At 47.4% G+C, this 63,886-nt stretch overlaps 2 protein-coding genes across 8 annotated transcripts; both read right to left on the bottom strand.

Moving 5' to 3' along the window:
- Positions 1–17,449: 17,449 nt before the first annotated feature.
- LOC136544427 (uncharacterized) lies at positions 17,450–18,097 on the bottom strand. The gene has a single exon (XM_066536595.1). The coding sequence runs from the start codon at positions 18,095–18,097 to the stop codon at positions 17,450–17,452; it is 648 nt and encodes a 215-aa protein (XP_066392692.1).
- Positions 18,098–33,089: 14,992 nt separating this feature from the next.
- Positions 33,090–36,967, bottom strand: LOC136542428 (BTB/POZ domain-containing protein At3g22104-like). Of its 7 annotated transcripts, XM_066534854.1 has the most exons (4): positions 36,558–36,967; positions 35,559–35,674; positions 34,016–35,164; positions 33,090–33,724 (listed from the first exon to the last, which is right to left on the bottom strand). In XM_066534854.1, exons 3-4 carry the CDS (start codon positions 34,946–34,948, stop codon positions 33,242–33,244), a joined length of 1,416 nt encoding a protein of 471 aa, XP_066390951.1. In that variant the 5' UTR covers positions 34,949–35,164; positions 35,559–35,674; positions 36,558–36,967; the 3' UTR covers positions 33,090–33,241. The 7 variants fall into 7 exon arrangements, with proteins under 7 accessions (XP_066390951.1, XP_066390949.1, XP_066390955.1 ...); XM_066534852.1 differs by lacking the exon at positions 35,559–35,674 and having other exon boundaries at positions 36,558–36,966; XM_066534858.1 differs by lacking the exon at positions 35,559–35,674 and having other exon boundaries at positions 36,480–36,607.
- Positions 36,968–63,886: the final 26,919 nt, after the last annotated feature.

Raw genomic sequence — 63,886 nt, 5'->3', positions numbered from 1 at the left:
GGTCATTCTCCGCAGAAAGAGCTGGGCAGAAAAGGAAAATGGGTCAGCAAGCAAGGGAAGCCAGGATGCTAAAACCAAATGAAGATATCAAACCGGTGATGGCGTCGCAGAGTTGCTTCCGCTGGTCCTCCCATTTGGCTTGCTCGATGCCGAATTTCTTGGAGACATCGCCTAGCTCCTCCCGGGCTTCATCCCTCTCCTGGCGAAACTTGAGTGCCTCCTCATGAGAATACGGATGGTGTGCATCTGCTGGTTCCACCGGACCCCAAGGATTGGAATGATAGGAGCTTGAAGAGCTGGAAGAGCCGGATGATGGAGTTCCCGGTTGAGCTGCTGTCGTCGGAGGAAGGAGATGATATTGGCTGGAACTAATGACCCTTATCCTGATGAATGAGGAAGAAAAAATCAAAACTAAGAGATGAACAAGAAAATTGCAAGGGGGCAAAAAGCCAAATCGTACCCACGGCGCCGGCAGCGCGATGCTCTGCTTCCTTCAGCCTCCCCGTCGGCAGGACGCTTGCCACGGTCGCCACTGTTCGCCATTTACTTTGGTGGAGGTTAGGGTTTTCTTCTGGAATGAATCGAACGAAGGAAGTGGAGGAGACGGATGTGAGAATGCTAAAGCGGAGATAGCGATGAAGGCTAACGGAGGGGTCTATTTATAAGCCGGAGCGAAGAGTCGTGGCGAATTCTACGGAGTCGTGGGGCAAGAATGCCGAACGGTGGAGTAGGGTTTTTCCCTTTCGGCTGGGCCGCTACTAGGCTGGGCCAGGCATGGGTTAAATCGGATGTCGCTTGACTATCTCCCTGATTTGTTGGAGCCAGCATTGTTCGGCTATACCCTCACAACATTTGAATTAGGATTCGTTCGGCTATTGGAAGAATGGAGACAATTGGCTACATTCTAATCGAGTAATCTAAGGGAAAATGGCCAATTGCTTCTGTTTTTGAACAAGTAAAAATATGTAAACATAAAGTTGGTTGATCAAGGGAAAAAGGATATCACATTTAAGTTTATTATAAGCCCAATGTCTACTTGTTCAGAAGATAATTGATTGCCTCTATGGCTTCAGTCCTGATTCGGCTAACATTATCTAGCACTTTTTGATCTTCATCTTCAGAGCTCTGAATGCTGGATAACTTAGTTTTGATTTGCTGGTCTTCTTTGATGGTCGAAGTTATCTTTAGTGAAGCTGCTTCTATGTTCTTCGGCAAATTAGCTATATGGGCCCTGTGAGACTGAATTTTGGCATTTAGTTCGGCTAGTTGAGCTTCTAATCTACTTTTTTCATCCTCCATGGCTTTCAGTTCAGGCTCCATGGTTGTCAAGGAATTTCTTGTAGTCTGGATATGAGAATGAAGATCTTTAATCTCCAGCTTCTTCAAAGATCTATCCTTCTGCAGAGCAGCCCTCAAAGATATGTTCTTGGTTGCCCTTCTCACCATAGCAAAGTGGTCATCAAGATGGGCTGCAGATTTTAGGGGGGCCTTGAGAGCAGAGAGGATATCTTGATCAATGAGTTCAAGGAGGTCTTTTATCTGGTCTGCATCCTGAACCAGACTAATGGTATCCTTGTTCAGCAGAATGATCATCTCTTTTAGCCGAGCCTGATTTTCCAGCGATAAGGTTTGATGAGAAGTAATCTCTTCACTTTTCTCAATGATGTAGTCCTCAATAGAGAAGGAGTAACTGGTGGTCGGTTTAGTGATGTTCTTCTAAAGAAAAGAGAAGAAAGGAGGTGTTAGCCGATTGGGTAATTTTGCTAAAATATAGTGTAAGACAAGGCATTACCTGCTGAGCTGATTGATCATCAGGATGGGTTATACCCTGGCTTGCTGGAGAACTTGGCTGAAGGTTCAGAAGGGACAGGTTTGGAGCTTGATCAGGAGAAGTTTCCCTTGCCAGTTCATCTAAGATTTCATCTATCCTCAATAAAGTAAATGATAATGAGCATAAGAGATAGATGTTATTAAAAGAAAAAAAAAGAAAGGAGAAAAGGAAAATTAGTCGAACGATGTTACCTATAGTTTCATCAGATTTATGAGCCTTTGAACCTTCAGCTTCATGAGTCTCTGAAGCTTCACTGTCATGAATTTCTTCATTTTCAGTAGAAACTTCAGGAGTTGGTTTTGCAGCTGCTGAGGTACTGTCTAGTCTGGGAATTTCGACTTGCGGCTGCAATGGAAGTAATGAATATAGAGGTGGTCAGGTTTACTACTAAGTGGGGTTGTTAACCTGATAGAGAATAAAGGGTTCGTACCTCAAAAGATAATTTGGCTTTCTTGGTCCTTGGTTTCTTGGGTAAGAGAAAACTTTCAGGTGTTTTCCTTTTGTTTTTTCCTCTTGAAGATGCAGCAGCCGAAGTAGCAGGAGTTTTCATGAGTGCCTTTAAAGGTACTGAATCCAAAGTTGCAGGGATTTTCATGAATTCCTTTAATTTTGGAGCATCAAATCCCAGAGCAGGCTTGGGACCAGCCGAATAATACTGGATTGCTTTGGCCGGGGAAGTAGGCTCAAAATCCTGTGCATAACCAGATGTTAAAATAGGAAGTGAATTCAAAAGCAGGAAATGATGAGCCTAATGGAGTTACCTCACTATCAGAAGCAAAATCAGGCTGCAAGTTTTTGCATAAAGGATGAACTGATATATTGAAGATATGAGCATGCCATTCTTGCCACCAAGAGACAAAGAAGGGATGAGCAACATCTATTAGCCCAAATGGAGATGGTTCGTATGTTGGCAATTCTCATCCTAATTCAAAGATTTTCTTGGCTTCCATTCTTTCTGTTATTACTTCCCTTGGCTTTATGATTGTTGAGAAGAGGAATTTTGGGGGCAGCTGGCCACATCCTAATTGTCTGGCCACCATATTTGGATAGTAGAATTCATAGGTGGACTGCACTAACCTCCCATGATGAAATTCGGCTGGCAGAGTGCAAGGTTTGATAAAGGAGTTGAAGATCTCCGTGGATTCTTGACCTGAACAACCAATGTCATAGCTAAACTTGCAGGGCAAAGTCAAATTTTCATCTTCTCTGTAAGGGAACCAGAGCACATTGACGAATCCTTTGAAAAATAGCTTGAAGAAATGACCGATGTCTATGTCAATGCTGATAGATGATGCTGCTTCCCCATAAGTCTGACAAGCCTTAACCTTTGCTGTACTACCTTCAGCATAGTTAACTGAAGGAAAACTTAGATTGAAGAGGCTCACAGAGGTTATCTGATGCATATATAGCTGGAGCCACATTTGGATTAGCCACCAAGGACCATTCACATAAGAGATTTCTCCACCTTGGCGCATCTGAAGAGTAATCTGATGCATCATATGATAAACAGACCCTAAGAGATATTTGCCTAGGGGGATCTGAGTGCCTGCAGCTAAGTCTTCAGCCATCACCATGTGATTCAGGGTTGGTTCATTGGATTTTCCACAGAAGATGAATCTGCATAGCCACATATTCATGAAGGCTTTCAACTCTTTGTCAGAGACGGTGCCAGATGCATTCATGTAGTTCTGGATGTGTTTGACCCATCCACATCCAGAACTGACGGCTCTTTGATTACTTTTGCTCTTGTACTTATAGGGGTATACTGGTAGTGACACGTTCAAGCCAGTCATCATGAACACGTCGGCTAGAGTGATGGTCATCATACCATGACCAAAGATGAAGGCGTTAATGGTGTCAGACCAAAAATGGGAAGCTGCTATCAAAAGGGAATCGTTTCTGGGTGTTTCTGCTAAGGATAATTCCAAGCAATGACTGATGTCTTGACTTTCTCAGTGGCTGCTGCTTTTCTCTAGCATTCTCCTATACCAATTCCGCCATCCGGCGATTGGAGGAAATGGCCAATTCTTGAACGTGTTTGGCCATCGGTTTGGCGAGGTGATCCCAGATTTGAAAGGGATTCTTTGGGTTTCCTTCTCGATAATTTCAAAAGGATCAGGATTTCCCATTGGGCCGAGGAAATAGGAATCGAGGTTGGCAGCATAGGGGATCAAAATCTGGTTCTTGTATTCCTTTAGAAGGTGATTGAAATCGAAGAGGAATAAGCCAAAAGAGGAACGGAAGGATCAAATGAAAAATTGCCGAATATAAGTAAAGTTTACCTCTGGGATTTCATCCTGGGTCGCCATTGAAGATTCGAAGTAGGTCCGAGGTTGCGCTGAAAGCTTAAATTTTTGGGCAGCGGCTGCGGTGTTGAACGGTGCTGACCTAGGAAGAAGAAGGAGCTTGTGGTCAATTTCAGAATAAAACAACTTTTATCCCGAAATTGAGGGGGCATGTGTTAACACTGGATTTTGGTCGATTCTGGAGGATGACAGGTGGACCCGCATGCGGGAAGAAGGGTATTCGGCAAACAAAACAAGCGGTCGGCTAAATGCTTGTGCGGTCGGTTACTCCAGAAGGCGGTGACTCCATTCGGGAAAATAGAAGATGGCAGGCGAGGCCGATCGAAAAGATGAAAGTTGTAATAATAAAGGACTCTGGGAGTTTAGGGTAAGGAATCGTAAGTTTCCAAGTTTGTTTAGAAGTTCCTTTGTAAATCGTAGTCTTCTAGGACTCGTGTTTTGTCTAGGGTATAAATATTGACCCTCGACCATTGTAATAGGGGTTCACAACCAAATCAATACAACTGGCCCCGTGCCAACTTTCGAGTCCTTTTGTCGTGTCGTCGAGTTCTTCGAGAGGAGTCATCGATCCGTCGACCTCCGTAAGTTCCGACAACCTTGTTATCATGTTTAGTATCATGCGGTGGATTTAGACGTGATGCAAGTAGTCTTGTTTGTTTTCAATGATCGTGCGGCGGATCTTTGCTTGACAATCAAGAAGTCTTTGCTTATGCTTTGTTATTGAGTAGATACCGTGCGGCAGGCGTTTGCTCAATATGCTTAGTGAAAGCAAGACAGTTATCGGCTCTATTAGATACGGCAAAATCTAAATAGATTCATTAAGTTACCCTGTGTTGCATGTTTTAAATATTTCATATATTTGTAACACACTTTCTGCCCAACCTAGATTGATATTATTCGGCCCTCTCTTGTGGTTTTATTCGTGCTTCAATGATCATTACTGTCATATTACCTCTGCAAATAGATAACATGCTCATAATGGCTGAATTATTTTAATCTAGATTGTTACATGTTGTGGGTTCATGCATGATAATTACGTTTAAGCTTTGACGGAACTAGGTGTCGTGCGGCAGATGCAGGTTTTAGATTAGTTTAATCGTGTTTATTTGCACGTTCCTTCTTCATGGATCCCAATTCGGCTGGATTGCTGAGCTTGGTTATGCATTAATTCATAATTAATTTCACTTGTTCAAACATGTCTTCCCATGCACATGCATTCGGCAATCGGATCTTTACGTGTGTTCATCTTACGATTAGCTGAATGGTTTATAAACTTGTTGGCAGAAAGCTTCCTATAGCTGTATGTCGTTGTAAGTGGCTTTAGGGCCGTATATATGGAACTGTCTGGTCTCACCTGACATGTTCTGGTCTGGCATTTAACTGTTTATCCCTTGTTAGTTCTTTCAGGTCAAACTGACTGGCACGCTTCCGGGTCACGAAGCACCCGGGAACCCGATTGAAGCCACGCTTTCCGGCTTGCTGTGTGTGAGGCACAGTGCGTCACATTTTGTGTCAACAGTGTTTGTTCGGACACACAAACTCCAACGCATTCTCAGGGTTTATCACAGCTTGATCTTCGTATTCGCACAGAGGAGGTTCCTCGAGTCATCTAACTGTGGCTATGTGCTTCTCCTTAGCCATCATTGGCGGGGGCTTAGGGGGTGGAACCCACTGCTTGAAGTGCTCACGTGGATGTCTCCCTCTAAATCAATCGTTGAAAAGGAGGTACCTAGGGTCAAACTTGTCTGCACCGTCGATCCACTGAAAGAAAAAGCACCTCTCATGGTTCTATACAACAAGATTCCAATAAAATATTAGTAGCATATTTATACAAATAAAGAAAAAAGATAGTGGAAACAATTACTTACATTAAAACGACTGCATGTGTAGAAGCAACGCGTCGCTGTGTCTGGATGTCTCGATTGAAACACGTGGCTAGGAAACTACAGTCACAGTTAGGGACAGGGAGATCGGGAGGGACCGGGGCATCTTTGCTAGACGCGTCGGGGTATAATTCTCGAGGACGACCCTGTTTTCATCAAAACTCCTCCCGATACATTTCTTGCATCTAATAAAACGGATGTAATTTAACAAACAAAAATCAAAACATCACAAATTAATGTCAATGAGAACCATAACTACAATACAACCAATTTCGTTCTAAGAACCGAAAGCAATTAATATTAAACCCTAAACCTAGGGTTTCCCATTTGATGCACAACAATGAACCCGTAACATAACTACATACGCTGTGGTTACCTAGGTTTGCTAGTTTTTTCATGCCTTGGCATCATTCTATGGTTGTATAATACAAATATTGAGTGATAGAATAAAACCCTAAGTAATGGCGATTCTTAGATTAAAAAATCTGACTAATATATATCGAAACGATGCGAAAAAACTAGGAGTGGAGCGAGGATACCTTGCTCTCGAAGATCTACGGATCAAATCAAAGTTTCCAATGTCTAATATGCCGATTCATGAGATATGGTGAAGTGGGGAGAGAAAAAAACCCAAGAGGGAGGAGAAAGAAGAGGAAGAAGGCTCGGGCAGGTGAAAGGTCCTAATGGCTAGAGGGGGTGAATAGCCTAATAAAAAATTTCTACAACAACGCTTAGCAAAATGGTTAGACAATTATGAGATGAAGCAAGTGTTGCGCTAGCCTACTCGAGAGCAAGCCACCAACCACAATTCTAGTTTAGATAGTATCTATTCACACAATAGCTAAGATACTACTCTATGTTAGTGTGCTCTCAAAGACTAACTAAAGAGCCATACCAACCAAGCAAGCAAGCTCTCACAACTAGCTACACTAAAGAGCTTGACAACTAGTTTGTGGTAATGTAAAGAGAGTGATCAAGGAGGTTATACCGCCGTGTAGATGAAGGAACCACACAATCACAAGGATGAATAACAATGAAGACCGATTACCTCGGAATCAATGATGAACACAAAGATTTTTACCGAGGTTCACTTGCTTGCCGGCAAGCTACTCCTCGTTGTGGCGATTCACTTACTTGGAGGTTCACGCACTAATTGGCTTCACACGCCAAACCCTCAATAGGGTGCCGCACAACCAACACAAGATAAGGATCACATAAGCCATGGGCAATCCACTAGAGTACCTTTTGGCTCTCCGCCAGGGAAAGGTCAAGAACCCCTCACAATCACCACTCTCCGCTCAATGATCCTCGCTGCTCCAAGCCTGTCTAGGTGGCGGCAACCACCAAGAGTAACAAGCGAAATCCACAGCGAAACACGAACGCCAAGTGCCTCTAGATGCAATCACTCAAGCAATGCACTTGGATTCTCTCCCAATCTCATAAAGATGATGAATCAATGATAGAGATGAGTGGGAGGGCTTTGGCTAAGCTCACAAGGTTGCTATGTCAATGAAAAATGGCCAAAGGTATGAGCTTCAACCGGCCATGGGGCTTAAATAGACGCCCCCATGAAATAGAGCCATTATACCCCTTCACTGGGCATAACACGGGCTGACCGGACGCTCCGGTCAGTTGACCGAACGCTGAGCCCCTAGCGTCCAGTCGCTCGCAGTCAGCCACATGTCCTGACTTCAATGGTCATTAGTCTTGATCGGACACTGCGCTTGAGTTGACCAGACGCTGAACACCAGCGTCCGATCGTTTACAGTAAGGTTCCAAAACCGACTTTTGCCGACCAGACACGTCTGGTCATGCTCGATCGGACCCTGCCAGCGTCCGGTCACACTGTGACTACTTACTGTGCTAACCGACAACACGACCGGACGCAGCCCTTCAGCGTCCGATCAATTGACCGACGCCAGCATCTTTGCGACCAACTCCATTTCACCTCTAACTTCTTCACCCTTGCTCAAATGTGCCAACCACCAAGTGTATCACCTTGTGCATATGTGTTAGCATATTTTCACAAACATTTTTCAAGGGTGTTAGTTCTCCACTAGATCCTAAATGCATATGCAATGAGTTAGAGCATCTAGTTGCACTTTGATAACCGTATTCCGATACGAGTTTCACCCCTCTTAATAGTACGGCTATCAAACCTAAATGTGATCACACTCTCTAAGTGTCTTGATCACCAAAACAAAATAGATCCTATGGTTCATACCTTTTTCTTGAGCTTTTTATTTTTCTCTTTCTTCTTTCCAAGTCCTAAGCACTTGATCATTACAATGGCATCATCATTGTCATGCTATGATCTTCGTTTGCTTCACCACTTGGAGTGTGCTACCTATCTCATGAATCACTTGATAAACTAGGTTAGCACTTAGGATTTCATCAATTCACCAAAACCAAACTAGAGCTTTCAATCTCCCCCTTTTTGGTAATTGATGACAACCCTTATACAAAGATATGAAATAAAATTCAATTGAATCCATGTTGCTTGTCCAAGCATATTTACCATGTGTAAAAGAATATGGACAAGTTTCATGAACCCTAAATGGTAGCAATTGCTCTCCCTACATATGTGCTAAGAGTTTGGATTATAGCTTGCACATGTGCTTAGATAGGAAATATAGGAGTCGTTGTCTACCAAATGATGCTAAGGTATAAAAGATGGACCTTTGAAGCGTGATACCAATCAGAGTGCACTATTATACCATCCTTAGCACCATGGTTAGCTTGATACTACTTGTACACAAGCTTTGAAAAGATACCACTTGGAAATACTTGGAAATGGAAGTAATCTAATGATTTCATTTCATCATTCAATCTTACAATTAGCATACATCACACAAGCATGGATTTTGTAATTTAAAACTTGTGCTATTGCAAGCAAACATATGAAATGCACTATTCAAATGCATTATCCAAGTTCATGAGCTTGCTCCCCCTACTTGTGTGCTCAAAATTTTAATTGATCTCCTTTCCTTTTTCACTTCTCTCCCCCTATGTCATATATATCAAGTATATCTTTATGTTTCTCTCCCTTTATGATATTTCTCCCCCCTTTTTCACTATATCTTTGTTTCTCTCCCCCTTTGTCATCAATGACCACAAAGGTTCAAAATATAGATAGTATTACTTGTAGGGTTGAGATTATCAATGTCAATCAATGGGGTGAGGATCAAAATTCCAAATTTGGTTCAAACTAGAATATATGCCAAAGATATTTAACTTGGTTTGATCCAAGGACAAGCTTCTTCACATCTCTAAATAAGGGTTATCTTGTACCATGTTGAGTTAAACATTTATAGCTCATGTTCTAGATTAAATACTAGGTTTACAAGCCCACAAACATGTCATATGCTATCACTAGATCAAGTCAAGCATAGAAGCAATAGTGATACCATATAAACATCAAATTCATTTGATTTTCATGAATGAGCCTAATAAAATAGAACCACTTGAAAGGTCCTAATGAGATTGAAAATGTGACTAGATGCACTAACCATGTCCTTAGCAAGGATGTATGTCATGCCAATTAACTTTTACCTTAGATAGCTCGAAGGAGAGGCATGTTATATAAGTAGGGGGTGCATCAACACATATTTGAGAAATCCAATATGTTCAACTCATTCCTTAGCTTGCAAAACCTTTTCTCATCCAATAGCTTGGTGAATATATCGGCAAGTTGATCTTCTATGCCAACACTCTCAATGCAAATGTCTCCTTTTTGTTGGTGATCTCTTATAAATGGTGGTGGACATCTATATGCTTTGTTCTTACATGTTGAACCAGATTGTTGGTTAGCTTGATTGCACTCTCATTGTCACATAGCAATGGCACATTTGAGCCCCTAGCGTCCGGTCGCTCGTAGTCAGCCACGTGTCCTGACTTCAACTGGTCATCAGTCTTGACCGGACACTACGCTTGAGTTGACCGAACGCTGAACACTAGCGTCCTGGTCATTTACAGTAAGGTTCCAAAACCGACTTTTGCCTGACCGGACCTTGCCAGCGTCCGGTCACACTGTGACTACTTACTGTGCTGACCGACAACACGACCGGACGCAGCCCTTCAGCGTCTGGTCGCTAAGCGAACCCAGCGTCCGGTCAATTGACCGACGCCAGCATCTTTGCGACCAACTCCATTTCACCTCTAACTTCTTCACCCTTGCTCAAATGTGCCAACCACCAAGTGTATCACCTTGTGCACATGTGTTATCATATTTTCACAAACATTTTTCAAGGGCGTTAGTTCTCCACTAGATCCTAAATGCATATGCAATAAGTTAGAGCATCTAGTGGCACTTTGATAACCGTATTCCGATACGAGTTTCACTCCTCTTAATAGTACGGCTACCGAACCTAAATGTGATCACACTCTCTAAGTGTCTTGATCACCAAAATAAAATAGCTCCTACTATTTATACCCTTTGCCTTGAGCCTTTTGTTTTTCTCCTGCTTCTTTTCAAGTCCAAGCACTTGATCATCACCATGACATCACCATCATCATGACATGATCTTCATTTGCTTCACCACTTGGAATGTGCTACCTATCTCATGATCACTTGATAAACTAGGTTAGCACTTAGGGTTTCATCAATTCACCAAAACCAAACTAGAGCTTTCAATATATGAGGGACTAGTATAAAGGAGTAGCATATGATAATTCCCGATTTTATAGATTGCTCTCCATGGGTCTCGTGAGGGCATATCAAATTCTCAATTTTAGTGTGCCCAACATGCACTAGCGCAATGCTTCCATGCAATGGAGGCTTGTTTGGTTGGCTAGCCAAGCAGCATTGCCTGCCAGGTAGCAGCCCCAGGGATTGATGTCTGACCGACGAGCTGCTTGTCATGCACTCGACAATCAAACACACCTAGATCCGCTTGAGTCATGCGGGATCCTTGTGTGTTATACCGTAATCTTCTTCTCCACGACCACCGCCTACATCTAGAGATTGGGAGAGAAGATATGAGAAATGAGGTATATATATATATATATATATTAATTAGACCACTAGTCAAGACTTATATTAATTAGACCAAGAATAAAAGGTTCCAGGAGTATAAAGATGACAAATTTTACTATTCAAATATGGAAGTAATTATGGTGCATGATTCTTCACAAGTTGTTTCTTATTATTTATAAAATTATGATTTGAAATGCAACAAGGATTGATAAATGATTGAGTTTTTACTGTTGTTATTGATTGAGGGTCGGGATAGGGCGAATGCAAAGGGGGGCTAGAGGGGCCCTGGCACCCCTAACTTTACTATTTTTCATTACCACCCATAATGATCTAGCTAATCTACTACGTATTTAAAGGGTAAATGACATCGCTCTCCCCTAAATCTAATTTCAGGCTTCACCATTAGTCTATTGGGTCAAGATTTTACTATAGCTGAATGATTTCTTTATGGTTATGAACTGTTATTTAGGTTGTTGGTTTTGAAATCTCTGATGAGTTGGTTGGTTGGCGCTCCGACGATGCTTTGAATAATATTAAACAATCAGAAAGCAAAATAGTGTATGTATATATATATATATATATATATATATATATATATATATATATATATATTGTGCAAGGAGCTAGCATGCAAGGACAGGTCAATCGTTAGTTCGCCACATATGAGGCCCTGGAGAGCTGGTCAAGACGTTGGGGAGCTCGTGGCATAGGGCCAAGCATGGCTGCTCCGGCAAGCGCAGAAGGTGGCTGATGGTGATGGCCAAGGTCATGCATGCTACATCAAACACTGGCTAGCAAATCATTTGAAGTTAGCACACAAACAAAGGTTTCACTTCTCAACCAAATCCAGTCCTAGCATAGATAGACAGATAAACAAAATGATAGTCTACAATTAAGCCGAATATTGTCAAATAGTTGGACCAAAATTACATAAGCCCTAGATAGAGCTAGGCTGCATACAGGCCACAAAATAGACAAAAGTCATGCCTTTTAATGATGCTTGATTAGGAAACAAATTACGAAAGAAATCTGGGTTGTTGAATGAACGTCCCATGGTTAAAAATGTAATTAATCAAGGTCTATAATAAAATCTATATTTTCTTTACGTAAAACGGGAAGTTAACCAGGGCTGGATTTAAGCCCTGATCCACGGCCCTAGGAGTGGCACGAAACACCTGAAGTACCTCTCTTGAAAGTTTTCGGCCCTAGGCCCTTAACCATGAGACCAGCAATCAGCTCCACCCGGGGGCCCAGCAAGCAGCAGTCCAGCCCAGCAAAGCAGAAAGCTAGAAAAGCACAGGCCCGGCAGCTCTTCCTGTCGCCCTTCTCCCTCCCTGTCGCCCTTCTCCCACTCGGCTAGGTCTCTCAGTCGCGCACGCCCCATCGCTCCCTGCTATGCTACTGCCAGCGGAACCCTAGGCCGCTAGTGCCGCCGGACAGGGGCGGGCTCAGGCCTAGGGCCATGTCCCTAGTCGCAGCCCAAAATGTTTTAAAACAGCCACCTCGACGTCCATAGATCATGGCGCCGAGCTCGGCGCCAGGATCTACGGCGTCAAGCTCGATGTCAAGATCTATGGCGCCGAGCTGTCTACCAAATCACCGCCACATCTGCGTCGAGCCCAAGACCTCAGCACCAGCAACGATGGCGCCGAGCAGTGTAAGCCTCGGCGCCAGCAACTATGGTGCTGAGCTAAGGGGTTCAGATTTGGAAATCTTAACTCCAGAGACATATTTGTGAAAAAAATCATATTTGTGAATTTTTTTCAAAAACAACACTAAAAATAAAAAATTCGACTTCCTCTGGGGTCGCACGTGTTTCTGCAGCCGCACCATCGATGGGCTCAGCTCCGTCAACCCGCCTAACCACGTCGGTGCGCCGGGCTCCGGGAGGACAAGCGGGCAGTGCTGGAAGCAGATGCCGCTCAGTCTAAACTCTGAAGGCGATTGACTTGGCTCTCGAGCAGCGTGGGAGAGTCAGGCAGTCCAGGGCTCCTCCCCGCGTCGTCACAGAGACAGAGACCAATTCGGTGGCACGCTCCATGGCGTCGTGGAGCCACGCGGCGGTTGCGGGGCCGAGGTTGGACTCGTAGCTGATGGTCACGTGGAGCGCGGGGATGTCAAGCGCGCTATACCGCGCGAGCACCTCATGCACGAAGCCAAGGAACCGGCCCTTGAGGAGGCCGTCGGAGAGGTTGAGCACGAAGGCATGGGCCCAGGTGGTCCGAAACCGCCTGGAGAGCACGGACATGCGCACTGCGTCCGCGGCCGGGAGGAAGGAGAGGACGTGCTGGAGGATGCCGTCGGGGAGGTCACTGAGCTGGTCAGCGCCAGCCGCCAACTGCAACCTCGCGGTTTCCGGGCATCGCGAATCTCTGGTTGGTGAGCGGGTAAGAGAGGGGCGTGTGGCGGACGGAAGGAAGGGAGTCACGGTAGGGTTTCTCCACACCGGCGACGACGACAGAGGAGAGCCGGCGCGACGGGGGTCAGGGGTTTTGGGTTGCCGGGTTTGGAGGTGGGGATTGTGGGGATTGGGTGGAGCGATGGGGCCGAGCGGACGAGGAGGCTGTGTGGGCTGCATTTGTCAGAAGTTCGCCTACCAGAAATTCGGATCAGCCGGCGAGCTCTCTACCTCTCTCTCGCGTGAACTCGGTGAACTACAAAACACGGGAGTTTTGGTGCTGTCAACTGGCAGCGTTTTCTTGTTTAGATTGCGGTAATAAAAGAAGATTACAAGGCCATCGTGTCTAGGAAAAACGGCGGCACGCTCGTGATCACGGAGTGCCATCCCAAACCGCTAGGACGTGCCTGTGACGGACGCGCGACGTGGACGACGCCGCGCGGACTCTAACTGAAAGTCTGACCCGCTAACTGGATGTAAAAACTGAAACCAGCTAGCCTACTGTACATATCCAGCAACTGACTTATAATGGCTAACAAATCACCCCTAAGTCCTGTTGCCGGTAGAGAGAAACTTGGTGAGGCCGATCTTGCTGCGAAGCTCTTCGTACTTCAGGCGTCCGAGTGCTTTGGTAAGGATGTCACCTAGCTGCTCGCTGTTCTAATGAACTGAACATCGATCAAGCCTCGATCTGCACCTCCCGGACGTAGTGGTACTTCACGTCAATATGCTTGGTCTGGTCGTGGTGCACTTGATTCTTGACAAGAGAGATGGCGGACTTGTTGTCCACCCGCAGGATCGGTGCTTTGGCCTCGACGTCGACCAAGTCTACAAAGAGGTGAGCAAGCCAGACACCCTGACATGTCGCAGTCGCCGCCGCGATATATTCGGCTTCGCACGACGAGAGGGCCACAACCTTCTGTTTGCTGGATTGCCATGAGATCGGCCCGTTGTCGAGGAAGTAGATGACCCCACCGGTGCTTTTACGGTCGTTAGCGTCACCGGCGAAATCGCTGTCGCTGTAGCCGTGCAGCCGCGGCAACTTCTTCTTGTCCCCACACTTGTAGTGAATGCCCAGACCTGCTTGTCCCTACCACATAGCGTAGTATGCGCTTGACAGTAGCCTAGGTGCTCCTTCGTTGGCGCCTCCATGAACCTGCTTACGTAGCCGACGCTGTATGACAAGTCCGGGCATGTGTGAAGCAGGTACCTGAGACCTCCCACAATACTCCTGTACGCAGTGGCGTCAACGTGTGGGGTAGTGCTCTCCTTGAGGAGCTTGAGCTGAGGCTCCATTGGCGTCACGCTCGGGTTGCATTCGAGCATGCCTGCTCGCTCCAACAGCTTCTAGGCATAGCGCTCCTGGGAGATGGTGATCCCCGATGGCGCCTGACACACTTCGATGCCGAGGTAGTACGATAGTGTGCCAAGGTCGCTCATCTGGAACCTCCTCTTCATGTCCTCCTTGAACACCCGTAGTTCAGCAACGTCGCCGCCCATGATGATGAGATCATTGACATAAATGCCGACAATCAGCCGCTTTTGTGTGTTGCCGCACGTGTAGACGCCGTGTTCATTCTCGCTGCGCCTGAACCTGAGGGAGAGCAGTGTCGCGTCCAACTAGGTGTTCCAGGCACGAGGAGCTTGGCGCAGTCCGTACAACGCCTTGTGAAGGCATAGTACCTTGCTGGGGCAGTCCTTGCCGACAAAGCCGGTGGTTGAGCAACGTACACCTCCTCCTTGAGGTCTCCATTCAGGAAGGCCGATTTCACATCCATGTGGTGAATCGGCCAGTTCCAGTGCGCGGCAATGGCGATCATGAGCCACACGGACTCGAGGCGTGCCACCGGCGCGAACACCTCCTCAAAGTCCACCCACTGGCGCTGGACGTACCCCTTGGCCACCAAGCGCGCCTTGTGACGGACGACGGCACCCCGCTGGTCCCGTTTCACCTTATAGACCCACTTGAGGCCAATTGCACGGTGACTGACGGGGAGCTCAGTGAGACTCCATGTCCCATTGGCGATGATGGCGTCCATCTCTTCCTTCATGGCTTGCTGCCATTCCGGGGCATGTTCTACCTCCTTGAACGAGCCTGGTTCCTCAGCGATGACTACGTGAAGCTCATCAAATTCAAGCGGTGGCCGAGGTGCATACCCAGGTGGAGTGTTGTCCCTGATGACGTTGTCGACGAGGCGGTAGCGCTGGGGCTCATCATCATCCACGTCTGCAGTCGAGCGCATCATCGAACGATGGTGGCGACACGAACTCGATGCCATCCAGCGGCGATGGCGGAACCACCGAGCCTGGTGATGCAGGTGGATGTGATGCCGGTGGCGGTGTGGCAGGCTATGGCGAAGGCGGTGCAGCACTCGCAGCTGCAGGTTCCTGTTCCCCAACACCGATGGGCAGAGACAAGAACTCGACGCTGAATGGCTCGACTCCATCAGTCGGTGTCGATGCTGCACCCCAGCTCCAGCTCGCGCTCTCGTCGAACACGACGCCGTGCGATACGTGCACCCGCTCGCCAACTGGATCGAAGAGGCGATAAGCCTTGCTCCCTTCCTCGTAGCCGAGCAGGACCATCGGTGTAGACCGATCAGTAAGCTTCTTGAGGTGAGGCCGCATGTCCTTGACATGACCGATGCAACCAAAAGTCCTCAGGTGATGGACAGACGACTGCTTACCATGCCAGGCCTCGTACGGAGTCACTCTGGACAATGCCTTCGTTGGGGAGTGGTTCAGGAGATAGACCGTGGTGTGCACGGCCTCACCCCAAAACCTCCACGGAACACCTTTTGCCTTCATCATGCTGCGTGCGGTGGAGACCACGCTCTGGTTTCGGCGTTCGACGACCCCATTTTGCTGGGGCGAGTAGGGGGCCATCAACTGCCGGTGGACACCTGTGATCCGCCATGTATTCGCCGAACTCGATCGACGTGAATTCACCGCTGCGATCGGTTAGTAGCGCCTTCAGCTTGCGCCTGCTCTCCAACTCCGCACGGGCCTTGAACTGCTTGATGGCGGCAGCCGCCTCATCTTTGCTGGTGATCAAGGTGAGCCACATATAGCGACTCATATCATCGATCAGCAACAGAAAATACCTCTTACCCCCCGGAGTGGTGGGCTCGATCGGTCCACAGATGTCACCAGTGGACTGAGCTCCAGGTGGTTGTCAGCGCTGGTAGGCAGACTGCTACGGGAACAGGCGTCCTCTTCTGCTTCCCAACCAGGCACTGCATCGTAGAGCTGGTTCACGTGGTCGACCGGAGGAAGGCCACGCACCATCGACTGCGAGGACAGCCGGTGGAGCGCATGGAAGTTGAGTAACGCGCATGCCAAAGCCATGTCAGGCTCGCTGCTGCACGCCGCCAGGCACACTGGCCGGGCGATGTCGAGGTTGAGGTAGTACAGGAGGTTCAGTGCATGCCGTACTTTGGTGAGAAGGCGGCGGTCGGGGTCGTAGAGGCGAAGGATGCCGTTCTCGATGTCGACCTTGCTCCCCGCAGTCGTCCAACTGCCCAATGCTGATGATGTTGGTAGTGAGACACGGGATGAAGTAGACGCCGGTGAGCGTGCGATGCTCGCCGGACTTGCACGCGAATAGCACCGTCCCACACCCTTCAATGTTCACCAGTGATCCATCACCGAACCGCACGGTTCCACACACGGCAGGATCGAGCTCCGCGAACGCACTCTGAGATCCCGTCATATGGTTTGTCGCGCCGGTGTCAAGGACCCAGCAGCCGGCGTCCTTCTCGGCCTGGGCATCGAGCTGGATGAAGGCTTTGGCTTCCACCAACTCGACGCGACACGTGGTTCGAGCGATGTCAGAGAGGATGGCGATGGAGAGCACTGGTGCGTCCACCGGAATCAGCTCCGCGGTGGCGAGCATCAGGGCCGGCTCCTCCTCATCGGCATACGCCATGTGGGATTCCCCTTTCTTCTTGGACTTACAGTCCTTGGCCCAATGGCTTGTTTTGCCGCACTTGCGACACTTGTCATCGGGTGGAAGGCCTGCTCAAGCCCGAAGGTGGAGCGTCACGGGATTCGCCGCTACCGCGACCACGCCCCCTGTCCGCGGCCGTGGCGCTTGCCGCGTCCGCCAGACCCAGAGCTAGAACCACCGTGTTCCTGCTCGTTCCGAGCCTTGCGGCGTGCCTCCAAATCTTCCTCGCACAGCATCAGCCGGCTCAGCGAGTCCGTGACCTGCGTGGCCTCCGGCTGGGTGCGCTGCTCGAACACCCGCAGGCGCCCAACGACCTCCTCAACCGGGATGTTGTTCAGGTCGAGGAGCATCTCGAGCGCGACGGCCGCCTGGTTGAGCTTCTCCGGCATCACCTGGAGGAGCTTCTTGACGAGTTTGGCGTCCGTGATGCCGTCGCCAAGTGTGCGGAGGTTGTCGGCGAGCGTGGTGAGTCGAACTGCGAAGTCATCGACGGACTCACCAGGCTTGAAGGCGATGGAGTTGAAGTCGCGTCGCAGCTGCTGCGCGTTCGCCTCGCACACACGTTCGATGCCGACCCGCATGGTCTTCACCGCCTGCCATGCCTCCCTGGCTGTTGCCTTCTTGGCCAGTAAGCTCCATATCTCCTGCGGTACTCCGCGCAGAATCGCTGCGAGCGCGAGTCGATCAGTGTGATCGTCGCAATCACCGGGATCAATGGCCTCCCAGTACTGCACCGCCTGGAGGTTCACCTTCATGACCAACGCCCACTCTTGGTAGTTGGTCCGCTGTGAGCATCGGGTACTAGATGGAGTTGGAGCCACGCTCGATCACTCCCTCGATGACCCGCTCGCGACGCCCGGCGTCCCGGGTACGTGATCGGCTTGGGCGGCGAGGACGGCGACGTCGCGGCGAGCGCGACCCTCTGGCGCCTGATCTCTCAGGGTCGTCGTCACTGTCGGCAGAACGCGGCGGAGTGGTTGGCGCCATGACTGGAACAACCCTCGGCTTTGATACCAAATGTCAGAAGTTCGCCCGCCGAAAACTCGGATCGCCGGCGAGCTCTCTACCTCTCTCTCGCGTGAACTCGGTGAACTGCAAAACACGGGAGTTTTGGTGCTGTCAACTGGCAGCGTTTTCTTGTTTAGATTGCGGTAATAAAAGAAGATTACAAGGCCATCGTGGCCGGGAAAAATGGCGGCACGCTCGTGATCACGGAGTGCCATCCCAAACCGCTGGGACATGCCGCGACGGACGCGCGACGTGGACGACGCCGCGCGGACTCTAACTGAAAGTCTGACCCGCTAACGCTAACTGAATGTAAAAAACTGAAACCAGCTAGCCTACATATCCGGCAACTGACTTATAATGGCTAACAGCATTGGCAAGGATGTTTGGCGGCCATTTGTATAGCCCACGTGCTCAAAGGCCAGCTTCGGCCCACCAGAGGACCCATTACAACTGGATCGCAGGCCCAACGTTCAGACCATGGTCCTGCGTTGGTCTGTTGCAACGGTGGAGCAGAGCTCGCCGCCGAATGACTTTTCCGTGGCTCCACGGCGCTGGTGGTAGCGGCCGGCGGCCGGCAGCCGGTACCAATCACTGGACCGTTTCTGGTCGGCCGGAGATCTCGCTGGCCGACCGACGGGGACGAGGTGGGCCTTGGCGTACGTCTTCGTCTGCCATGCTACTGCTAGAGCTACTCCTACTTGCACTGCATCGCATGCATGTACCAGCTGCTGTCTCGCTCGCTCTCGATGAAAAGAGCGAAAGCGTCGCGCAGTGAGAGCCTGCGCGGTGGTGAGCGTGAACCCAACATCGGGGTCCTGATCCAGCATTGGGAGCCCACTCGCCGGCGACCACCCTACCCCGGAGGATGCCGTCGCTGTCTGTCTCTGCACTGCTCGATGATCGCCCAAGCCCCGCTTACACCGATGCCGGGTACGTTAACAGCGACCGTAAAGTAAATGGGGGAACTTTGTTAAAAGTAGTGATTTCTTTGAAGCCTCCCCGAACGATGTGACTGCAAAACAGAGATAAATACTAGTAGTAGAAATTATGAAAACAAAAGAATTATAAAATATTCAGCCATTAACTCTGTGGACCCTCACCATCACTAATTCTATCAAATCGTGCACTTCTGTTGTTATTAAGAAAGAAAAATAATCTTGTTCCACTGTCGCCCCTCTCCTCTCCACGCCCACATCGTGTGCTTGTCCTCCATCCCTCTGAACCCTAACCCACAACTAAAACTCTATGAAAGATAGGCCCAACTACCATCAACTGGACGTGGCCTAAAATCTTGCAATTTCATTTCAGGCACCTGAAATGTTGGAGGCCGTGAATAAGATATGAGCAATGAGAGACTGCAGATAATAATTTTGATTAGTTTTCAGCCAGCACTAAAAAATTACTAGCCAGCGTCATACTAGATCCGTATAATGAGTACAGCCCATTCTGCAGTTGCAATTGGTCAACTGAACATTCAATGATAGTATAATGAGTACAGCCCATTCTGTTTTCTGCCCGATGCATCAGGCTTTGCTCACAACACAAGCAAGAAGCAGTGGTGAGTGGTAAACATATCGAGGTGGTTCCAAAGCATTGTTTACTGCTATGTGCGCCCCATGGCCCTGTGTGCCGTTTGACCTGACGAGCACCAAGTACAGACAAATGCGTTTGATTCTCAGTTCAGACACAAGGACACCCACAGGCAGCAGGCAGGAATGCAAGTGCAGGCCAGGCCATCAGCATTAATTAGTGCATAATGGTCAAGAATCCCACTGACAGCGGTTTGGGGACGCTAATTCCGATGTCAACCTGCATGGGCACGCACGGATAGGCCACGGTTTACGTCACCCGCAAGCTTGTGTGGCTGATGAGAATCTCAAAGCCACTAGGAGTGGCAACAGTGCAATACAGCTACTTCGACGCTCCGGCGGTCGGCGGAACAACGCTTCCGGACAGCCGGAGTGCCCTCTGCTGCTGCATGCTACCTATGCCCATGCTTGATGCGTGTCCCCTTCTTCTCTGCTGCTGATCAGAACCCCACGCAAATTTACTTTTTTTTTATCCTTTGCCATTTGGCCAAGCAATATTATTTCTTTGGTAGTTTAGTGTGCGATTGATTTGGAGCAGCGTTGGAAAACTGGGGTGTGGGGGCAAATTCGCAAGTGTAGTGTGCAATTGATTGTTTTCTTTGGTTTCTTTATTTGGGTTCCTGCAGCGTTATTTTAGACTTTAGTCCTTCATAAATCTTGTAAATCTGGCACTTGGGGTCAATACTTCTGGTTGGTATACTTGGCCATGCAGCACGCGGCACGACACGAAGCACGAAAAAAAAGCCCGACACGAACCCGGCACGGCCCGATGAAACTCAGGCCCGGGCTGGCCCGGCCCGCTGCTCAGGCCGTGCTTGTATGTATAATCGATTCCATACAGCAGGCCTCCATCTGAATAATTGACAGGTGACACTGCTTCATAGCCATGCTATGTTGTTATTTATACCTGCAGGTTGCAGCAGCCTACTGAATTGCTTTTGACTGATCAGTGCTCTGCTCAAAGACAAGATTATGGGCATGTTTGGATGAGTTAGGGCTAGGTTACTAGTTGGATTAAAAAATAGGTCAATTTAGCTGAGCTTGGCTAAAAAATTAGCCCACCTATATACCCTTATGTTTAAACGTACTACGATTAATTTTTAGTTAGCTAGCAATTAGTTCTTGTATTGAAACAGGCCCTATGTAACAAGTTCTATTAAGCTATGCAGTTGTAGCATCTAGTAGTTTTGAAACGGATCTAGTACCATCAAATTTGTGTCATAGAAATTATAGACTCCTCTCCTCTCCGATCCAGTTTCTAAAGCGTGTGAACACGCAGACCAAAAATTTAGTCAACAGTTTTTAACGATTGTAACAAAAAATTAATGCAGTTAGATTTGCAACCAAATATATACTATCCAATAATTATAAATAATATAGAATATATAAATGACCTTGCTATCTCAAACCTGCCTTATAAACTAGACAGGAGGAGTAACTTAGAAATCATTAGTCAAAGGCTTGTGCTAGTGAATCAAAACACACCTTATACCCCGAGGGAGTACTATGGTAACACTATTACACTAACACATCGAGTGATTCCAAAACACATGCTGCTATACTGCGTGAGGTTTGACCTTTTGAGAGCGAACAAGGACAGACAAATATGTGTTTGCTTCACTATCAGTTCATCTTCATGATACACATGGACACCACAGGGAATAGGCAGGACAGGACAGACAGCAGTATATACTAACTGCAACAGGAAGACATTGCTAGCACTGCTGCTACCTGCTACATTGTAGATCTCTCCCGTTTAGATTAGCTTAAACTAATAAGATCCGTTAAACAATCTTACTGACAGTGCTTTGCGGCGCGTATTCCGGGGCGTCGCCTACATACATGGGCACGCACGGATGGTCCACCGTTTACGTCACCTCTGCAAGCTTTGGAGAACCTCAAAACCCACTCATGCCGTACCGGCACTGCTTCAGTGCTTCTCCAGTGGACCAATGCTGCTGTGCAGCTTGCAACCTGTGCCCATGCTTTGGTGTTGTGCCTTTCTGCTCCGGCTCCAGAACCCCAGGCCAGGCAAGCAATGTTCCATTGTTTTGATCTTGCTCCCTTCCCAAGCAAGCAAATTTTGGTCTCTTTTGGGGTCCTTCAAAACCTGCCCTAAGATGCTCCCTGACCACAATATATAGCTAAGATAAGCGTGGCCCTTGGGCCTTGGAGTAGAATAGAAATAGCGTTTGTCTTCGGAATCTGGTTCAGTAGCCACTCACAAGTTAGTGTTAGGTTATGTGTGTAATTCATTGTTTTCTTGGTCAGTTTCATTGGGATTCTTGAAGCACTCTTCTTCTCCGCAATAACCTTGGTATTTAAAAATTGGAAACTTCCATACTCACCGTCCATGAACAGGTTGGTGAGTGCTGAAACCGTCAGAGAAAATTAACTGGAGACTGCTAATTAAGTGCTAACGGCTTCATGTGTTAGTCTTGCCTATCTGCAGCATGCTGCTGTTCTAATCGCTTTTGTTTGACTGGGTGCTCTGATCCTCACAGACACAGCGTTGGAAAGTAATTAATCCAACTGAAACTAGCCTGCACCTATATATAGCAGCAATTCAGAGTATAAGCTGGTATCTGAATGACTGAATTATTGTAGTTACTTTAACAAAGATGCCCTTGCGTGGTGTGCATATCCCCACACTTGACAATATGATGAGTATATATGGTATCTCTAGTACCGTACCGCATTCTTCATGTGGCCATTCAGAGTTTTCAGACTGATGGTGTTCGATGGATCGGAGCAAATCGTATAGTACGTCGGCATAGTTAGCTGTAAAATAAGGTTTCAGCAAGATCGATGGAGCATGCACTTAGCTACTGCATCTGCCATCTGCGCATAGTACTACGACTGAAATGGATGCATCAATGCATGGGGTCATTCAGAGCTTCAGACTGATGGTGTTCGGTGGAAGAACGTATAGCGGAGCAAATCGTCGGCGTGGTTAGCCGTAAAATAAGGTTTGTGCAAGATCCATCTGGACAACGACAATGCATATGCATGCATGGAAACCATGCGGGGATTAAAGGTCGAAGGCGCCACGTGTGGGTCCTTGAATGTAGTACTCAGTAGGAAACAAGTGAAAAGCACGGTGGGTGGGTGCCCCTTGGTAATCATGGAGTTTTGATGGGTTTTGCAATTCCCCAAGCGGAGAAATGGCCAAAGCCCACCAAAAGACAGGGCAGGCAGGTCAGCAGGTGAGAGGTGAGGCAGCCTTCCGCGGTTTCGCCCCACACCACCAATACTCACCTTTAATTTTTCTGTCTCTGTTTGGCCCGAGCCCGAGCCCGAACCTCTCCTGCTTCCACAACCGACCACAAGTAATATGGCCCAAAATTAGATCAAATTGGTGTTATACGTTTTAAGATTGCAGCACACTACTATTTCGGACAGTGCTGACTGTGATATATAGTGCCTACTTGGCTACTTGTGCTAAGAACAAATAACGCACAACCTGCGCCAGCGCATGGAGTCATACTCATATCCCTAGTTCCCTACGACAAACAGGAATAGGAAGAAGAATGAAGCCGCCGTGGGCTCCAAGCCCGACTGAGCTCGTTTGGATTGAAGCCCCGTTGCCGGTGGAAGGGAAGGGGTCCATGTCCATGCATGCATGCCGCCATGTGTTAACTTGTGGATCGTGGAGACCAGCGGGCTTTTTTTTGACCATGATGACTCTGCTTCATGTCCTGCGAGCACAGAAAGGGGCTTGGTAATTTGTCATGGCTAGGTCACGAGAATCTCTCGTCCTTCATGTTCCTGTCACACTCATTACTCTGCCCATCCCAATTATGTGTATTGAGTGGATTGAGACCGTCTCCAACAACCGCTATCCAAAATACAAGACTCATTTCACGTTTGGGTAGCGTCATAGGCAAAGGGTTCAATACACATTTTTTGTTTTCTCCAACAACAAGACCCAAAAGAGAATCATTTCTGCAAATGAGTCTTCAGGAGAGAGGATACTCAGATTTACGTTATACCTCTCCTGATACACAAAATGGGTTTTCCGTATAGATACTCTGTTGGAGGCTATAGGTATTCTGTTGAAGACCCATTTTGAGTTTGGGTCTCCTGTTGAAGACAGATGTAAGGTAATGTAACCATTGTAAACTGTGTAGAACGGGCCCATTCTCGATTTCATATTTGACAGAGTTCTGGTCTATGGAGCACTAATCACCACGCTTGCCAAGTTCCAGGTTTCTAGCTAGCATATTAGTGATCCTTTTGATCTTTCCATGTTTGCGCTGCGTCTATATGACACATAAAAAAGTAATCATGTAAAACAGGGTCCTATAGCATTTTTTTGTTTTGAAAGGCGGGTCCTATAGCATTATCAGCTTACGTACAATATACAAAGCAAATAAAGTTCAGTACGAGTACGACCACAAACGATAGTTTTTTTTTTTTGACAGATTCTCCATGCATTCCAAAGAAGTACCCATACGTCGCTTTGTTTTCCCATAACACAAGCAACAAAATAAATAGTGGTAAACGAACGGAGCTTGGTTCCTACACTACACATTGTTTTACTGGAGTGCACTACCGGACTCAGAGTCCAATTTACATTCGGCAAAGGCTTTATCAAGTGTTGCATTCGGCAAAGGACACTCGGCAAAAAATGGGTCGGTAAAGGTGCCTTTGCCGAGTGTTTTTTTGTCGGGCACTCGGCAAAGACACTCAGCAAAATTGGAACCGAAAAAAATAGAGGAAAAATGGAAAAAAAATAGATTTTTTTTAATCGGTGGAGGCCCCCATCGGTGAGCGCCTGCCCATCTCCGGCATTTTTCGCGTAAATTTCGCAGCACCGCGGCCGACGGGATTCAAACCCGCGACCTCCCCTACGCGCAAACCTCCTCTACCACTACACCACACTGTCACTTTGTCTGGATTCCGTTTTAGTTCCTAACATATTATACTAAACCAAGTGTAAATTACTTGTTTGATGCCCTAAACGAATTCAAATAAAAAAGTTGTAAACTACAAAGTTTCATAACTTTTCGAGATCTACACTTTTAGTTTAGGAAGTTTTTCCATCCGAGGTCGTTTACAAAATTTGAATTTCAAAATTTTGAAATCCAAACGCAGTTTTGCATGACAATATGATTTCAAATCAAAAAGTTGCCAACTACAATGTTTCATAACTTTTCGAGATCTACAGAGTTTATTTTGGTTGTTTTTCCATCCGATGTCGTTTGAAAAGTTCGAATTTTAATTTTTTGAAATTCAAACACAATTTTGCATGACAAGATGATTTCAAATAAAAAAGTTGTCAACTACAATGTTTCATAACTTTTTGAGATCTACAGAGTTTATTTTGGTTGTTTTTCCATCCGAGGTCGTTTGAAAAGTTCGAATTTTAAATTTTTGAAATTCAAACACAGTTTTGCATGACAAGATGATTTCAAATCAAAAAGTTGCCAATTACAAAGTTTCATAACTTTTCGAGATATACAAAGTTTATTTTCGTTGTTTAGTCATCTGTTCATCCGACATGGTCGTTCTAACATTGTTCACAAATCTTATATATCTCTCTTATAGTTTCATAAACTACAAGAGAGATATGTTAGATTTGTGAACAAATTTACTTTCACTTTGTCATATGAAGAAAAGACCAAAACAAACATTGTACATCTTGATGAGGTATACAACTTTGTAGTTGAAAACCTTTTCATTTGAATTAATTTACGGCTTCAAAATGTGCTTTGAAATTTTCTTTGCCGAGTGTAAAAAAAATACTCGCCAAAGAGCTTCTTTGCCGAGTGTCAAAAAAAACACTCGGCAAAAAAGCTCTTTGTCGAGTGTAAAAAAAAAACACTCAGCAAAGAGCTTCTTTGCCGAGTGTCAAAAAAAACACTCGGCAAAGGCGTCTTTGCCGAGTGCCCGAAAAACAATACTCGGCAAACCACTTGGTACTCGGCAAAGAGCCGCTCTCCGGCGGTGGTGGTATGTGTCAATGTGTGCATGCCACTGTACGGTTTGACCTGACGAGTAGCCGGGTAAGCAGTACAGAACAATCTGTTTGTTCCAGTTCAGTGTTCTGTGTTCAGGCTAGCTTGACACACATGGACACCAGAGGCGCAGGAGCAGGGCATCGAGCACTAGTGAACACGCAACTGACAGCGGTTTCTTTGGGGATCCTACATTGGTAGATCTTGCCACTAGCTTAGTTTAACGGTTAATTAAGAATCCCACTGATAGAGCTTTTGGCCTATGGGTGGAACCGGAATTCCGAAGCTTACGGCACGCACGGATGGGCCACCGTTTACGTCACTGCAAATTGTGTGGAGAACGAGAATCTCAGAGAAACCCACTTGGTTCAGTTCTCCGGCGGAGCATAGCAATGCCAAATTGCCAATGCTGCCGCCTGCGCCCAATCCCATGCCTTTCTGCTCCGGCTCCAGAACCCCAGTCAAGAAATGCTTTGATTATGCCCCCATCTAACGCAATGTTTGGTCTCTCTTTGGGTCTCTCAAAACCTGCCCCCCTCGGCCCTGCCCTAGGATGCTTTATGCTTGGCTTAGCCTTCATGGGAGCATGGCCCTGGAGCACCTTGCTACACGGCTGAATTCATGGGTGGAATCTCATCAAGTCGACACTCATATTTTGTTTCCGTCGTCTGTTCCCTTGGGATTCTTGCAGTGTGCTGTTCTTCTGCACAGTTACTTTGGCATTTCAAAAGGGAAGCTTCCATACTCATCAGCTCCACATGTACTAGTCTAACTTGTGTAACCCTTGTTTAGAAGTATGGTATAATTCCTTCTTTTTCTTTCTTTATACACAACTTGATGTTTGATTTATCAGGCAACTTGACAAATATTAATTCATCTGCTGCTATTTACCTACATCATCGGGCTGAATCACTTTGACTAATTGCTAATGGGGTGCAAACCCGCTCGCGAAAAAAAAAGTAATTGCTAACGGACATGGTGCTGGAAAAGTAGAGCAATGGGTAGTTTTTTTTTTCGGCCTTCTTTAGAACACAGAATTTTCAAAATCTAGAAATAGAAAAATGTGGGATTGGAATGACCTAACTTTCACGATGCCATCATAGCCAGATTTTGCACATCCAGCTTCTGGAGCACAACCCAAGTATGGAGCTTGTATAATTGTAACCTACAAAAGAGAAGAATATTTTTTTTCAAGGACAACATCATTTCTATTGATGAGCCAGAATGTCCAGCAAGTAGCAACAACCCCTAACCATAATAATGGTTTCGTCTCCTTGCCTATACACCTTGCTAAACATGCGAGACACACTTAGGATTTAGGTAGCTCTGAAACCAAATGCGATATGTACAAAATTGCTCTAGTGTACCAGCAAAAAAAAAAAAAACAAGTGCTTAAGTGTCCCATCTTTGCGACAAAGGCAATAAGTTTTGCTACCTTGCTGGTTCATCGCTTGGCCTGATTGCCCTTGGTTAACACTACTCCTCTGTAAGTATCATATAAGAAAATTTTCATTTTCAGGGAGGTTTTAATTGCAAAAGCCATAAACTTAGCTACAATAGTAAATTGACACTAGTACACAGGTCAGATTCAATCCCGGTTGGGAAGTGGCTTTTAGTCCCGGTTTCCCAACCGGGGTTGCGGATCCGAGACTAAAGGTCAGGATCTTTAGTCTTGGGTCACGCAACCGGGACTAAAGCCCATCCTCAGAACTAAAAAAATAATTTAAATCCTGGGAGATCTCTCTTGCGGTGTGTGAGATTCGAACCTAAGAGTAAGACTCCTTGGCTCGCGCGTAGCTTCATACCAACTCAACCGCACATCACATGTGACAAAGTCCTAGGCGCTCTCCTTTTGAATTCACCCGCGGGAGACCTTTAGTCCCGGGTGGGAGACTTTTAGTCCGGGTTGGTGTTACCAATCGAGACTAAAAGGTCACTTACCAACCGGGACTAAAGGTTGGAGGACCTTTAGTCTAGGTTGGTAACACCAACCGGGACTAAAGAATGGCTTTTAGTCCCAATTGGTGTTACCAACCAGGATAAAAAGGGTTTTTTGGTGCATGTAAAATTTAGACCCGGGACTAATGCTCACATTAGTCCCTAATCCCAACACAACCGAGACTAAAGGGTGCGAACCGAAAATCATTTCTCTACTAGTGTGACACTCCAATTGCGCTGGGTTTGTTCACTCATTAATCAACTAGTAAGAAACATGCATGGTCTTCGAGTGGCACGTCCCACGGTTGACAATATGAGTACATGAGCGTGCTCTAAGGAAGTGAACAATATTTTGTTTGTCACGCTATAATTGTCATAATAACTTTAATAATATTTTAGCTAGCTGCAGCCGCTGCAAACGCCATACACGCACGCATACGATGTGGCATGCTTGATGTTGTCGCCAACTGCTAGCTCGTTTTTTTATTCGCGACACGTTCACACGTAATCAAAGAGATCGGGGCGGAGACGAGTGCCATCTAAGCGATCACTTCCGTAGGATCTAAGTCGTCTTGTGCATGGATGCATTCATCGATGCATGCCTCTATTATAATCTACGCGTGTTTCGGTCCTTCTCTAGTTATATTCACCTTGTTCGCTTGTTAGTTTTAGCCAGGGCTTATCAGTCATAATTCAGTGTTTTTCTCTCATAATAAATCAGAACCAGTCAAGCTTATCAGTCTAGAAATCAACCAGCGAACAGGCTGATTATCAATCAAAGAGTTAACAATGGCGGTCAAAGCTACTGTACACTAGGCCACTCGATCTCTCAGCTTCTCGCTCTTGCCTCTTGATTAGGTTTTCAGCTAGCGCAAGATGTGGCTTTTGAGGTGCATGCATGTACACGTACAGTACAGCCCAACGTGCATGCGTACGTACGTTGCGTAGCGTGAACTTGGATGAGAACGAACAGCACAAGCTGCTCCATCCAAACAATATCCATGCATGGTTATGGTTTGTGAAGAGTCCTCATCAAGCACATGCAAAGGAAGCGTGAATGACCAACCTTGAACTTTCTTGAGCAAAATTCACCGCCTATCCCTGAATTTGATCGGCGGTATCAACCAGGTCTATGAACTTCTAAAGTGATATTTGTGGGTCTCTGAACTTGGCAGACGGTGTCATCCAGGTCCTTAAACTTTTAAGGTGATCACTGTAGGTCCCTAAACTTGGCTGACAGTGTCATTCTGGTCCCTGAACTTTCAAGGTGTTCATGCAGGTCCCTAAACTTGTTAAACGGTATCATCCTTGTCTAAATATGGTCTAACTTATTCTATAAGCTGGCGTGGCACGCTGACTGTACGTTAGACATGGATCCAACATGTGTCAATTAATCAATCATTATTTATATAATATTTATCATGAAAATATAAATTATATAAAATAATTTACATCAGGAAAAAAAATTAAAGTATTAAAATAATTTACAACAACAAATACATTAGGTTTATACTAAAATATAAAAATACTAAAATTAATCTAGTATTTATGTATCATTAATAGTATTAAAATTTCTATAATACTATTACTTTTAATAGTAGTATTATAGTATTAGAACTTTTAATAATACTATTATAGTATTAAAGTTTTAATAATAATGTTATAGTATTAAAAGTTTTAATAATAATGTTATAGTATTAATAACAGGAAAAAGTTACTTATATAATACTACTATTAAAAATTTTAAAATAATACTAAAATTAGAAGTAACTTTTAATAGAGAAAACTTTTAATACTATAGGTAACTTTTAATATTATTACATTTGGACAGGGATGACACCACTTGCCAAGTTTAGGGACCTACGGTGATCATCTTGAAAGTTTAGGGATTGGGATGACACCGCCATCCAAGTTTAGGGACCTGCGGTGATCACCTTGAAAGTTTAGGACCTTGATGACACCATTAAGGATGGCAACGGGTATATACCCGTCGGGTATCGCCGGAACGTTCTCTTCCCCGCTACGGAGAATTTATCCCGTCCCCATCCCCATTAACTGTCTCGGGTATAGATTCTTGCCCATCCCCGTACCCGTCGGGTATCGGTCGGGTAACAGATACCCGACGGGTACTGCATACCCGATAAATAAAGACACTTGGAGTCGCAGCTTTGCAATCGGAGACGTTTCTTCTTCACCCGGGTATAAGTGTCGGAGTCTCGGAGATGCCGAGGAGAAGGAGCGAGGTTGCGAGGAGGACGAGCAAAGGTGGCAGAGAGACCGAACTGAGGAAGCGAGGGGCACGAGTGCTCGTGAGACAGGCATGCTTGTGCTGCTGGCGGAGATGGTGAGGAAAAATTGAACGAGGGTTCCTAGAACACACAAATTATATATATGACTGTTCAGATTTGGACCAAAATATCTATGTTGAGCTTCTTTGGGCCTAATACTCGCATGACAGCTCAAATAGTCGGGTTCCCCAACGGGTAACGGGGACGGGTAAACAGAGAACGTTCCCGTACCCGCTATACCCGTCGGGTATGGATTCTTGCCCATTTAGATCCCCGCGGGTAAAGATATGATCCCATCCCCGTCCCCTAATGGATCAAATACCCGTCGGGTATCGGGTATCGGGTCCCCGTTGCCATCCTTAGACACCATCTGCCAAGTTCATGGACCCATAAATATCACTTTAGAAATTCAGGAACCTGAATGATACCGTCGGCCAAATTCAGTGACCGGAGGTGAATTTTCCTCAACTTTCTTTGGGGGTGATCGAGTGCTCGGAGAAAGTGAGAAACGATATACCGGCCGGCGGTGCCGATGAGGCGATGACGTACAAGACTAGCTCGAAGTCGAACCCGGCCGGTTCAGGATCGACAATGACAACGTGGTACGGTTCACTGGCCCACCAGGCACCATGTTGTAGGTAGCTGGTCTGTAGTTACCGACGGGCAGGCTGGCAGATCGAGCGCGCGTGCAGGACGCACCCAATTGCTCTTTGGCTGCGAAAACTAGGCTGGCAGACAGCTGCGGTGTTTAGCTGGTTTCATTTCATTCATTATTCATTCATGCTGCGTCGTTACGCTGCGCTGCACGGCCGGTCGGGGCCCTGTACGTTCTAGCTTGGCATTGGCATGCCCATGCATGCCGCTGCCTGCGGGCACGTACGCACGGATGCACCTCCCGCAAGCTCTACAGCACACAGCAGCAGCAGCTACGGTGGGGGTGAGGTGACGTAATGATACGTACCGTAGCTAGCGCCTTGTGGATGCTGTCAGCCTGTTCGGCTGGGGCTAAAACGATTGTATACGATCGTAGATTATTACTGCTGACTGGTTTAGTGTAAGAGAAAAATACTATTATGACTGAAAATTTACGATAGTTTACCACGAGCGAACAGGCTTGGCTCCCGGCCGCGCAGGCACAGAGCATGTCCGGATCGGCTCCCAGCTGCCCATCATCACGAATTCAGGACTCAGGAGTCAGGAGGCCAGATGCATGGCACGGCGCCGCCCTATCTCCACGTACAGTACGCCCTCGGCCTCGGTTCTTCGTCCAACCGGCCGAGCTACCACCTACCGTCCCCCGCTCCGGCCGGCGGCGCACGGGGAGGACAGACTTGGAAGCGGAGGCCGGGGCCGAGGCTCTGCCAGCCAGCGGCCGGCGGCCGGCGCCGGCAGAAGGTCTGGTTGGCGTGGCCCTGGCCCCTGGCCCGTGGTGGGGTGCATTGGGTTCGCTCATGGAGACCACCAGCCTTTTTGACTATGAGTGTGCCTGATGACCTGTGTGTGCAGTGCAGATTAGACTCTGGAATCTGGAGAGGAAAAGGATGTTTGTCATGGCCCGGTGACGAGCATCTCTTTTGATTCAGATTCTGACACTCCGCATATCCAGCTTTGTGTGTTGATTGTGACTCACCGCTGAGCAGGGTGGGAGGCCAGTAGTATCGTCCTTTACATTTACAGTGGGGAAAAAGGAAATGAAGAATACAATTTTTGTATGCTCCCTCCGTCCCAGAAAAGACACGTGCCTATCTCTAACTTTTATTCTCGGCATTAGTATGTTAATTAAACCAAACCAAATAGTTACTCCTACAAACTCTACTCCATGAACGGGAGTGTGGGTTTCATTACGATCTGGCTTTTGAATAATTAAATTACAGAAATAGAGTAGTACTACAGAAATTGCTCTTAAACAAAAGGAGCTTTTGCTTTTCTCTTCCTTCACATTTCACATGGAGGCCGGAGAGCTATCTTGAGTACTAATCATGTGCGTCGATCTTGGGCTTAACAGCAAGTTTTCAGCTAGAGAAATCAAACAAAAAGGAGACGAAAAGTTCTATCGGCACTGCAGTTCGCCCAAGAACATGTCATGGCTGGCTAGAATCTAATGGCCTGTGGGGGTGCCGAATGCCTGTGGTAAGATCAACACTATCATGAAGCAATTGGAAGCGTGACTAGATCACCACATATGAGAGGTACTACTCCGTAATAAAGTATGGAGCACTACTATGTTTAACGTTGGGCACTGCACAACACTCCTTTAATCCTTTGTTCTACATACTCTCAAAGAGCATCCAAGAAGACAGGCCCCTGCCTAGAAAGGGACTCGAACGCCGATGTCATTTTTCACTTTGCCCACTAAACCATGCGTATCAGGCTGTCAGAGCTGGCTTTGCTTCCTAAACACTGTAAAAAGCGCATTACCCAGGGTTAATTTACGCTCTACAAGTCAACTGTTCCCATGGGACCTTACCTGTCATGATGTCAATGTACTCATGCATGTTCCTTCCCCGCCGTCATCATGCTTTTTCTACACAGCAAGGCAGTGGGTAGAACAGTGGCTTAGCAAGGACGTGGAGCTCATCAGTACCATTTGTTTAATCCTTTTGATCTTTCATGGTCTTCTCTGACCTATAAAACAAAGTAGAACAATGATGCAGGACAAAGTCATAGAGCGTCATAATCAGCATGTATATACCATAAAAGCCATATAGTTGTACTTGACTAACTTTATTTTTGAAGCAAAATGCTTCCTACTGGTAGTGGTAGTTACTGTATACACGACCTGACGAACTGTATCATTGTGAGATTCTTCAAGCATCAAGCATGCCACATACCTTTTTTTTTCCAGATAGACCACACCAGATTCATCCAAGGACCACTCAGACTGAAGCTAGCTAGCTGCTCTTTTCAAATTCCAATCACCAAGAATTGATACACACATCATACACACAGGATACTAGGCAAAAATGAAGCAAAAACAACTTAAGGGACAAGATGCAGGGGGATGCTGCCAGTGCCACCTGCACTGCACTTGATTGATTTCTAGCCGTATGTACATCGCTATGGTACAGTGTTGCGATCACCGCTAAACGCTAAATAATGGCAGGGCGAGCTCTGGATCAAGAACACATCCTGGGGAGCGACCTGGCGGTGCGTCCGCCGCCGCCTCGCCTGGCCTGCTTCATCTTGCTCATCTGCGTCTTCATCCGGCTGCACACCTTCTCCAGCTCCATCACCCGCCAGTGCATCCCGTCCAGGAGCGACCGCAGGTTCTGGTTCTCCAGCGACAGGTCCAGCCGCCCCGCGTACAGGATCACCTGCCCGTCGTTCTCGCCGCCGACGTCATCGGCGGCTACGCCGCTGCCGTCGCGGCGCTTCCCCGTGGACGGGGGAGGGGACGGCGACACGGGCTTCAGCTGACCCGGCTCGCGCAGGACGATGCTCTTGAGCACCGTGTGCTGCGATGCCAGCGCCTGCACCGCCGCTCTCGTCGGGAACTCGCCGTTCCGCGCCAGGTGCTTGCAGCACTCCGGCGACAGCTTCTCGTAGCTGAGCCCCCTGCAGATCTTCATCTTCTCCTCGTCCGTCAGGCAGCCGTGAATCTGACACGATGAACATCAATCAACCGACATTTATTACTCGAATTATGGTACTAGCAGTAAAGGGTCATTTTTATTTGGTTGGCCAATCAGTTGGTTCAGAGATGAGAACATGCAGAAGTTAACCGCATTGCATACATAGGATTCAGAGGAAGCACTGACATGCTGGCAATTAATGCGGAGTAGTAACTGTTGTCCAATCTAAGCAGAGTTAATGCGAAGTAAATGTGAAATGCTGTCGAAATTAGGACGTTGTCGGAATGGAATGTTACGTTAAACTCCTACAGTAACTACCTGGAAATAGACGTCGATGGCGCGATACAGCGCGTCATTGCAGTCCCTGGCCGGAGCCGGCAGCGCGGTGGCCAGCTCCAGGAACTTGGCCGGACGAAGGGACGGGTCCGGAGCGACCTCGGCCAGGTACAGGTCCATGAGCCTGCCCACCTTCTTCAGTCTCGCCGGCTCGTCGCTGGCGCCGCCGCGGAGGAACGCGGCCAAGAACCTGAGCACCAGGCTCACGTTGTACAGGCTGGCCGTCCCGGGCGGCGCTGGGACGAGCAGGTTATCAAGCGTCGCGTGGTCCAGCTTGCGGCCGATCATGGCGACGAGCCGCTCCTGGCACGCGTCGGCCAGCCTCAGCGGCGCGGCGATCCTCAGGATGCCGAAGAGGCCCTTGCAATAGACCGCGCTCCGGTCGAGGCTGGCCATGACGGCGATCGACGCCTCCAGCATCGCCTTCTTGTCGTCGGCACTCGCGCCGGCGATGCGACACTTGAGGTAATAGAAGAGGAACCGGGCGACGACGCCGTGGTCGGTGCCCCTGGCCACGAGCGCCGAGGCGACGCGCTCCACCGTGGCGGGGCCGAGCGCGACGAGGTCCTCGAACCACCAGGTGCGGCTGATGCAGGACCCGCGCAGGCTGAGGCTGCTGCTCTTGGTGTCGCACGAGAACCGGAACTCCGTGCTCTCCGGCGAGGAGCCCGTGGTCGTGGTGTCCCCGGCCGCCGGCGGGGGCACGGCCATCTGCGACACCAGCGCGGCCACGGCCGCGTCGAACGCGCCCGTGGAGTCCGCAAGCGGGACCAGGCGCTGGCACTGCTTCACGGCGTCCACGACGGTGTGCCACGGCCAGTGCGGCATCTCCTCAAACGCCTTCTCCGTCATCCGCACCAGGCTCGGCGCCGCCGTGGACGCGACCCCGACCTCGGGCGCGTCTGCCGCCGCCATGTCTAGGAACTCCGCCGCGCACCGCAGCACGCACGCGTTGGCCGCGGTCACCGCGCCGCCGCGTCCGCCATCAGTGTAGCAGAACCTCGCGATGAGCTCGAACGCCTCGGGGCCACCGGGGAATCCGTGCAGAGCTACCCTCGGATGCCGCCTCGCGGACGCTGCGCCGGCGGCCCCCACCCTCCTGATCCTACCGCAGAAGCGCGCAAGAACGTCCTGCAATTTATATCCAAAAACGCAACAGCAATTCAGAACAAGAAGCGTCAGCGCATGGAAGAAGCACACAGCCGCAAGAATGCGAGACGCCACCCACTTGCTAGAATCCAAATCAACACCGACGCCAAATTAAAGGGAAGATCAGGTCTTTCTCTCTGCGGAGAAGAATGTAGTAGGCTTTTTCAATGGGGGAGAAGCTAGTGGCCATAAACGAGTAGTCGTAGCCACCAAGCGGTCACTAAACCTCGCATAGAAAAGGGCGAAGAAGATGAGGTGTAGCTGTTACGCCATTAACGCCCAGCAGTGGAGGAATGGAGCGGGAGGACGAAGAAGACATTAGCAGGTGCGGGATATGCGCGGTACAGTTACGCCATTAATAAAAGAAGAGAAGGACCAGGCATGGCGAGCTCGTTGATGACAGTGATGGGGAAACGGACAGAGCTTCACTGTGTGCTCTCTGCAGCTGAGCACTCTGCAACTGCGCTTAAAAATGGAAGGTGCGATGTGCTCCTATGAGAAACAACAGACAGTAAAATTCCAGAGGAACAGAAGGAAAAGAAGTGCAGGATTAATCTGAGTGATACGTAGTCGACAAAAATGATGTGGAAGCAGAGTTGCAGGTGAGCATAATGAGTGGAATCAGGGCGACTCCACTGGCGTGTGACAACCAAGCTATCGATGTCTTAGACCCACGAAATGGCAGGCAGGGTAGAGCTCGGCAGCAAAATTACAGCAAGAAGAAGAGATGAGACGACAGACAAGGCAAGGATTTTCAGGCCATGGCCATGAGGGCGAATCAACCTCTGCAGGGAGGAAATGATCAGGAACTAGCAGTCGAAGACCGGCATGGAACCACCTGGATGTGACAAGCCGCATATGGCCCGGAAACCTTCGATGGGGTACAAATCAAGGGGAAAACAATCGGAAGCTCTGAGAGGAACGGTTGGACGCGACCGAATTGGGGAAGACGATGCCAAGGTGGTGCCAAAAAAAATTTGGGGACTATGTGGAACGATTAGCAGGGACGTAGTACAGAGGTAACTACAAGAGGAAGAATTGGAGCAGGTTCGGTTCCAACAGGATATGGCAAGCTTCACTCATCCCCGAGGCCTAGGCGTCCACAAGAAACAAGCGGCTAGAGCTAGCCAACAGTGAGTCCAAAAAAGAGAGCCGCTAGGGCGCTAGGCTAACAGGCTGGACAGCAAGCTGCCAATCTGGGGAATAGTACAACAACAAAAACATCGACATCATAATCGTCGTCGTGTATATGGAGAGAAACATAAACACCAGAGTTCAGAGCAGAGCAAGAAGAGACCTTAATGGCTTAATCCATGGAGGAGGTGGAGGAGCAAGCAAGAACATGAACATGGCAAGAGAGGGAGCCGCAGCGCACCTTATCAACGAAGAAGAGCTCCTCGCCGTTCACATCCACCTCAAGGACGACACGGGTCATCTTTCCGGCGAAAGACTCGTTTTCCTTCCTCCCAATCCCACAAGCTTTGAACTTTAAAGCAACATGGCGGCGATGGAGCGAGGCAAAAGGCTGCGATGATGGGGATGGAAGCAGGGGGATGCAATGCAAAGGTGGGATGCGGCACCCACGCAGAAAGCCCAAGCCGCCAAATGGCTAGGCGTCCAAGCGCACCTGATGCTCTGAGCAGTCAATGGCTCGGCTCCGAGGGGCGGGGCCAGACGAAGGAGAGTTGGTGGATCCCTGAGCTGCTCCTGCTCGCGCTTGCGCCCTGACTGACACCCTCTGCCCTGCTGCGAGTGGAGCTTTGCAGGGGGAGCTTTGGGGAATATGTAAGGCTGGTTCCTGATTTTTCTCCTCACTCTGCCCTCCTTTGCACTTGCACGTATTATATACTGTGTGTGCCTGGCCACTCGGTTGCTACGCCCGTGCCGCTGCGGGAGTCCTTTTCCTGCACCAAAGATATGGGCAACAAAAAAGATGGTGGGAGAGAGAAGAAGAACGGAGGTGGTGAAGAAGAACGGACTCTGGAGAGAGATGGTAGTAGACGGGTAGAGACAGAAATGCATTGTTTATGCGTCGACTGAGATTGCAAGCAAAGAGCATCTGAGTTGGTCATTTCCATGTGACACCGAGAGAGATTGTCTGATCCTCATATGTGAGATTATGTTTTCTATTAGTTTTCGCTTGGGTTTCTTAAGGAACAAATGCCCTCTTGGTTCAAAGGAAAAGGCTTTTAAAATCAACATAGGCAGATAGAGACAAACCCTCTCCTTCAGCCTAGCCTACGTAAGACTATCTCCAACAACTAACATCCAAAATACAAAACTTATTTGACCTTTTGGGTAGAACTATAGTCAAAGAATTCAATACCTATTCGGCATCTTCTTCAACAACAGGACGTAAAAGAGAATCTTTTCTGCAAATGGGTTTCCAGGAGAGAGGATGCTCATATTTGGATTGTGTCTATCAGGCAACACAAAATGGATCTCCCGTATAGGTAGTCTGTTGAAGGCTGATTTTATGTCTCTATTACCCATTTTGGGTTTAGGTGCCCATATAAGTCTCTTGTTGGAGACAGTCTAACATGTTATTTGACTTGGTTACAACCAAACAACATTATCTCTCTTAAAAACGAAAAAAAGATTATATGTCCTGGTTCAGTTTACATAACAGCACAGGGCAAGTATGTTTGTCACTTTTAAAACTTTTTAGACTATTAAGGAGAAAATTCTAGCTTCATACATCATCTTCCAAAGATGCATGAGACGACACCTACTACATTGATATATTCAATAATAGAGCAAATGTTCCAAAGGTGCATCAAAATGCACAGAACACATCATGTACTAATGTAAACTAGAAAAAATAATACAAATAAAAAAGAGAAACTAAAACAAAAAATAACTAGTTCAAAGCTCGAGTAATCATCCTTTGTGGCATGTTACGGCCTTGTTTGGTTTGGCTCTCTTTCGCTCCCGCTCCGTGCTACAGTGCGAGAAGAGTTATAAAAACTTTTTTTTTGTCCTCTTAGTTCATTTTGCAAGTTGCTGGTGTAGAAAGGGATGTACAAACAAAAGACTATGCCAAACAGGCCCTTCATAATATTGACCGAAGGTGTTCCTTTTAATCTAAGTTGCACAAACATGCCAGAGATTTCTGCGGGCATTAGATTATAGTTACACACAAAATATATGGAGTCGTATAATATCACTGCCCATCTAAACTTCATCAAGAAGGACACTAGCCACATGATTTTTCACAAACAACTTTATTTTTTCACGTGAGATTAGGAATAGGTTGCAACGGCACGTCACATGCAAAAGTGGGCCAAAGTATATATGGATGATGTTTTGACAGCACTCCACATCTGCCGGTAAACTCTACTCTGTTTGATAACAGCCGGAAAGGGTCATTTATTGACTGCATATACTTGCAGGGCATCGCTTTTGATTGGGGCCATTGGGCGAGGGTGAGCGAGCGAGCGACAGGGATCGCTACGGAAATTTGAGGCATCCGAACATGTGCTGGATCGTATGGACTGGACTCATCAGGCAGAGGTCGTTCGCAGCAACCCGTATTTAAGACTTCCCAGTGGTGGAGGGATGTACTGATGCTCTAGCTGATGGATGTGTCTTTAGAGAATCGTGAGCAAATTTTTAACCTGATTCGACTCGACACTGGAAGACTTGCCGGTAGTGCCGGATGAGGTGGTGGCAGTAAACACCCGGACAATTGTCTCACTGTGTTACAGTTACTACTACCACAAGGGTGGTGAAAGTAAAATGCCCATTTCGCCCCTGATGACTGATGACGAGGGAGTGCCTCAGCGCCTGTAGAACAGTCCTCGTCACCCACCCCGGGGATAGAACGGTCCACGGAACATTTCCTATTCCTATCCCCCCATGGCGTGGGGAAGCCTGTTCGGGAGTCCATATCGTATCGTGGATTATTTACTGCTGGCTGGTTTGGTGTGAGAGAAAAATACTGTTCTTGGCTGGAAATTTATGATCGTTTACGAGCAAGCGAACAAGGAGACGCTGCCGTTCCACTACACTGTTTGTTTCCCACACAAGCGGATAAGGGCGGCAACCGGCAACAGCAGCCGGCGTGGGCCGTGCAGCGAGGGGACTCAGATTCGTGGGCTTGTCTTCGAGCGGAGAGGGAGAGGTCCGCTTCCCTGGTGGGCCGCACGGTCCATACACGACCAAGGAAGATTTAAAGGCATGCAGGGTTAAGCCACTGCTAAACAACTTGCAGATGCAGGGTAAAATGCATGATAAAAAGGCAGCCAAGCCGCCAAGGAGTGGAGCATGGCAGGTGGCTAGGTGAGGTATCAGGGGAACAGTTGACTTGTAAACTGTAAATTAACCCATGCATGGCGATGTATATGTACCACGGACTGTAACAAGTGTTTAGAAAACAAGGGGGGCAGCATGTACTGACAGCCTGATATGCATGCATGGCTTAAAGAAAGAAAGAAAGGGGCATGGGCATTCGAGTCCCTTTCTAGGCCGGGGGACTTTGTTTCTTCCTGGGCCTTTTTGGATGCTCTTTGAGAAGGTAAAACAAAGGAGGGATGAGTAGTGTGCACTGTGCAGTGCAGCAGTGTCCGCATCGAGTGCCTGATCCGGCCCACATGTGGATGTGGTGATCTAGCCACGCTTCCGATTGCTTCTCTCTCATGATGGTGTTTATCTTTCTTTGAAAAGTGATGGTGTTGATCTTAACACAGGCAGTCCACGTATGTTTGATTCTATCTGACCAGTCTTGTTTCTTTTTTTCTTCTTCTTCTTCTTTTTGTATCTACTACAGATCAGTAGTAGAGCGTGATGGTAAGTAACCCTTTTGTACCACAGAAGAGGCACAGGGTGGTGGCAAATTAAAGGGCACAGTACCAGCAGGCAGCAGGTGAGTTTTTTCTTGTGTGTTTGAATGAAACTGAACTGCTGGTGTTTTCTTTTCTCTCTGTTCACCCACCGGTGAATTGAGAATCAGCAGAGGAGGCGAAGGTAGGAGGACGGACATGCATGCAGAGAGTGGCAGCAGGATGGATGAAGGAATATGCTCGTCACCTAGCCGTGACAAACAAACCCTCTCCCTTTTCTCCTGCAATCTATCATTCATGTTGAATGAAAAAGGCTGCTGCTTGCTGGTCTCCACAAACACGTCTCTGGACTCTGCATGCAGGCAGCAGGGACCAAGCCAGCCTGATGCAGAGAGTGGTGCCGGTGGCAAAGGCTTTTTTGGTTGGTGGCCTACGCCAACGCGACGTCTTCTGCGTGCACCACATGCCAAACAATGCGTTGGGGAAACGGAGATAGCAGCAGGCTCTTCTGATGCGAGCGGCTCGCTGCAATGCTCGCCGGCTCCGGACTGTAGCATTTATAATTCCTCGTCGACGCCACATTCTGAGTTGTGAACTGTCGTCCGGGCATGCGCTGCGCCTGCGCGGCCGCGGCCCGCCGAGAGCTCCGCACGCTTCCAGCATTCATTGCTGGGAGCGCGGCAGAGGGGGTCTGTCGCGCTGCCAGGTCCAGCGCGTGGCCGGTTCGCCCATCCTCCGATTTGTCCTCACGTGGTGCGCATCCGTGTGCGTACAGCGGGGCGGCGGCCGGCGGGGGGAGATGTGCGTGTGCTCAGACGACGTGGGCACACCAATGCCAGAACGGGCCGGGGCCGGGGGACGGCCGTGCGCATGGTAGTACAACTAAACAGGAGTATGCAGCTGTGCCTACTAGTGCTAGGATTGTTAAGGCCAGGAGTTCAACTATCAACCAAACTAGTAGACCGGCCATTAGAGTTTTTACAAATCACACCGGTTAGCGGCGACTGGTCCAGTATCTCAGTCTCAGCTAAGCTAGCTAAGTTCCTAGTACTACGTACGTAGCTACAGCATGGGGCAGTGCACAGTGCACTGCACCACACTGCCGTCGTCACTGGACCGCTTCCTAGGGCATGTTCACTTGAATTTATCTATCGGCTTATCAGCTAGAATTTATAGAAATTTTCTCTCACAACAAAACAGCTTCAGCCGGCTTTAATACCAGCCTAGCCCTACCTCCTATTGCTCTGTTCAGCTGTTATAAATTGGCTGGCTGGGCTGGTCAATCCGCTGATTTGAATCAGCCCACCGCCAGCCAGCCAATCTGCAACCATTTGAATGTACTCATTTCAAATCAAATCCCGGCGCCAATGAACCAAAGTTGGCGCCAACTAACAGACCCATTCAAATACACGCCCGACAACAAGTATCAACGTTAACACATATAAGTTAGTACCAACCAATTCTAATACCATTTCATTACATCTCACTCAAATGTGCTTTCAAGGCCATTGAAATAACACTTCATTACAACAGCAGTACAAGGCACAACTGCTAGCTGAACCAATTTGCGGGCATTACAACAGCTCATTGGAATTCCTAAGATCCAATGACAACAATTCATTACAGCAGTGCATACCTCAGTTGTCCATAACACTACTACTTGGAGGATTACTGGAGCATTTACAAAACTTGTAGGAGTTGCACAAAACATTTGCAACACCTACAGAAACATGTGCCTTCTAATATGCGCATTTACTCCATGTACAACATATACAATCCTACTATTTCCAATTCCTACCATTCCTCTGCATGTAACAAATGTCCTAAGTGGAATCTATACAAAATTTGTACCCTTTTCAAGGCACATAATAATGAGCATGAAGTCGGTTCCCATGCAAAAGTCACTTACCCAACAATCAATGGGTCTTCATGCCATCCTCCAATCCACTTAGACCTCTGCTCCACCACTCGGCCTCGCCTATAAGTGGACAACATGTCATAACCTGCATGTACACATACACGGGAGTTGTAGCTTTAATTGGAACTACTTTCCATCCTAATTTACATCACATTTGCCCAATCATTCTCCCTAGAGAGCCAAAGAGATGTACTCCCTCATCGCTGTCATACTATTATGTGCATTGAGCTGCACCCACTCGCCAGGTGTGTACGTAGGTGAACCAAATCCATGCTGACGAATGTACAAATAATTGTGCATTGAAAGCATGACATAATAATCATCTTTTGCTTCTCCCTATGGCAGTGCGGAACTGAAAGGTCCTAATATGACTAGAGAGAGGGTGAATAGCCTATTTAAAAATCTACAAATCAACTAGAGCAATTGATTAGTATAACAAATAGCTAAATACAAACCTGCTCTAGCTCTATAAGGGTTGCAAGCCACCTATCCAGCAATTCTAGTTACTATGATCACTAGACATATAATTTGCTAAGTCACTACTCACTAAGAGCTCTCACACTTGCTACACTAAAGAGCTCCACTAGATGAACTCAAACTACAAAGCAAGCTCTCAATTCTAGCTACACTAAAGAGCTTGTTATAACTAGTTTGCAAGAATATAAATGAGTGAGAGGGTAATTATACCGCCGTGTAGAGGAGTGAACCAATCACAAGATGAATGCTAAATCAATCACCGGGAGAATACCAAAGGGCAAGAGACAACTAATTTTCTCCCGAGGTTCACGTGCTTGCCAACACGCTACGTCCCCGTTGTGTTGACCAACACTTGGTGGTTCGGCGACTAAGAGGTGTTACACGAACCTCATCCACACAATTGGACACCGCAAGAACCTACCCACAAGTGAGGTAACTCAATGACACGAGCAATCCACTAGGGTTACCTTTCGGCACTCCACCAGAAAAGGTACAAGTTCACTCACAATCACCGGAGATGGCCACGAATAATCACCAACTCGTGCCAATCCTCATCCGCTGCACCAAGTCGTCTAGGTGGTGGCAACCACCAAGAGCAACAAGCGAATCTAGCAGCGAAACATGAACACCAAGTGCCTCTAGATGCAATCACTCAAGCAATGCACTTGGATTCTCTTCCAATCTCACAAAGATGATGAATCAATGATGGAGATGAGTGAAAGGGCTTTGGCTAAACTCACAAGGTTGCTATGTCAATGCAAATGACTAAGAGCGTGAGCTTGAGACGGCCATGGGGCTTAAATAGAGAGCCTCCACGAATAGAGCCGTTGGCTCTCTGTTCACTGAAAATTCATGGTGATCGGACGCACCGGCCAGATCGACTGGATGCAGGACCCCAGCGTCCAGTCGCGCGATGCACGCCACGTGGCCCCTGCTTCAAATGCTGATCGCCCGATCTCAACGGTCATCAATACATTTAAGTTATGACCGGACGCGCTGCTCAAAGTGACCGGACGTAGGACCCCAGCATCCGGTCGTTTCCAGTAAGGTTCCACTCGCTATCGAACGTGTCCGGTCACCACCGACCGGACTCACCCAGCATCCGGTCACTCACTATCTCCTCTGTGAGCCGCCACATCAGCATGACCCGACGTTGAACAGTGTTCAGCATGTGTCCGGTTGCCTGTGTCCGGTCAAGAGACCGAAGGCGGCCTTCACAGCACGCCACTGACCAAACGCATGACCAGCGTCCGGTCACTACATAACCAGCGTCCGGTGCACTCTGTGAAACCCTATCTTTTTTGTACAGGGCGCCGGTGACACCGTCGGACTGTCCGCACTCTACGAGCGGACACTCCGCCGGTGAAGTTTTGAACCCTTGCTCCCAAGTGCTAAACACAATGTGTATCACCTTTGTGCATGCGTGTTAGCATATTTTCACAAATATTTTCAACGGTGTTAGCACTCCACTAGATTCTAAATGCATATGCAATGAGTTAGAGCATCTAGTGTCACTTTGATAACCGTATTTCGATATGAGTTTTACCCCTCTTAATAGTATGGCTATCGATTCTAAATGTGATCACACTCTCTAAGTGTCTCAATCACTAAACCAAAAAACTCCTATCAATTTCACCTTTGCCTTGAGCTTTTTGTTTTTCTTTCTCCTTTTCCAAGTCTAAGTATTTGATCAATACCATAGCATTACCATCATCATGTCATGATCTTCATTTGCTTCACCACTTGGAGTAGTGCTACCTATCTCATAACCACATTGATAAACTAGGTTAGCGCTTAGGGTTTCATCAATTCACCAAAACCAAACTAGAGCTTTTAGGAACCCCATCCAAAATGTGCCAACACGTCTTCAGAATCCCAAATGTCCGTTCGATGACATTGCGCAGCCTCGAATGCATCACGTTAAATTTCTCCTGTCGAGACAAAGTCTCAACAGGTATCATCCAGATGATACCTTATATTTTTGAAAGAACCCAAGTACCCATACTCCAGCGCGTATCCAACATCTACCAGATAGTAGCGTCCTGCAACACTTGAACGATTTGCACAATTAGTTTTTAATTTATGCCCAAGCTACTAGAAATATTGTTCCAACAATTGCCTAGCAGTACTCACTAACCGGCAGGTGATTACGGGAAGTTCTCTTCGGCCCAACAATCTCTCAGGATGGCCATGTCATGCACCAACCCCGCCATCCCGGCACCGACATATGTGAAGCGCCCATCCATGTCGACAATGGCACAAACATTAATTGTTACATCTCCTTTCCTATTTATATAGTCAAGTTTGGCCTGCTTATTCACCATCACCTTAATGTGAGTGCCATCCAAAGCCCTGATGCATCCATCAAAGAATGGTGCATATGTTCCAAGTTGAGCTTTCACACCAGCATAAGTGTTATCAGTTGGAATAAGAATAGTGTCTACCCACCTACACATAACCTCGGCTACATGAGTAACCTTCCTACTAACTGTATCTAAAGACCTTTCGAATCTATCTCTGCTCCTTCTAGTTGCACTGTTGTGAGCACAAGTCCACACATATAGACCTAAAGTTTCTAGAGATCCTGTCTGTCGTGTACCCTTGAGTCCAAACCCAAGTAAAATATCATGCAACCACAGGAAGTCAGCAGGAGACATACGTGAGTTGTCGAGGCACTTTCGTTTGTTGCTCAGATTGAGTTGGATCCACTATCATCCGCTCATCTTGGGAAAGGGGAGTTCAGGGTTGGCAACTAGAGCCGCATAGGCCACTGCTGCTTTGTACCTTGCAAGCGCGACAACAATAGCAACCAAGTTAAAAATGTGTGGTCCGTCGCTAGAAATTTCGCTGCTGTTGGACTCCTCACTGCTGCTCATCTGCAAAACCATATCAGATTATTGTACGCAAACTTATTGGTGCTGACATGAAGTAGTCCTAACTCATACTACTACTTTATGAACAAATGAGTTAATGAGGTAGCAAAAACGAACCTTCATATTGGTTTGGGTCCCAAGCAAGGTTCAATCTTAACTCATGCTAATTTAGTCCAAATGAAGGATCTGCACATTTCAATAGTACAATAATAGTGTCTTGTCTTGTTTAGGAACCAATGAAGGATTACAGGAGAGCTAAACCTAGAACACCAATTAATAGAGATACTCTGGTAGCAATTGCAGGTGAACCTACAACACCAATTAACAATAATTTAGGACTCAAGTAGCATATACTGACTATGTGCACACAAATGTAGAGAAGGATTCATACCTAGGGACTCGGTCATGACTGCAACAACTACCTTGGCCTGAAAAATGCAGACCCAGTACACCACAGAACACATCAAAAAATGAAATGTATGTTGAACAAAGATATGTACATCACATATCACATTTTATTTGGATTCAGGAAGAAACAACACACAAAGTTCAGGCCACAGGCCACATTACAGTGATGCAACTTAAACAAATATTGTCCACAACAGAGTACAACTCAAACTGCACGGTTTGGAAAATAAAACTACATAGACTACCATAGTGAGAACGCTTCTTCAGATAACATCTACTTGGATCTGGATCTCCTGTCCTCCCAGCAGATCTATAGAAAGTTCAGGCGACCCTCTTTTGTTTCCATGGTTAGGAAGTTCCTACGGTGCAGTGTGTTCGTGCAAATAATTAAAGCGTGAGCAAACATAGCATCAGACTCTAGCAAACCATCTTCTTTCAAAATCTTTTTCACTTTGTCCATCTCCTCTTCCTGCTTGCTGGTACGGGCCTTCTGTAGCTTATGGTCTTTAATGATGTCGGTCAGGTCGTTAAGGCAGTCATCAATCGAAGCACTCTTCTTACATGGAGGGTTGTTGACAGAGTATTTCCTAGTGGATCTCTTGGAGGACTGACCAATACTCTAGAGATCTATGGGGTCCTAGGACATTTTGTGTGGAGTATCATGGCTATTAGTACTGGATGTCCTCTCGCGATGATGTCCACCAGAAGAGAGCAACATCCCCTTGTCGTGCGGGGTGTGTCCCCAAAGAGTGATCAGTAGGTCAAGGCATTTGGGAATTTTGGTCTGCTCTGCCGTAGATTTGCTATTTTCCTACACGTGTGTCATGGGTCCACTGGTTAGAACATGTAGAATGGGAACATCCCTAGTACTTCGTATTCAGGGGGTAGAAAGGAATAAGGTTAGAAGTTAGTACCCCGTTGCCACCCTAAAAAATGAGGGGTCAACTGTGACACCTCCTGTATTGGGACCACGGCCTAGGCTAGTGTGGGTTGGAAGGTTGTGCCAATTAAAATATGCCCGCTTCATCTTGTTGAACTTGTTCTACAACTGTTTCTTGTCATACGGCAACTTCGTTGCATTTTTTAATGCTGGATACATATTTGCCCAGCCGAGGGTTGTGAGGCCTTTTCTAGTTCCAGTGCAAAAGTTTTTTCTGTTCTATCACTAGTTCTAGAAAGGTCCTCAAGGTGGTGTTATCCCAGTTAGCACGATCTGTGCTCATCTGTTGCCATGTTGAAAATGTTTGGTTTGATTTATACAGCATACAAGAAAAATGCAGCAGTTGTAAGAGGTACAAATAGGAGAGTTAGGGCGTAAGAAATGGGACATGCCTTGGCAAAATGCTTGGCGTATTTTGAGCAGAGATTGTAGTGCCTGGCTTCAGGTGAAGAGCACGACGAAGTGGACAACGCTACCAGTGTGGGCAGCGTTGAGCAGCAGTTGTTAGCATGGCCACAAAATCGTTGCCGAAAGGGTAATAGTTCAAATGAGAGCGCTGTAGTGCGAGAAACAAAACAAAACACCTTGTAAACAATGCACTAGGTAATCTCTTCTTAGAATAAGGAGTTCATAATCACCTCCCAAGATCAAATGATACAATCCAAATCAAGCAAACCTAATCAAGAATTGTGTGTACAAGTGGTATAGCCTATAATCTGTCTTCTATGTTTGAATAGCACGTATGTATAGCATGTTTGTATTATACCACCAGTGTCAAGTATTGCATGATATCAACCTTGGCATTAATTCTAAGGTTCGTAGTTTGTGGGTAACCATAGGTAATAAGTACAACAACAATGATAAAGAAAATGAAAAAGGATAAGTTACAGTATATATTACTATACAATCCATGGCAAGGTATCCAGTGCATAACCCAAGATACTGCTTCTGAAGCATGTAGTTACCAGATATAGTAAAATAATGTGTGGACAAAAGCGGATCATGTTCAGCTTAACTATGTGATAGTAGTTTTGCAAACAGAGAATAAACAAAAATTATCAAGCAAACTGCAGCTAGATCAAGGAAGTGAGCCATTATGCAATGAATTGACCAAGAATCATCAAAAAGTAGCAACTGCTATATGAAATTAATACCATATCGATCCTAAAATTTAAGGCCAATTCAATTAGCAGCATTGCGCTAAGAGTATACATTGCAAAGCAACATCTCATTCAGGATTGGTTCTTGGAACAGTTGTATAGCCCCAAGCAAGAATTCTATTTAGCAGTCACTAGTTCCCCTAAAAATTAAGATACAGTAGACGACCAGGAGATATAACTATTGGGAAATGACACCCCTAGAGATAAAAGTAACAGAACTTGACAACACGATGCAAAGCAGCATGGCTCAGGAAAGCAGCGCGATGCAAAACAGGACATCACAGTAAAGCTACACCGTTGCATAATTCCAATAAGAATAAGAACATCATGAATGTGAGTGCTGCACTATGAGAAACAAGTGAACACGGACGTAGGTGCACGAGAACGAACCTAGGGTCCCTGGATCCAGCGAAGCGGCAGTCGATTCCAATGAGCCGAGATGTGGATCCGTGGGCGGCGCTCGGAATACACCTTCAAAACAAGCATGTGGGGTCAGATCCGGAGGGAGGGACGACGGCGACCTCGGATGTGGGGTTACCTTGTCGCCGGCGGACGAGCGTCGATGGCGGCAGGTTCTGTGAGGGATGCGGAGCTCACGATCGCGGTGGAAGGCTATCAATGGCGATGGGGCGCCCTCATGGCTTAGAGAGGCGAGGGGAGGGATCCGCTGATGGCGACCGGGGCAGGCACGGCGAAGCAGAGCTCATGGCCGCGCGGCCCGCGCGGAGGAAAGAGGCTGAGGCGCGGAGGAAAGAGGCTGAGGTTATCGGGGGAACAGAAGGAGGGACGAAGTGCGAATGCAGCCGGGGGCGGTCGGCTAGTAGGTCAGCCATTCGGCTGTGCCTGGGCCGCCGAACGGCTGGATAGTTTAGCCCAGCCAAAACTAGCCCAGCCAGCTGATTTACACCAACCAAACAGAACCATATATTTTGTTGCTTTCACTGATGCTTCATTGCATACATTATAGTATGAGTGAAAGCAGGCTCAGTGAATGTATTAGCCTAAAAATTTGCTTGGTTGTACGAAAATGCAGTAATCCTATATTTGTGTATGCAGCCGAATTGTGAAGATGTTTGGTTGCCGCCGGACGATGATGTGTGGGGCCAGCGTGTGATGCATTATATCCATTCACTTAGGCCTTGTTTAGTTCCTCTCCTAAAGTTTAGTCCCTATCCCATCGAATGTTTAGACACATACATAGAGTATTAAATATAGACTAAAAATAACTAATTGCACATATTGCGACTAATTTACGAGATGAAATTTTTAAGTCTAATTAGTCTATGATCTGATGATGTTTGCAAACCGAAGAATCTCTGAAGAAGTTTCATGATTTCGTGAAGAGGCCGACGAGGTGGTAAGCATCGTACGTGACAAACTTACACGAAACATTCTCAAATTTTTATCACAGCCTCCATATATGATATCATGACATCTTGATAAGTTTCACGATTTTTAGACTTTGTTTGCTTTTTATAGAATTTAAAAACAACTCGACCGCAAGTTCGTGGTCATGTTTCGTGAACAAGATGTTCGAAATTGGTGGTCTGTTCCTGGATACGGCCTCACATTATACTAAATAACATGAATATCATTTTTTTCATTTATTTTTTTCATTATTCGAATGACTAGCAGTTATAATTTGAATTATCCAAGAAAATTCAATTAAATGAAATAAATTAAAGAAATATAGAAAAAGTCCAAGAAATATGCCACATTGGAACATGGAGTACCAGGTATTATATGAGGACTACAGAAAAAGTTTGGGGATAGAAAGAAAAAAAATAAAAATGGTTTGCCGAGTGTCTGCGTTTGACGCTCGACAAAGGAGCCTCTTTGTCGAGTGCCAGGGCGTATGGCACTCGGCAAAGAATTAAAAAAAATACTTTGCCGAGTGCCAGACAGGGGGCACTCGGCAAACAATTTTTTTCAAAAAAAACTCTTTGCCGAGTGCCAGGCCAGGTGACACTCGGTAGAGAATTAAAAAAATAAAAAATAGTTTGCCGAGTGCCAGATCAGGGGCACTCGGCAAAGGGGGGATTTAACCCCGCCGGCCCACACACACCACACACACGCACACACGCTCGCAGGAAGACTGCGCCAGCGCCGGTGCCGCAGCCCGCGCCCGTGCCGTCAGAGGAGGAGAAAGAGAGGAGGAGGAGGAGAGGAGGAGAGGAGGAAGAAGGAGGTCGCCGAAGCAACGTCGCCTTCGCCCTCACGCGCTCCTATAGCAGCGCCGCAGCAATGCCGCTGGGGCACGGCGTGGCCCCGCAGCAGCAGCGACCCGCATCCGGCCATCTCGGTCGCGGCGGCGACCCTCTTTTTTCCATAAGCACTGTCTTAGTCATGGTGATCGCCTTCTAGCAATTGATATTGTGTTGTTTCAGTCCATCTGTGGTGACTTCTGGAGATGTCGTGTTGTTTTGCCTGTGCTGATGTGCTCACATAGCTGTGATGTGCCTTCGTGGACGCTGGTTATGGTGCATAGTTGCAAACCTGAGGTTTAGCATGGATGGATTGTGGATGCATGGATTGATGTTTGTCATAAAATAATATAGCTTATGGAATATCTGGTCAGTAGTTAGCACCTGGCAATTTCGTTTAACTGAGCATTTTAACTTGAGCAAAATACTTTTCTGCTTGTCTTTTAGATAATAAAACGGCACCTAAATATTGTAGGAAGCACCCAGCTAGACTATTAATAAACTTTGTTAAGTTGTCTTTTGTTTTGATTGCTATTGTTTGTTTTCACATATCTGTGATTAGATCAATACTTTGTTATACATCATCATTCCTATGCATGTTTGTCTCCTAGAAATAAAGGATAAAAATTAGGGAGTTTGATTTCCCTTGTGTATTGAACAATGTATAACTTCCCAAAGGTCACTAAACTAACTCATACATTCTTGCTTATATGTGTTGGAGAAATATTAGACACTACCTCACTCTTTTCAAGATTTCAGTAGCATTTGTTACATTGCTAGGTGTTCCTTCGTGTACATATATTAGTAATGGGATACAGATTCTGAATTTGTAATCCCTGATCCTTGCTTATCCTGATTACGTTGCTAGGTGTTCCTTACATAATCTTGTGCATGTCGGCCATCGTGTCATTCATATATATGTGCATGTCGGCCATTGTGCCGTTGGTTTTCTTGCAGGTTTTGGAAACCTCACCGTGCAGGGGAGGTGTTACCAAAATTTTGTATTGACAGTTTTATGTTTCTCTTTTTTGCAGAGAATAGCCCGTCGGAGCGGAGCCGGAGTACCTCGGCGACCCCGATCGCCTTCCTCGCCGCTGCGGGTCTGCCTGCACCGCGTCGCCTCACCACTGCACCGACCCGCCATGGCCCCGCTAGCCTGACTCAACCGCCACCCTAGGTATAACCCCTCTTTCCGTATCATGGTCGTAGATCACGTAACCCAGTTAGGCGTCTCCCGTTCGAAAGAGATACGATTGGAATTATGCAGATATTTCCATATCTAAAACCGTATCTGTTTCGAATTGTCCACGTTTTTTGGATAGCCCGCGGATGCGTAGGTGGGGTTAGTTTCCATGGTCTGCTCCGATCCAAGACAGAGTTTTGGCATCATCTCCCTGTTGTTCTCCGGATACACACTCTTCCTGGCAGGACGTGTATTCGGAGAACAGCGGGGAGGTGCTGTCAAAATTCTGTCTCGGATAGGAGTAGAGTATGGAAACTAACCTCATCTACAGATCCTCGCGTTGGATTATGACCTATCCTCACCTATTAGATAGTAGGAACGTCGTGTAGATGCAATTGATGCTTATATCTTCTGTTTGTTTGGATGGGATGTAAAAAACAAATAAAAAGGGCTGTTTTCAGTCACTTTGCCGAGTGCAATGGCCATGACACTCGGCAAAGTGACTACCTGGGAACATGCTTTGCCGAGTGCAAAGGCCATTACACTTGACAAACATCACAGATTTACCGAGTGCACGGGCCAGGCACTCGGCAAAGGTCACCTATTTGTCGAGTGTCTTGCCGGTGGCACTCGGCACAGTGGCCACCTTTGCTGAGTGTCTTGAGCCAACGGCGCTCGGCAAAGCGGCGACCTTTGCCAAGTGCTTGACCTTGACACTCGGCAAAACCGCCGTCACGTGTGACGTTCGCCGTCATGGCGACTTTTCTTTGCCGAGTGTCAGATTAGCACTTGGCATAGGCTTTGCCGAGTGTCCGATAAAGTGCACTTGGCAAAGAAGTCTTTGCCGATAAACTGTTTACCGCTCGCCCTTTGCCTCGGCAAAGGCTTTGCCGAGTGTATATCGACCTAGGCACTCGGCAAAGAAGATGAATCCAGCAGTGAACCTAACTATCCAGCGTCCCGATCCTGTGCCTCATGGAGGAATGTCGGATATCGAACAACTGTGCACCGTTTTGATACAGCTAAATTGCCTAACTCTGTCAGAAATAGTGTCATGCTAACACGAAGATTCAAGGGAGATTCAAATTAAAGTTTAGTCTGCATCATGTTGCCGTACAAATGAACAGATTAAAGGGGTGACCATTGGTGGAGGGTGACCCAGATGTATGCTGCTTGCTGCCTATCGTCCGGTCCTGGATCCTCATTCAGCGGGGACGACAAGCAAAACCCATCAAAACTCTACGATTGCGATTCCGGTGCCAGTGGATTATGACAACACCATGCTTTTCCTTTCATTTAATACACTGACCCACATGTTGTGCACTGTGATGATGATGCTACCTCCTAGCTTGCTTTTTCAATCTATCCGTGATTCTTATTCTTACGGTCCAGATCCTGAACGGGGATCTTGCCGAACGGTTTATTTGCAGCTCCTGAAGTCCTCGTACGGTCGTCCCGGCCCATTTCTGAAGGTCCTCCACTGTTGTGTGGGGTCACTACAGCAAATCACAAATATGGGTTCTTTTGACAAATTTTTCATGACTACGGATTCGTGCTTGTCTTTAAGTTATTCTGTTTTATAAAACCAAAGTTTGACGCTTCTTCTCCTCCCGAACTAGGCTGGCTTAATAAGAAAATTTCACATTAAGACTGGATTACGCATACATGTGTTCAAAACTTGTAATTCAAGTATACACGCAGATGGAATGTACATGCATGCATGCGTATTGGCAATGCCGCAAGCACTAGATTGTACGTGTTGTGACCAACAAGTCCAGAATAATGACCTTATTACCAGCTTTAATTTGACTGCGTTAGGGCACCTGTAATGGCTAGCTCATAAGCTAGCTCTAAGTATTTTTTCACATTTTAATAGAAGAGAGAGAAAAGCTAAAACTTGATCAAGAGCTAGACTCATACACATATTTCAAAATCGTGTGAGAGTGTCATGTGGGTCTAATCATACTATAAGACATTGCTAAAGGCTAGTACTATTGAAGAGGTTGGCTTAGAGTTAGTAACTGACTTATACCATTACGTGTGACCTAATAAGTCTGGGTGCATACTCAAGCACTAGATCGAAACACGAGCTGTGATTATTGGCATCCACAAGACCAAGTATCCTACGTAAATAATCACTTAGACCACACTCATCATGGCCAGCTTAACGAGGTGCATGCATGCTTACGTCTCGCGAACCCAAGAAAATTTAAAAAGAATTTACCGTTGTGGATGCTCGCAAATTAGTCAACAAGTTCGCGACAACCCCACGTATGACGTTGTAGCGCAGCCAAATTGATCGGTGTAGGATTGATATACTACTCCTCCGTTTCTTTTATAAATGTTGTATTTGCTTTTTGTAAAATGGCAAAAAAGGATGCCGTATATGTGTCGGGTGCTTAGGCTGAAGAGATGTGCTATTAATTTGCTGTGTGTGACACAGGATTGGTGGCAGGGAGAGCCCCCCTCCCCCCCCGGCTGCTGGACCCATGGATTCCCCTTAGCCTCCTCTAGAAATTTTTGCTATGGATGCACCTTAAGGAGAGGCTGAAGATGTCTAGAGGTGAAAGAAGCTACAATTCACAACTAAAGGTTGAAGAAGCTACAATTCACAGCCTTGAAGGCTTGTTCAGCCATATCACGGCAGTGGGTGAATGCAACGGAACTAGCTGAGTGAATTGATGTTCAGAAGATGTCGCTCAATATCGTACTCCGGATCATTGGTTTTCTTGGAGTCTTCTGTACAACTGTGTCAAAAAATCGCTTCTAAATTGGATGCTACAATGATAACGAGCTATTCTTATTTCCCAGAGATGCAGTTGGTAGCACAGTTTACACAGGTGTTCCTATTGAGCACAAACGCTAATACGGCGTGTTCGCTGGTTGGTTTCTGAACTGGTTTGGACTGGCTGGTGCTGGTTTATTGTGAGAGAAAAACACTGTTGGCTGGTTGAATAAGCCTGACTGAAACCAACAAGCGAACAGGGCCCAGTCCATAGGTATTCAAAAGACATAGGACTAAACTCGAATCACCTAAACTTTTAATTAGTTGTACTAACAACTAGTTTAGTTGATCCAAGCAATCCAAACAACGTCTAATTAAGTAATTACTAGTCTATCAACCCGTGCTCTCGCACGGGTTAGAATTTTAGGAAATATAAGTATTAGGTGTGGTTTAGTTATCCCTTCATTCTAAATTATAAGACGTTTTGGCTTGTAGATATATTGTTTTTGCTATGTATCTAGACAATATATCTAAATGTATATCAAAAGCTATGTATTTAGAAAACTCAAAACATTTTATCAATTAGAATGGAGGGAGTATATCGAACTAAAAGAATTACATACATTAAATTATATGTTCTATCTCTTTGTTTATTTTCTAACATAATAGATACTCTGTACTCTATATCTAGTTATTATAAACTAATTAATTACTATTTTTCAAAAAAATAATCTATATATTTTTTCACTGTTCGCCTAAATGGTCGTTTAGCCCGTTTAAACACCGTGTAAACGCTACACAGTGGTGCGTCGTTTCCGTTTAATCACCCGTTTACCCCGTTTAATTGGCCGTTTAGCCCGTTTAATGGGACGTTTTGCCCGAATAATGGCTAAACGGTAGGTGACCGACTGTTTAGCGTTTAGGAAAACACTGTATTTTTTATCCATACTAATATTTTTTTTCTTTGCATGACACCTCTATATATTTTAAATATGCAATTACTTTAAAAACCTTACAATTAATCTTAGTGGCTCTTGTTACATCATATCTTATGAAGTCATGAATCCAAGTTTTGATTTTTCAAATTTTACTCATATCGACTACTATGGTTTTTTCTCTCTCGTCAAGTTAAGTTGAAAATCTTGTGCTTATTGTATCTTTCATCAACTCTCCTTCTTACACTTATTTTAAATAAAGATTTTAGGTCATAAAGTATATTCTTAAGTACTACAATAGCATAAGCCATTATGTGAAACATGCACCATATCGTTTAAGATAAGTCATAGAGCTTGAAGTGAAATCTCGGACAGGTTTCGCCATGCTAACCTCAAGACAATTTTAATAAGTAAACCTAATGGTGAACTTTTTACTCTAAAGTATGCTTAAAGGGCCATGAAAATATAGCCACCAGTAGTATCCTCCACTTCTCAAGATGATCGAATTTTTCTATCATGGAATTATATTTGCAATTATAGTTATACTATCAATATAAACATGTCAAACATTTTAGTTAAAATACATAAATATATCTAAAGTAACAATCTATATAAATTATATGTTATGCTTATACGATTTTAAATAATTTGTAAGTATCATTAGTATATGAGTTGTTAAGAAAATTACTTTTTGTGATGAATCAAAACATATGTATTTTATTGCTCATGCATGTTGGCAGGACACGTATATTTACTATTATTAATATTGAAGGAGGTGGAGTAATGTATAAACATATATGCTCTATTCGTTATCTAAACAAAATTGTAATAGGAGGTGTTGATAATTTAGACGTAGACTTGAGGGGATATTTAATTTTTCTAATAATCAGATGAAAATTGAGTTATGCAAATTATTGATCATAATTAGAGGATGTCAGTTCTTAAATGCAAATTTAGGTCTACTTTAGATCATGTTATGAATGACATATGCGGGTAATTAACATAAATAATACTACTAAGACTCTAGGTCCTAGTAGTATTGTTTGCCACATAAGTTGAAACTTGGCTTGCATCCCGACACTAAACATGTTGAACTTGTTGTACCATAGGATAATATGTTTGTAGTATTGATTTTATCATAGAGTGCATAAAATTAAATTAAAAATCTTGATATGATATCATGTTTCATTACAAATATACAAACTTATTTAAAATAATTATTATCATGGAGAATTAAGTGTTCTTGCAATGTGGTTTATTAAGTGAACATTTTTCCTTGTGTTCATAAGTTGTTAAAATAAATATTTATCCTAATGTACACATGTTTATTTAATATATATGGTGGAATATAGCATTATAGTTATTTTACTTCATGATTATTAAATTTTACAGTTTATAGCATTATAGTTATTTTATGGATATTAATTTATTTTTTTGTTATAATATATATACTATTTATGTGTAGATTTTAGAGTTTTTTTGTTTATTTTTTATAATGGCTAAGGTACATACAAATATAAAGGTAATACCTTACATTATCTTTCAGAACAACATATCTTGATAGGTTAAATGCAAACTTAGAATATTACTTTACATTATCTTTCATAATTATAAAGTTGGCTAATTTATAAAATCATTAGGAGCTATTTTATATTATATTTCATAATGGTAGAGTGAGTAATTTAGATAAAAAATTAGATGATTATTTTAAATTATTATTTATAATGACAAAGTTGGGTAATTTAGATGCAATGTTAAGGGGTTATTTTAAATTATGTTTGATAATGACCAAGATGGGTAATTTAGATGCAAACTTAGGGTGTTATTTTGAATTATATTTTTTAATGGCAGAGGTGGGTAATTTACATGCAAAATTAGGGGGTTACTTTATGTTTTTTTATACTGGCAGTGGTGGGTAATTTTTTAATAAACTATAATAGATCTAATGGCTACTATCGGTGATGATGATTAGAGTATACCAAATCAAAGGCTAGATGTTTCTGATTATTGTGAGAATTTTTAGGATTTATCTTTTTTTCTAGCGCGTCTGGTGAGAATTAACGTGGTGCATACGTTGGGGCCCCTAATTAGTAACAGTAAGATTACTCTAACATAGCACATGCGAAGCAGGTACGGGTGTTTCCCATATTGACATGGAAAGTTAAAGTTATCGTGCCGGAGGACAGGACAGTGCAAGATTCCCTATTCGTTTTTCTTATAATCCGTCTTTTTTAGCTTATTTTTTTAGCTGGAACAACATTTTTCTCTCACAACAAATCAGCCGGAACAGTGTTTTGAGCTTGTTTTTTTAGCGAAGCGAACATGGCCATAATCTGACTTGTTGGAGAGACTACCCGGTGGCAGTGGCCGGCAACAATGCTGCTCCAAGGCCATGGCCACACCCCACGCACCGACGCACGCTAAGTTGAAGGTTAGGCAAGCAGTCATTAGTCAAGGTCTATCAAGGAGGAGCGTCCTAGGGGCAAGGTAGGGTTTAGAGGCCAGCTTTAGGGGCTACGGTTTTGGACGGAGGACCCAAAAAAAGAAGGGACCAATATCGCTTGCTTGAGAAGGGAGCAAAATCGGCAAATAGTATATGGCTGGGCATCCAAACTCGACACCCAAAGCGCGCGTGGGGGTCTTAGAGCTTAACTAGGTAATGTGTTCGTACGTTGCTATAGGATAACTAAATCTTTTATACTAAAAACACACTGATTGCACGATAAGATAACAATACTGTTAAATTAAATACCGACATCAAAGTGACATTTAATTTAAAAAGCAAAGTTCATGAAATTAACATAGTCACAGAGAGCGCGACGTCGCAGACTCACAAACTCTACTGTATAGACTTTTTGTGATACGGCTAAGATAATATTTTATATCGGCAGAAAGAATTCTACGATATTCATTTCTTTTATGCGCTAATAAATCCATGAATAAGTTCCGTTGCATCTCCATACAATCATGTACACATAGGTTCGAGTATATATGGTCGGGTACCTTAGAACGGGGTACCCCAAGCAAACATCAAATGGGTTGCTAAAGTCCCATCTAAAAAATAAAGCTAGAAGGTAAGCCATGGGCCCCTCATCCGCCACGACCGAGCCCACTGGGTCCTCCTCCTCCTCGCCTCGAGCCTCGAGCAGGAGGTCTCGGCATCCTGATGAAAACTCCGCCTCGCGCGAGGCTCTCCAGGGAAGGCCTCGGCAGGGAACGCCGTCTCCGCCTCGCCCGAGGCTCTCCGCGGAAGGCCTCGGCAGGGGGTGCATTCTCCGTATCGCGCAAGGCGTCTCGCGGGAGGCCTCGGCAAGGAGCCCGATCTCCGTCTCGCGCGAGGCCTCGATCTCCGTGTCGCTCGAGGCCGGGTCGTCCGCAGCCCGTCACCCCCCGCCTCGACCGACCCTCCAGACAGTGCGTCATGTCTCATTAATGCTTCAACCACTCCCGCAATCTTAGCCGGATGATGGCTCAACGCCACAGAATGGCCGACGGGACCCGAGGTCGCATCAGCGCCATACCGGCCGGGACAGGGCACGGCGGGGATTACCGGCCACTGTGTCTTAACGCTGTGTCCACGATCAGCGCCATACCGACTGAGACAGGGTACGGCGGGGATTACCGGCCACTGTGTCCTAACGCTGTACCTACGATCAGCCGCCCACTCGAGGCCTCGGCACTGTACTCTAAGGTCTCGGCTATCTTAGGGTTCGTGCCTGCCGAGACCCCTCCACCGCAGTGCAGCCTCGGCACCGACCAAGTCTTGGCCTCGCGCACAGTCCGTCCACAGTGGCTTCACGTTCGCCGCCGCACCCACTCCAAGGCATTCCCGGGGCTCCCACGACGCACAGGATCTGATGGGACGACCACGCCGCTCCAGTGCTCCAAGGACGGACCACTCCGATGACCACGCCGCCACAGGAATAGGCTACAGGGCCCAGACATGCCGCCTCTGTTCACATGACACCATACAGTTAGCTCATGTACCGTCCTTGTCCTCCCTTTAGGCTATAAAAGGAGAGGACTTGGGCCGTTTTTGAGGGAGGGGGAACACATTGTAACACACGCACACATCCCTGCCACTTGAGAGCAACATCTCAAGCGGCCCGCACGACACCTTGCCGAGACCTGGGACCAGCTCCCTCTCTCCCTTAGCTTGTAACCCCCTACTACGAGCACTTTGGTGCAAGGAATACAAGATCGACCTCTCAGACTGGACGTAGGGCCTCGATTGCTTGAACCAGTATAAACCTTGTGTCTCTTTGCATCACCACCCGGAATCGAGAGCACGCAGAACAAATTCACTGGTTGGTTGAGGACCCCCCGGTCCGAAACACCAATAGTTGGCGCGCCAGGTAGGGGCCTCTACGTGTCAATTTTGTCATCCCAGCAGGTTCCGGATGGCAGACCCCGTACGACCATTGCGTCTCGGCACCGTGGTTTGGTTCGGGAGCCTATAGTTCATGTCTCTAGGGCATGAGTATGACATGGTACTCCTCACTTCTCGAGCCCCACCGTCCGACGATGAAGCTACGCACCGGTAGCCCAGGCGCAGGCGGCGCCCGGGCGGCCGCTCTCGCCGCGCTCGCCAGGCATGACACGAGCAAGGCCACCCCGATGCTACGCGAATCCAGGGCGGCACGTCACCCCCCGCCGATATCCTACGACCAGCTATTGGCATAGGATCCCTGGCTGGGGACCTGTCTAGCCTGAACTTGGACAAAGGAAAATCGCCCGTGGCACGCGGCGATGCCCAGTCGTCAAGCTCCGCTCCACCACTCCCTGAAGAACCGACCCCGGCGGAGCAGAATCTGGCGACGACACCATCCCCATACCCCTTTGGGTTGAGAAATGCCGCCGCCTCTTACGCCTACGCTTACACTGCTGCTCACGAGCATCCCTCGGAACGCCGCCAGCGCTTCGCTCTCGACCTGAGCACCCACGCTGACTCCTCGGATGAGGACAAGGCATGGCCCGGAGTGGATCTCTCCGGACTCCATGACCCTAGGGCTTTGCGCCAGTTCTTGGCCGCAAGCGACTACTGGTTCGGCTACTCCGACTCCGACGACGAAGGCACCTACGACCCACTCGCGAGTGTTTTCACGTCGGGCTCGGGATGCCGAGGGTGGGCGAAGAGGATGAGGGGGTAGGTAGCCGTTCCCCGCTCTGCCCAGGTGCGGGCGCCACCACACCTCCACGCGCCGCCCTGCCGGTCGCACAAAATGAGAACGTCGCTCTTACGCGACCTCAGCGCCCAGACCTAGAACAGCTCCGTGAGCTCTAGGCCAAGGTCGAACAAGACCAACTCCTTCTGCAGCAGCTTCGAGACTCTCTCGAACAGGAACAGCGAGGTCGCGGTGAAGGCGGGGGAGCCCGATGGAGGGCCCACGATGTGCATCACCGCATCCATGACGACGAAGGGAGTGAGCAACCCCCAGTCTTCAATCGCGCTAGCCAGAATGTCGCGGCGGCGGCAATGCTGGTCCGCGCAATGCCCGAGCCTTCTACCACGGAGGGGCGGCGGGTCCGCGGCGAGCTCCAGGATCTCCTAGAGACCACCGCGGTTCAGCAGGCCAAGAGTTCCGCCTCCCGACGACATGGGGGCGCCTCGAACCTGCCCGCGGCACCGCCTTGGCAGGACAGGGAAGCCCCGGCTCGTCCCAAGCCCGACTGAGCGCCGATAGCCCACAGTGTCCCCGTGCTTCTGGACCACCTCGGCAATCGACGCGAGGTACCGGGAGACCATGAGGTGGTCAGCAGGCGACAACGCCACGACAACAAGGGTCCCGCTCGGGGCTACCACCCACACCGAGGCGGTCGCTATGATAGCGGGGAGGACCGCAGTCCTTCCCTTGAACCGCCAGGCCCCCGGGTCTTCAGCAGGGCCATCCGCGCTGCTCTTTTCTCCACCCGGTTCTGGCAACCAGCCAATCTCGTGAAGTACAGCGGTGAGACCAACCCTGAACTCTGGCTTGCCGATTACCGCCTGGCCTGCCAGCTAGGTGGCGCGGACGATGACCTGCTCATCATCCACAACCTCCCCTTGCTCTTGTCAGACTCAGCGCGAGCCTGGCTCGAGCACCTTCCTCCCTCGCAAATCCACGACTGGCGCGACTTGGTTAGGGTCTTCATCGGGAACTTCCAGGGCACATACGTGTGCCCTGGGAACTCCTGGGATCTTAAGAGCTATCGCCAGAAGCTGGACGAGTCTCTCCAAGACTTCATCCGGCGCTTCTCCAAACAGTGCACCAAGTTGCCCAGTGTCGGCGACTCGGATATCGTCCAGGCTTTCCTCTCCGGCACCACTTGTCGGGACTTGGTTCGAGAGTTAGGTCGGAATATGCCACGCTCTGCTGCCGTGCTCCTCGACATCGCCACCAGCTTTGCCTCGGGTGAAGAGGCTGTTGGAGCCATCTTCCCCGACACCAACACCAAGGGTAAGTGGAGGGACGAGGCCCCCGAGGCCTCAGCCTCCCACCTCCCCAAGAGAAAGAAAAAGGGGTGCCTAGGGAAGTAGGAGGTCCTGGAGGCTGATCTAGTCACGGCCGCAGAACACAAGAACCCCCGAGGCTTCAAAGGCCCTAGGCCCTTCGACGACATGCTCAAGAAACCCTGCCCTTACCACCAGGGCCCGATCAAGCATGCTCTCGAGGATTGCACCATGCTGCGGCATTACTACGCCAGGCTTGGGCTCCCCGACGATGACGCCAAGCAGAAGGGCGTCGGAGGCCGGGACGAAGACAAGGACGATGGGTTCCCCAAGGTATGAAATGCCTTTATGATCTTCGGTGGGCCCTCAGCATGCCTTACGGCGTGGCAGCGCAAGAGGGAGCGCCGAGAAGTCTTCTCAGTCAAGGTGGCCACCCCCTAGTACCTCGACTGGTCTTGAGAGGCGATCACCTTCGATCGAGATGACCACCCTAGCCATGTTCCAAATCCCGGGCAGTACCCACTGGTCGTCGACCCGATCATCGGCAACACCCGACTCTCCAAGGTGTTGATGGATGGAGGCAGCGGCCTCAACATCCTCTACGCCAACACCCTAGAGCTCTTGGAGATCGACCGGTCAAGGCTCTGAGGTGACGTCACACCCTTCCACGGCATCGTGCCAGGGAAGCGCACGCGACCCCTCGAGCGCATTGACCTTCCCGTCTGCTTTGGCACCCCCTCCAACTACCGCAAGGAAGTCCTCACCTTCGAGGTAGTCGGGTTCGGGGAAGCCTACCACGCCATTCTAGGGCGGCCGTGCTATGCCAAGTTCATGGCAGTGCCCAACTATACCTACCTCAAGCTCAAGATGCCAGGCCCTAGCGGTGTCATCACGATTGAGTCCACGTATGAACATGCATACGACTGCGACGTTGAATGCATCGAGTACGCCGAGGCTCTTGCAGAGGCCGAGACCCTCATCGCCCACCTCGACCAACTCAGTGGTGAGGTGCCTAACTCCAAGCGTCGCACGGGGGTGTTCGAGCCCACGGAAACCATCAAACTCGTCCCGGTCGACCCCGCCTGCCCCGACGACCGAGCGCTGAGGATCAGCGCCACCCTCGACATCAAATAGGAAGCCGTGCTCATCGACTTTCTCCGTGCGAACATCGACATATTCGCATGGAGTCCCTCAGACATGCCGAGCATACCAAGGGAGGTCACCGAGCACGCCCTGGACATCCAGGCCGGATCTAGACCCGCGAGGCAACGCCTGCGCCGCTTCGACGAGGAAAAGCGTAGGGCCATCGGTGAGGAGATACAGAAACTCTTGGCGGCCGGGTTCATCAAGGAAGTGTCCCACCCAGAGTGGTTGGCTAACCCTGTGTTAGTCAAGAAGGAAAATGGGAAATGGAGGATATGTGTAGATTACACCGGTTTGAACAAAGCGTGTCCAAAGGTCCCCTTCCCATTACCTCGAATCGATCAAATCGTTGATTCCACTGCAGGGTGCGAGACCCTGTCTTTCCTTGATGCGTACTCAGGTTACCATCAAATCAAGATGAAAGAGTCTGACCAGCTCGCGACTTCTTTCATCACACCATTCGGCATGTACTGCTATGTGACGATGCCCTTCGGCCTCAGAAATGTAGGTGCCACGTACCAGCGGTGCATGACCCAGGTCTTTGGCGACAACATTGGGCGGACCGTCGAGGCCTATGTAGACGACATCATGGTCAAGACCAGAAAGGCCGAGGGTCTCATCGATGACTTGAGGATAACCTTCAAATGCCTTAGAGAGAAGGGCATCAAGCTCAATCCCGAGAAGTGTGTGTTCGGGGTCCCCCGAGGCATGCTCTTGGGATTCATAGTCTCGGAACGCGGCATTGAAGCCAACCCAGAGAAGGTCTCGGCCATAACCGGCATGGGACCAATTAGAGACCTCAAGGGAGTACAGAGGGTCATGGGATGCCTTGCGGCCCTGAGCCGCTTCATCTCACGCCTCGGCGAAAAATGTTTGCCTCTATACCGACTCTTGAGAAAATCCGAGCGTTTTTCTTGGACTCCCGAGGCCGAAGAAGCCCTTGATAGACTCAAAGCACTGCTCATGAATCCTCCCATCCTGATATCCCCGGCCATGGACGAGACCCTCTTACTCTATGTCACCGCAACGACCCAAGTGGTTAGCGCTGCCGTAGTGGTGGAGAGGCAGGAAGAGGGGCATACTCTGCCCACCCAACGACCTATTTATTTCATCAGCGAGGTGCTCTCCGAGACCAAAGCACGCTACCCCCACGTCTAGAAGCTGGTCTACACTGTGGTCCTGGCCCGGCGCAAACTGCGTTACTACTTCGAGTCGCACCTAGTGACTATGGTATCATCTTTCCCCCTGGGCGAGATAGTTCATAACCAGGAGGCCTCGGGCAGGATAGCCAAGTGGGTTGTCGAGCTTATGGGGGAAACCTTGACCTTTGCGCCTCGAAAAGCGATCAAGTCTTAGGACTTGGCCGATTTCGTGGCTGAATGGACAGATACCCAACTGCCACCTGCTCAAATTCAGATGGAGTGCTGGACCCTATACTTCGATGGATCCCTAATGAAGACCGGGGCAGGCGCGGGTCTGCTCTTCATTTCGCCCCTCGGAGTACACATGCGCTACATGGTACGGCTC

Source organism: Miscanthus floridulus, chromosome 3 (assembly GCF_019320115.1).
Source record: "Miscanthus floridulus cultivar M001 chromosome 3, ASM1932011v1, whole genome shotgun sequence".
Taxonomy (NCBI): domain Eukaryota; kingdom Viridiplantae; phylum Streptophyta; class Magnoliopsida; order Poales; family Poaceae; genus Miscanthus; species Miscanthus floridulus.
This window is presented reverse-complemented; position numbering and strand designations above follow the sequence as displayed.

Coding starts and splice junctions, on each gene's coding strand:
- LOC136544427 (XM_066536595.1), bottom strand. CDS start 18,097: ATGAAGGTGAACCTCCAGGCGGTGCAGTACTGGGAGGCCATTGATCCC.
- LOC136542428 (XM_066534851.1), bottom strand. CDS start 35,501: ATGTCTTCTTCGTCCTCCCGCTCCATTCCTCCACTGCTGGGCGTTAAT. Junction 35,165..35,408: donor TTCGCCCTTTTCTATGCGAG/GTTTAGTGACCG, acceptor TATAAATTGCAG/GACGTTCTTGCGCGCTTCTG. Junction 33,725..34,015: donor CCATCGACGTCTATTTCCAG/GTAGTTACTGTA, acceptor TCATCGTGTCAG/ATTCACGGCTGCCTGACGGA.